Source organism: Oryza glaberrima, chromosome 1, assembly GCF_000147395.1.
Source record: "Oryza glaberrima chromosome 1, OglaRS2, whole genome shotgun sequence".
Lineage (NCBI taxonomy): Eukaryota > Viridiplantae > Streptophyta > Magnoliopsida > Poales > Poaceae > Oryza > Oryza glaberrima.
The window spans coordinates 6571917-6629116 of NC_068326.1; the positions used below are offsets into that span (position 1 = coordinate 6571917).

The 57200-nt window shown below is 43.2% G+C and overlaps 8 protein-coding genes and 1 pseudogene across 17 annotated transcripts; 7 read left to right on the top strand and 2 right to left on the bottom strand.

Moving 5' to 3' along the window:
* Positions 1 to 2234: 2234 nt before the first annotated feature.
* LOC127768037 (uncharacterized) lies at positions 2235 to 2732 on the bottom strand (annotated as a pseudogene).
* A 4343-nt stretch (positions 2733 to 7075) lies between these two features.
* On the top strand, positions 7076 to 11072 carry LOC127778874 (auxin-responsive protein IAA3). The gene is made up of 5 exons (XM_052305519.1): positions 7076 to 7574; positions 8353 to 8585; positions 9439 to 9535; positions 9656 to 9717; positions 10597 to 11072. Exons 1-5 carry the CDS (start codon positions 7213 to 7215, stop codon positions 10632 to 10634), a joined length of 792 nt encoding a protein of 263 aa, XP_052161479.1. The 5' UTR covers positions 7076 to 7212; the 3' UTR covers positions 10635 to 11072.
* Positions 11073 to 16589: 5517 nt separating this feature from the next.
* On the top strand, positions 16590 to 17534 carry LOC127778883 (uncharacterized). The gene has a single exon (XM_052305531.1). The coding sequence runs from the start codon at positions 16868 to 16870 to the stop codon at positions 17444 to 17446; it is 579 nt and encodes a 192-aa protein (XP_052161491.1). The 5' UTR covers positions 16590 to 16867; the 3' UTR covers positions 17447 to 17534.
* Positions 17535 to 22322: 4788 nt separating this feature from the next.
* LOC127770685 (casein kinase 1-like protein 3) lies at positions 22323 to 28232 on the top strand. 2 transcript variants are annotated; one of them, XM_052296498.1, is made up of 16 exons: positions 22323 to 22665; positions 22797 to 22837; positions 22974 to 23045; positions 23450 to 23519; positions 23611 to 23759; positions 24253 to 24348; positions 24436 to 24506; positions 24620 to 24681; positions 24759 to 24822; positions 25714 to 25798; positions 25882 to 26008; positions 26121 to 26185; positions 26845 to 26902; positions 27033 to 27172; positions 27643 to 27834; positions 27929 to 28232. In XM_052296498.1, exons 1-15 carry the CDS (start codon positions 22590 to 22592, stop codon positions 27829 to 27831), a joined length of 1365 nt encoding a protein of 454 aa, XP_052152458.1. In that variant the 5' UTR covers positions 22323 to 22589; the 3' UTR covers positions 27832 to 27834; positions 27929 to 28232. The 2 variants fall into 2 exon arrangements, with proteins under 2 accessions (XP_052152458.1, XP_052152464.1); XM_052296504.1 differs by lacking the exon at positions 22974 to 23045.
* Positions 28233 to 28373: 141 nt separating this feature from the next.
* On the top strand, positions 28374 to 35606 carry LOC127770651 (VAN3-binding protein). Of its 6 annotated transcripts, none has more exons than XM_052296450.1 (7): positions 28374 to 28637; positions 29318 to 29355; positions 29584 to 29685; positions 33128 to 33436; positions 33525 to 34221; positions 34324 to 34431; positions 35197 to 35606. In XM_052296450.1, the coding sequence occupies exons 1-7, from the start codon at positions 28580 to 28582 to the stop codon at positions 35394 to 35396; spliced, it is 1512 nt and encodes a 503-aa protein (XP_052152410.1). In that variant the 5' UTR covers positions 28374 to 28579; the 3' UTR covers positions 35397 to 35606. The 6 variants fall into 6 exon arrangements, with proteins under 6 accessions (XP_052152410.1, XP_052152417.1, XP_052152431.1 ...); XM_052296457.1 differs by having other exon boundaries at positions 28374 to 28669; positions 29298 to 29429; positions 35197 to 35605; XM_052296471.1 differs by having other exon boundaries at positions 29298 to 29355; positions 35197 to 35605.
* A 629-nt stretch (positions 35607 to 36235) lies between these two features.
* LOC127770700 (60S acidic ribosomal protein P3-like) lies at positions 36236 to 37549 on the bottom strand. The gene is made up of 2 exons (XM_052296516.1): positions 37304 to 37549; positions 36236 to 36531 (listed from the first exon to the last, which is right to left on the bottom strand). The coding sequence occupies exons 1-2, from the start codon at positions 37499 to 37501 to the stop codon at positions 36370 to 36372; spliced, it is 360 nt and encodes a 119-aa protein (XP_052152476.1). The 5' UTR covers positions 37502 to 37549; the 3' UTR covers positions 36236 to 36369.
* A 1291-nt stretch (positions 37550 to 38840) lies between these two features.
* Positions 38841 to 44566, top strand: LOC127758251 (uncharacterized). Of its 3 annotated transcripts, XM_052283883.1 has the most exons (14): positions 38841 to 38950; positions 39124 to 39181; positions 39796 to 39937; positions 40149 to 40360; positions 40478 to 40515; positions 40623 to 40702; positions 40798 to 40865; positions 41505 to 41778; positions 42314 to 42426; positions 42507 to 42572; positions 42790 to 42880; positions 43329 to 43396; positions 43744 to 43781; positions 43858 to 44566. In XM_052283883.1, exons 1-14 carry the CDS (start codon positions 38925 to 38927, stop codon positions 44045 to 44047), a joined length of 1464 nt encoding a protein of 487 aa, XP_052139843.1. In that variant the 5' UTR covers positions 38841 to 38924; the 3' UTR covers positions 44048 to 44566. The 3 variants fall into 3 exon arrangements, with proteins under 3 accessions (XP_052139843.1, XP_052139847.1, XP_052139846.1); XM_052283887.1 differs by lacking the exon at positions 39124 to 39181 and having other exon boundaries at positions 38890 to 38950; XM_052283886.1 differs by lacking the exon at positions 38841 to 38950 and having other exon boundaries at positions 38957 to 39181; positions 39779 to 39937.
* Positions 44567 to 49663: 5097 nt separating this feature from the next.
* Positions 49664 to 50802, top strand: LOC127765937 (probable aquaporin TIP4-3). Its single transcript, XM_052290920.1, has 2 exons — positions 49664 to 49918; positions 50002 to 50802. The coding sequence occupies exons 1-2, from the start codon at positions 49792 to 49794 to the stop codon at positions 50628 to 50630; spliced, it is 756 nt and encodes a 251-aa protein (XP_052146880.1). The 5' UTR covers positions 49664 to 49791; the 3' UTR covers positions 50631 to 50802.
* Positions 50803 to 54016: 3214 nt separating this feature from the next.
* On the top strand, positions 54017 to 55654 carry LOC127766800 (probable aquaporin TIP4-2). Of its 2 annotated transcripts, XM_052291958.1 has the most exons (3): positions 54017 to 54181; positions 54462 to 54626; positions 54752 to 55654. In XM_052291958.1, exons 2-3 carry the CDS (start codon positions 54485 to 54487, stop codon positions 55378 to 55380), a joined length of 771 nt encoding a protein of 256 aa, XP_052147918.1. In that variant the 5' UTR covers positions 54017 to 54181; positions 54462 to 54484; the 3' UTR covers positions 55381 to 55654. The 2 variants fall into 2 exon arrangements, with proteins under 2 accessions (XP_052147918.1, XP_052147910.1); XM_052291950.1 differs by lacking the exon at positions 54017 to 54181 and having other exon boundaries at positions 54225 to 54626.
* Positions 55655 to 57200: the final 1546 nt, after the last annotated feature.

Genomic DNA, 57200 nt, shown 5'->3' on the forward strand with positions numbered 1-57200 from the left:
AAAACTTGGTAAGGTTTATTTTGGCTATAATCTGAACAGGTCCAAAGTCACCGTTTTGTTATATAGGTAACTTTTATAAGTGGGGGTAAAGTATAGAACAAAACAACTCGTTACATCACGGATCTCAACGTGGATCCAACGGCAACTAGGCTAGGACCACATACACCTAGATGCAAAAAAGTCCTCCATGTTACAACACCATCCACACAAATATACTCCAGCAGCAGTAACATTTTGATTAGCAGTGCCACTAACCTTGATGATTACACAAAGACTTTCCATGCATGCATTGGCAGTAATTAAGTGAGTTTTTGCTAGCTAATCTTTCCCCACACGGAGCAACAAACACACGCACGCACCGAGATGAAAAGGTGTTTTGCAACAGCCAACATCTTATATAGTCTTTCTACATACTATGAGTATTATAATGGCAAACAACAACACACGCATGCATCTGCATGGGAGAGGTTAAAAAAAAAGAAAAAAGGAGCATGTACTCACTCTAGGTTCTAGAACGGAATTGCAAGGAGAAAAGGTGCTTTCCTAGCTTGTGTTTTAACCCAATCGATGTGGTTTTGCTTTATCATAACTTTAATCCTTAAGATAAAAAAAAAAGGCTAATCGTCTTATAGCAGGTACAGTAGTAGACTATAAGCCACCTATAAATATATTTTGAGATAATAAAAGAGCAGCGGGCTACAGATTTATAGCCAGCTGTAGCACGAACTTCAAGATACATATGTGTATGGCAGGTGTAACCAGATATTGATTGTGTAGTATATATTGATAGGTAACTATTATATGAATTAGCCATTAAATTGACTAAAGATAATTTGGAGCCAATAGTTGGCTATACTATTAAACTTTCTCCTAGGTATGTAGAGGGGCAAAAGAGGAAGCACTTTTCACTCTTCAAAGGCGTGCTGTTTTTACTGGCAATAGCTAGCAAGGCAGCATCAAACAACGACAGTATATTGTCGTTGTAAAGTTGTCAAGGGACTACTCGAGCAAGCTAATGCGCTCTCTCTCTCTCTCTCTCTCTCTCTCTCTCTCTCTTAAAGTGAGTGAGCAACACCGCATTTTGATGTTGTCTACTATACCCCTGCAGGGAGCATGAAGGAGAAATATAGTGTAAATTAAGTATTGTATCTTGGATGCATGCATTGATGCATATGCGCACTAACCAACAATATGTGTGATTTATGTGCAACATGTGAGAATGCTATATGAAGCTCAATAATTAGTCAATTAGTTTTTCTTTTATGTCATGATAACCATGTTCGTTACATAATGGAATAAGAAGTTAATTACTTCTTTCGGCTCTTGGAGGTCGATTAGATTGGACAGGTGTTGCTGGTCAGATTGGTGGTGATTCGGTCTGACTGGGGAGTCTGATGGTCAGACCAACGGACTTCGGGTTGAAGTCAATTTCGGGTTGTTTTTATGGAATTTCTAGATTGCTTCATGCTTATGACTTTTAGATGGTTTCTATACATATGCGATACTATTGTGTGCTGATGTGAGTCAAATTGGTACAAACTTGTATTTGAATTTGGATTGGAGTCCAAGTTTAAAAAGATTGGAGTATAGAGTTTTATGGGGATTTATCCGCCGCTCGCTGTCGTCACAAAGACGTCGATGTCCTGCGCTCGCACTGCTAGCACTGCCATCATCAAGCAAGAAGATGGGAAGAGGGAAAGAATAAGATGGAAAAGGAAGGAGATGGAGGAAAACGTGATGGCAGTGGCACAACCCTAATTTTACAAAATTTCAATAGCACAAATACGAATATAATAACATTTATCTGAATAGCCACACATTTACAATGGTATGGATCCAATTAACCTATGAGAAAAAAAAAATACTTAAATTGACGAACATCTTTGTTCCATGGGGAAAAAAAGAAAAAAGTACGAATTACCCCTCTGAACTATCGCGGTCGGCCGAATTACCCCCCTAAACCCAAAAACCAGACATTATTCACCCTAAACTTTCAATACCAGACGAATTACCCCCCTCGATCCAATCCAGAGCGGTTTTGGCCTACGTGGCGTACGTGTGGCAATCCAGTCAGCATTTTCTTTTTTTTAATGGTAGGACCCACCTGTCATGTATACTCTCTCATCTCCACTTTCCCCTTTTCCCCGCTTCCTCTCTCTCGGCGCACACGGCGGCGTGCTGGGGCGGGTGGTGGGCGGCGACGCGCGGCCCACTGCAGCGGCACGCGACGCAGGTCAAGCGGCAGCGGGTGGTCGTGAGGGGACGCGGGAAGACGGTGCGGGCGCCGTCCTAGTGCGGAAGGGCGTCGCTCGGCCGTGCGGCGGTGGAAGGCAAGCGTCGCGTGGCGCGGCCGGGCGTCGGTGCAGTCGGCGGTGGCGATGCGTGGCGGATGGTGCGGTGGCTGGCGACGGACGACCTTGTGTCGGTCAACGCGGCAGACAGCTGGGCTCCTGTGGCGCTAGGCGCGGACGCACGGCGACGGGCACTGACTGCCTCCCCGCTTTTCCCCTTTTTATTTCATATTCTTTTTCTGGTTCTTGTTCCTTTCCTCCCCCGGCTTGACGGTGGTGGTGCCGCCGGATGGCGCTTGTCACGGCCGTGCATTGGCGAGGCGTGGTTGAGCGACGGCGAGACGCAGCCAGGACGGCATGGGGTGCGGCAGCCGGACGGCATGCACAACGGTCATGTCGATGCAGCGGACCAAAATGACGGCTTGTGCTGCTGCTCATTGGTTCTTTCGTTTTTTTCCTCCTTTTCTTCTTTCTTCTACTTCTGCTCGTTTTCTTCGTTCTCTCTGGCTAGCGCTCCACGGTATGGTGGCGTGGCTGCCAGTGCCGTGGTCGTGCAGGCGGGCGGGCACATGGCGGGGGGCCGCCGTGGACGCAGGCTATGACCATCTCGCGGGGGGCACATGGAGGGGCAGCCGTCGACGCAGCCTCCGTGTCCAGCACCGCCGCGGCCTCCGCGTCCCTCGCCGCCGCCGGCTCTTCCCACGCCACCGCCGCCGCCGCGGCCTCTATGTCCAGCGCGCGACGACGACGTTGTAGCCCCCGCGCTGTGTCCTCGCCGAGAGAGGGAGAGAGAGAGAGAGCGAGAAGGGGAAGAGAAGAGAGAGTATATGACAGGTGGGCCCCAGCATCTTTTAAGAAAAGAAAATGTTGACTGGGTTGCCACGCGTACACCACGTAGGATAAAACCGCTCTTGATTGGGTTGAGGGGGGTAATTAGTCCGGTATTGAAAGTTCATGGTGAGTTATGTCTGGTTTCTGGGTTCGGAGAGAAATTTGGCTGACCACGGTACTTAGGGGATAATTCGTACTTTTTCCGAAAAAAAAAAAAGAGAGAGCGGATGGACTGTCGCGCGACCGGCCGGCCATAACGTCGCCGTCAGTCGTTGCGTCGTTGTGATCTTCTCCGGCCGGTGAGGGACGACATTGCCTGCCCATCCCTACCAGCGCGTGTCCTTCGTCTTCTATACGGATCGATTAATTATATACGTTATTACACGTACGTGACTCTGAATTTCTGATGCCACATATACTGTACCGTGACAAAAAAAAAAAGAAGGGAATGAACATTTAAAAGAAGGGAATGAACATTGTCGAGTTAGATCATCTCATTCCAGCCATGAATATACAGGATTTGGATCGGGTGCAGTCGCAACTATTGCGACTGCAACCTAAGCAGTAGCAGTTTCATCGTCAGATACATATCGGACGGCCTGGATCGAGCAGAGCACTGTTCATGGTTACTGTAGCAGTAACACTGTAGCGCGGGTACTATTCACATAGCTACTGTAGCTTAGATCTGGACCGTTGATCATGAAAATGGACGCTCCACATTGTGTGCAGTTGCTAACGTGCAGTCACTGCTGGTACAGTGACTGTACCTCATCCCAATTCGAATAGACACTGGTCGATCGATCACCACTAAATTTCAGTTGATATATTCTAGGTGTGCCATCTCTGTTGGAACTTGGAAAGCCAGCCCACACACACAGTTGTGTTAGCTACGAAAAGCCTCTGCAGTGTCTTTTGTTTGCTAGTTAGCTTATCAATGACTACCAAAAATTTAAATTTAAAACTTTTTTTTTAATTTGAGTTTGAGAATTTTTTTCGTTCATTGCTTTATTCTTCAACCCGAGCTTTCAAACAATTATTTAATATATCTATTTAAAAAAATATTGTACGTATAAATTATCTTTGGTTGCTTCATTCGTATCCTGATACCGTTACGCTTATTCAGTAGTGGGGCTATTTTGTCAGTATGGCCTTCAATCATGTGTTTATATATATATATATATATATATATATATATATATATATATATATATATATATATATATATATATATATATATATATATATATATATATATATATATATATATATATATATATATAATTTGTTTGGTGCTCCATGGTACCCGGGCACCATGATTAAAATTTAATATATATATATATATATATATATATATATATCCCTTTGTTGTCTACTAGCTAGTTGTACTGCATCGAAATCAAGTTCATCAAGGCCTGATCAAGAAGCTGCACATATGTCCTACTGTTGGCGAGAGGGGGTCGATCCAATGTCCCCCTCCTTGTGAATTCTTATCAAATGGACAATGCCCAGTCGCATTCATCTACCAAATCTTCAGTACTTTCAGTACCAAACAATGTAGGCTGGGGGCTTTACAAGTTGTCAAGCCGAATGGGGCCAAAGCTGAATTTTGCATTGGTCTTGTTGCTTGTTTCGACCAAACCAGCCTGCAACATGCATTCATATGGTCATATAAAGGGAAATTGGAAGCCTACCTGTCTTGGTTACATCTACATGCATTTAATTGGGCTGGAAAACCAGTTCCAGTAGTAGCTAGAGAGCATCATGTGAACATGCTCCATCTGTTTTTCTATGTTTAACACCGTTGACCTTTCGACATATATTTAATCATTCATTTTGTTTAAAACTTTTATATATTTGTAAGTCATGCTCAAAGTACTCATGATGAGAAAACAAATCACAACACAATAAATAATAATTAGATAAATTTTTAATAAGACTAATAATCAAGATGTTAAACATTTAAAAGGAGAAAGTATGTAGCAAAAGATGGGGAAAAGATAAATAATATCTTTTGTCATGAAATTAATTCCTGTCGATCATATCTTAAAACCCAATAAATGAAACTATATTAACATATTTTGTATGTTGTCCAGACAGTTGCGGATCTATTGATACCAAAGAGAAATGGGTCTCCATACCGTGAGTTCTGATCTCTGGTATATAGGAATGTAATTCATATTTTCAAACAACCTTTGATATAAACTTGTTAAACAAGAGATGCAGGGAAAAAAACTATAAAATTAAACGAACATTTTATTTTGTTAACTTAATTAGGGGTGTTCGGCTGTTGATTATATTGCAGCGCTGTTTCACAGCTAGTGCTGCTTAGAAGCTACTCCATCCGTCCTATAAAAAACCAACATATAAATCTGGATATACATTTGTCAAGTCATTGTAATGTGTCACATCCAATCCTAAATTCACTTTTATGGAGGCGGATGGAGTATATTTTAGCAACTGGCCGCCGAACAAGCCCTTAATTAAACAACTTCTAAGTAATAAATCTAAAATCCTCAAAATATATCTAGTTTCCCGACCACCGTGGATCATTTAATAATTAATATCACACTTAGGTTTATTTATTTGATCATGTTTCGATGATTTAGAATTAAGCATCCAACAAGTGCTCTATTTTTCTTTAAAAAAAAAGATTGTCAAGAAATGTGGGTAGCATAATTGAACTAGCATTGCCACGCTTGGCATGATTAGTTAATGTCACGACATATATTTTCCCCGCAAAAAAAAAATGTCACGACATATATTTAGCCACGCCTATATTAAAAGAGTACTACCAGTTTGCCTTGCGGTCGGGTCACTGCCTCACTGGCCACATAAATTAGTTTTAGAAAATAGTAAGCTGTCAAAGAGTATCTTATAATAATGTTCCAGAAACAATTATAAACATGCCACACCTATCTTGTCCACCATCATTTCGGAAAGATATCTTATACTTCCTCCATTTCATATTATAAGACTTTTTAACATTGTTCATATTCATATATATGTTAATTAATCTACACATATATGTGTGTCTAGATTCATTAGCATCTATATGAATGTGAGTAATGTTAAAAAGTCTTACAATCTGAAATAGAAGGAGTAATTGTTTTGACGATGAATCTTTCACCTAAAGAACTGTATTATAAATACATTTTCATTTACTAATTCTTTATTTATTTTAATATTATAAAACAGTCCTTTCTTTATTATTTCATCACTAAAATACAGCTTATTATGTAAAGACATATCTACATAGACGGATTGATTAAAAACCTCACAATTATTTATTTTCAAACATTATTCTCCCTCTATTGTAAAATATAACAAATTTTAGCTATGTATATGTATATAATTTTTTAAGGAAGCGTAAAAGCATTTATCTAATCATATTTATTTGGACAACGATGTGTCCAGATACATAATTAGAAATTGCTATATTAGAGAGTAATTCATATTTATCTGTATCAAAGCAAAGGTATTAAGATAAGTAAATTGGACACATAAAAATAGTAAGGGACCCTTTTAAATCAACAAAGGATTAATGAAGGAATTTCATAGGATTAAATTAAATCATATATGATCTTTTTCTATTTGGACCTTTGATTCAAAAGATTGGAGTTTTCTAAATCCTATAGAATTCCAACGAAATGGTTCATTGCACGTAGGAGAAAATTTAGGAAGATGTCCAACCTCTTGAAAAATTTAGTTGAGTCTAACTCTCATTCAATTCTTGTGTTTTTCCTATGACCTAATCTAACGATCATTCATATATTTCTCCTCTATTTTTTAATATTTTGTTTTACACTTACATTCCTATCAGAATCTTGTGTTTTTTAATTCTTTTATTTTTTTATTTATTTCTACGATTCAAAAGACACTAGAAGGATGTACACTGGTAAAAGATTAAACAACAGTGAACAACGGGCAACAGAAGCATCAAGTAGGCAGCACAGCAGCAGCAACCTCTCCACTGTCCACTCTACTCTAGCCTCTCCCACCACCACTACACACTTTGCTCATCTCATCTCCCTCCTCCCCTCCTATAGGAATCCAAACCCGCCGCATCCCGGTTCATGTCCTGCCGCTCCCCATGTCGCCGCCCCTCGAGCTCGACTACATAGGCCTCTCGCCTCCGCCGCCGCCGCCCTCCTCCTCCTCCGCCGCCGCCGCCCGCGCGGACGACGTCGACCTGAAGGGCACCGAGCTCCGCCTCGGCCTCCCTGGCTCCGAGTCGCCGGACCGCCGCCCTGCGGCTATCGCCGCTGCCGCTGCCACTGCCACCACCCTTGAGCTGCTGCCCGCCAAGGGTGCCAAGCGCGTGTTCCCCGACGAGGCCGCGCTGACGCCGCCCACTGCCGCCGCCGGGAAGGGCAAGGCGGCGAGGGAGGGGGAGGAGGTGGGGGCTGAGGAGGAGGACAAGAAGGTCGCCGCGCCGCCGCAGCCGGCTGCGAAGTAGGTGCCCTTTGCTCCTGCGGATTCCGTCGATTCTTCATGTGTTTTTTCTTGGTGCCATGTCGTGTTCTTGGTGATGGTGGTGGTGGTGGTGGTGGATGCTGCCTTGCTACTGGTCGGTGTGGTTGGAGCGCGAATGGGTGATCAGTTTGAAGGATTTTTTTTTTCCTTACATAAAGAGATTTTTTCTTGTGGGGGATTTAGTTAGGCCTGCCTGCGAGAAGGTGAAATTTGCAATCTGTGCCATGTTTATTTGAGGCAGCTCTTTTGTGGATTCGCAAAAGAGACTTTTTCCGTGGAAATTGGGTGGCAAAATTCGCATTTTTTTTTTGCTTTTTTCATTTGTTTCTTTTTTAACTTTGTGGCGCGTTTTGGATTTAGCTTGATCTCTTGTGTTTAGAACCGTTCAAAAGTTTTTTTTTTTCAGCTTTGCGTAGTTCCTTTTCTAGTTCCCTCTAAAATTTATACTCCTTTGCCCCCAAAGATTAATTGTGAGTGCGTGCTCTTCCTCTCTTTTTTTTTCTCATTTGAAGGATTAAAATACTTGCGATAACCTGATATTTGAAAGTTTGAGCTGGCTACCTTTGAAATGGTCAAATTTCTTCCTCCCCTATTAGATCAAAGTTCACAGAAAAAACAGTTGTGTGGTCGTTTTCAGTTTTTTTTGTCGACCCACCGTTGAACAATTATTGCTGATTCTTCTTTCTGGTATTGATTTTTTCTCTTGTTCTTATACATTTATACTGAATTATTACTTTGCAATGATGTGCTTGTGCAGGGCTCAGGTGGTGGGATGGCCACCAATCCGCAGCTACCGCAAGAACACGATGGCAACCAACCAGATAAAGAGCAACAAGGAGGATGTTGATGCTAAGCAGGGTCAGGGTTTCCTGTACGTCAAGGTTAGCATGGATGGTGCACCATATCTGAGGAAGGTGGACCTCAAAACTTACAAGAACTACAAGGACATGTCTTTGGGTCTCGAGAAAATGTTCATTGGCTTCAGCACCGGTGAGGTTTCTCGGGTGCTATTTTGTTTAAGCTGCAACATAATTTAATCTTGATGGGCTGAAACTCACCTCCACACATCATGTTAGATGGAAGAAACAGTGGGGCTTTCGTTAGTATATTTCGAGTAAATTTCAGGTTTATTAGAGCACATGAGGATTGTTTTCAGTGGCATGCCAAACATTTGACTGAACCTGATTTTGTTTATTAAAGCAACCAGCCAACCATTATGTAGGGAATCCCTCCAAAGTTTGACCTTGCTAGTTATCTACGAATATAATTTGCATGAGATTTGTAGCATATTACGTATAATGTGGCCCTTTTAGGATCTTTTCTAGTGATCAGGTGGTGCAAACTAACCACCGGAGTACTAATTCTGCATATTTTGTAGACGAAATACTTACGCAGATATGCTTCTATTCTAGTTTTCATGAGTTATTTTGTTTTTCTGTGATATTGTAGACTAGAGTTTGTATCTGGATTCATGTACCATAAGCTGATCAGATCTTGATGCAGACAACCTGTTTTATTAATATGATACTTGCTGTTAGATTTCTCGTTTAACTGATCTATCTTAGAGTTATACAAAGTGCATTTCCTCATAGAATAAAAAGAACTGAGGTGCATAGGATGCATTACCTGTATTTTCAGCATAATCATCAATGAAGGGTAAAACATTATCTCAGTTTATTAATGGTAAATTCTGCATGAGCAGTTGTATCATACCATCACAAATTATGAATATGCAGGTAAATAACAACGCTATGTAGGTTTTGGTGGATTTTAGCATGAAGGAACCTTTGTGCTATTTGTTTATTTGGACTGACAGGTAGTAGTTGGTCTAATGTGATACCAGGTAAGGAAGGTGCTGAGAACCAGAAAGATGGTGAATATGTGTTAACCTACGAAGACAAGGATGGTGACTGGATGCTGGTTGGTGATGTCCCATGGGAGTAAGTACACCTGTACCATATAACTAAAATAGCAATTCTGGCTGTGAATATGATTGTTAGTGTTGCTCTTCTCACTGAATTTATCATTTATCTGTTGTCTTACTTTTGGTGCAATCACAGGATGTTCACCGACTCTTGCCGGAGGCTCAGAATCATGAAAGGCTCAGATGCAATTGGACTTGGTAAGTTCAAATTGCTATGTAGATTTCCTCCCTTGCTCTTAGGGAGTTAATTATTTTTTATCATTTCATTTTTTTACTTTCTTTCTGTCTTTAGGCTGTTCTCAACTAAGGCTTGTTCCATTATTTGTGCCAAAGCTTTAGACCAGAAAATTTTACTCTCGAAAATAACCCTTGGTTGGACTTAAGATGTTCTAGTAAGGCTTAAATATTTTAAGCAGAAAAACATTAATCGGTGAGCACTAGTTTCCTTGTGTTTCTTTTTTGTAAAGTTATAAATGTTTCCAAGGTTTTATAAAAACAGTAAAACTCTCTTAATATTTTTTCCATTTTCATTAGGGTTTTCCCCTCGTTCTAAAAATAAAGTGAGGCAAATATGCTCTGGAACATTGCTGGGCTAAAATCCTAGATAGCCATGGATTTGCTGTTATTATACTGGATGCGAGTAATACCATGGCTGCCAGCTCTAGTTGAGAAAGCATGTCTTGTGAAAATGTTTGATACAATCTAAGATTTTACCAGCAACTGAACAATGCCATGAAAAGAGCAGAGTGGCATGCAAACAGTGGTTATCAATATTTCAGTTGTAAATCAAGACGTTGGAGCCAAATAGTGCCTTTGCTTGTTCCACTCTGATCATTTAATGGAGTCTCATTGACTGCAACCTAAATAGACACAGTTTATCATTATTAGGATAAAACAAAGTAGTACATATAATCTGGTTTTTATTAGGAGGGGGGGGGGGGCAAAAACCATGATTAACAACCTGGAATGGGAAAAGCTTTCTGAACATCATCCTTTTTTTACCAGATAATAGCAATAATGATAATTTACCTTGAGATACATAATTTATTTTGTGCCTTTTGTCTTTCCTTTTTTCAGCCCCAAGAGCAGGGGAAAAGTCCAAGAACAGGAACTAGAATGGTTATTGCCCACAGTTGAAAGCAAAACGGAGACATTAACTAACTGCAGGGCAGTTCCTCAAAACCATAATTTTATAGTTTTACAGGATCACCATATGATCTGTATTACATGGTTTGCTATTCTGCAAGTAAAAAAAAAAAAAAACTCTTTTAAGACTCTGTTATGTTAGGTTTGCAACATCTCCTAGAGATGTACGCTCTATTCGGTTGCATGTGTCTTTGTATGTGTAGTATTTCCATCCATGTAAATGGTTGGTATGCAGTGCGCTACCGCTATTATTGAGCACTCCTACCTATCCTGCAAGTGTTGTCCTGAAACGTATGTTCCTGTCACGTAAGTGTTTAAATGTTTTTAAGAGGTTCCTGAAGATGTATTATTTATATGACTTCATTTGGAGCACACTTATGCTAGTTTGTTTTTGCACCACACCTCAATCATACATCCCTATGTCGTTGATCATGATGTTATGTGAAACTGATGAACTAGTCCAAGTTTAGCAAACCTTATGGTTACTTTACATTTCAAAACTAGGCATTAGATGGTAAAGCAATGATTATTTGCCAGCTTTGATGTGTTGTTGCTGAGTAGGGACATACATGCACGGGCTCATATCATTATCTTTTGAAGGTTATGATGGTTGCTCTATACTATGGTTTAAAAGGGCTTCCTCAACCATCATTCAGGTTGTATAAAAATACCATAGCTCAATGGTTAATGATGGCTTATGATCCCTTAGAATCAGGCTTTCTTTCCCCCCTCTCCTTGCCTGTAGTATCTGCTGTTTCTGCTTCCCTCCTATAGAATTGATGCTCCACTCTGTCCTTCCTTTGTGTTCCTTTTCCCCTTTCCCATTGCTAGTGTCTGCTAGTTGGTGTGCATGTAAAGCTGGGCAGAATGTATTCCATGAAACACATTTTGAGATTTAATTATAGTGATCATGCCTTAGTTTTAACTCCAAGTGCCCATATCTGAATTTTTCCTATCCTCCTTGTAGTAGATTGCAAGATGTTGCAATTTCTAGTGCTGAATTTATTCCATGCAGAGATGGTGGTGACTACCCCTCCTAGGGTTTACCATCTGTTCATTCCAAGTGGCTGGTGTGAGAGAAGATGGATGTGGAGCATTGCATATCATTCATTCAGTTAATCTGCTAGTGTGTGTGGCAATGTCAATTCTTTCCTTATCCTGCCTGCCCCTGGTATTGCTGTGTAGTACTTGTTGACATAATACCAAGCAGAGCAGCATCCACTACTAGTAGTACCTAGTGATGCCTACCAAGGCACTGGAATAATAATCCTTTTGATGAAAGGTCAGTTTGCTTGCTTGCTTCCTCTATGTGGTCCTGCCCTGGCACTATCAATGCTATGCTTTAGCCTGCTGGATTTACAATTCCAAGCCAGCTTGTGATCATGTTAGCATGTTGTGAGTGTATAGTACTCTCTGTTTTAGTGTTTTTGACTAAATATACGACATTGACTTCTGGATATGTGTTTAACCCATTCTTATTTTTAAAAAAACCATTGTAATTATCGTGACTTGTTTTATCATCAAAGATACTTTAACCATGATTTATTTCTCCATATGTTCATGCATGCATATGAGTCAACCACCTCTTCTGCACCTGCAAAGTTTTTCTCTCCTGCAAAGCACAGAGTTTCCTTCAGTGTTCAGAGTATTCTCTAACCATGTGTTTCTGTACTTTTATTTATTCTATTTTTTATACTGCCAAAGATTTGGCCGTGTTATTTGAATGAAGTTTCTGCTAGTGCTAGCTACAACTACATACTCCTGGAACTGGAATCTACATAGCCTCTCCTCAACAGTTCAAATTCCTATTCTTGGTACATATAATTTTTTTTGAGAGAATGGTACATATAAAATTTAGAAATAAACTAGAACGAACTCCAATTTTTTCATGTTCTCACCAGCTAGATACTCATCTCTCCGCTTATATCTTACCTGATCCTCCCTACCACACACGAACATATAAACTTTCACATATGGCTTAAATTTCAGAGCTACTCGACTACTCCCTATGTCTCATATTAAATCAAACCCTAGCATCCCAATGCAAAAATAGTGGGGAGTGAAAATGACTAAAATGTTTCTCATTATTGAAAAAAGTAGTAATGGTGATAGGTAGGTAGAGGGTATTGAAGGAATAAACTTCTCGTTTTACGTGCTGAGGGTATGTAACAAAATTTAAACTCTAGAAGTTGAGTTTTTTTTTTGACGGAGGGAGTAGAGGCTAATAATAACTTTACCACAACTCAATTTACTGTGAGTTGACGAGTAACATAAAGTTGGTCGATAACTTATAAGCCATAAATGTAGCAAGCTTTGGCTAAATTTTTGGAGCATGACATGTGGGACCAATGTACTACTATCTTCATCTCAAAATAAGTTTATTTTTCACCCATCTTATACATACCAATACAAAACAAAAGGATCAGAATACTCATATTTTATCAAATCTCAATGCAACTATTTATCACTTTATTTACTCCAATACAGTTATTTCATACTGTTGCAAACTCTGATGCAATGATTACCTTAAAAATAAACTTATTTTAGGATAAATTGAAGAAGTTAAAAATGAACTTATTACATGATAGAGGAAGTAATAAAATATGGTATGGCCCGCCAATGATATTTAGGTTGAGTTCAATACGGATGATTTGTTAGGATTTCTACTGGTGCACGAAAACAGAAGCCATTTAGCGTATGATTAATCAAGTATTACTTATTACAATGATACAAAATGGATTTATTTGAATTTTTTTAAAGAAAACTTTCATATGAATTTTTTTTACAGAAAATGAGCCGTGTATCGGTTCAAATAACTCGAAATTGCCATTTGGAATCGTCCTTTAGAACTCAGCAGCAGCGTGATAAACTGTTGGCTGCCAACCAAAACAGTTCCTAGCAGCAATTCTCAAACTGGAACACAAAATGCAGCTCGCACTGAATTCTCCAAGTCAAACGAAAACATAACAACAGAAAAAAGAAAAAGAGAAAAAAAAACAAAGAAGCAAAGATCGATCAGGGAAGGAGGCAAGAAATTATGAGCCGGGCCCACCACCCAGGGCCCTCGACACCATCATAGAGCATGGCTTGCCCAGTGCCCCACTGTTTGCCTCCGACAGCCACCCTGGTGGGCCCCCACGCGAAAGGGACCCTGCCTCCCCTACCCCTACCCCCACGCACACGCCATGGCCCCACCCACGCGTCACTGACAGTGGGCCCGACAGAACTCCGGTCCCGTACGTCAGCCCCCCAGCTGCACGTACCCATGCCTAGGCTAACCACGCGCACCACTGTTCGTGGGCCCGACGTGAGGGCGAAAATGGGCGGGGTACACCTGCAGGTGGGCCCTACTCATCAGTAGCTCAGGAAGTACGGAGTAGTAGTACACCTGGTTCGGCGGGAACAGCGGGGTGGATTGAACTGAACGTGGGCCCCAGCGATGCCGACGTGGGAGCTTGTACCGCTGACTTGGCGAGCGAATCTGACCTGTGTGGGGCCCACACATTCTACTGTGCCACTAGGCCCCAGCTGGCGCCTGGCTGGAGCTTCCTCTCTCTCTCTGTTTTTTTTTTCCTTTTCCTGACAGAGAGAGAGATCTGAAGCCCAATTCGAGGCGAGGAGGCCCATCGTGATGAAATGTATCCGGAATCGGGCTGTTTTGCATGATGCAGAAGGAATAAGTCCACTTACCGTCCCTCATCTTCACATCGAACTTAATTGGCATCCCTAAATCGCAATACGGACGGATTTGAAAAGATGAGAGGTTTAAGGATGCTGATTAAACTCGATGTAAAGTTGAGGGAAGGTAACTGGACTTGTTCCGATGCAGAATCCACTACGTGGGCCAAATGTGTAGCTATCTTCCTGTGGTTTCGTTGCTAGTTCGGCCAAGAAGCCCATCAATTTCCACGCGAAAGAAAGCAGGAAAAGCCCGTCATTTGCCCACTCTAGTTATTCCAAAGTAACTATATTTATCACAATCTTATTTGTCCCAAAATAAGTTAACGTAACCATTTTATTAGAGTTTGTGAAAGTGAGAACAAATTAAATACATTGGAACTAAATAAGGTAAAAAATTAATTTTATTAAAGTTCGATAAAGCAAAAGATATTATTTTTGCTTTTGCATTGGTATATATGAGATGGGTGAAAAATAAAGTTATTTTGTCCAGTTTTATATGGAATGTGATTTAGCAATACCCTTATATATATGTCGTTGGGTTCATCTAGTTGGAGTATATTCTTGGGGGATAATGTACGTGTTCCGCCCCAGTTGGCTATAAGCCTATATAAGGCACTGTACTGATCGCATGGGCTAATCAAACAACTTGAATGAAAAGAAAAAGGCGAAACGAACTGAATTATCAGGTCAGAGAGCAAATACTACATACAGACACCAGCAAAAACCACACTATACATAAATATATCGTTGTCATCTCTGAGTTGGATCGATCTACCAGAGATCTTCCAAAAATCGGCGCCCCAACCTGTAAACATCCTGAACTATCCCAGCACGCAATTAACAAAGGGTTCTTGATATCTGAACAGTGCTGCGAGATGCATGTTAAGTGGTTAGTTAATTAACAAATTCAGACAGCGGTAAACGTGCGAGGTAGCTAGCAGATCACATCGATCTCCCTCCCGTGTCCTAGGAAGATCACGTCTCGATCAAAACCATTCGATCATCCACCCAGTCGTCGTCGTTGCTTAATTAGAAAAATCGTCGCATATCAGTTTGAGATCAGCGAAGATCTCTGCCATAATACCAGCGAGATTACCAGTTGAATTAGTTTCCCGGACACACTTGCTTAATTTGTAGTAATCCGATGCTGATTTGCATTTGGCAGCACAAGCAAATTAAAGTTCAGTAGTTAACCTACAACGAGGCTGCAGCTAGTAGCTAGCTAAGCCAAGCTGCCACCGGGAAGCTTCGATTTGCTCTAATCACACACACTAATCATCATCGATCGAACGATCAGATGCTTCCGACTAACTGCAAAATTAAAATATATCCCGGTCAATCCCACGCGTATCTCTCCGGTCCTTGCATGAAATATTAGAAAATTAGCATTATATATCATGCATACCCTGTAAGGATCTAGATACGATTTCATTTGCTTCATATATTCCCATTAATTATTTCTTGTTCAGAGCAGTGTACTATATATATTACGCAGTTGTTGCGTCAACTACACGAGTTGCCAATTGTTTAATGCCTGTGTGATTAGCAGTCTGAAAAAGGCCAGACATGAGAGAGGCACGCACACACACACGCATGATTGATTGGATCGATCGATATCACCAAATTGATGATCCAGTTTAATTTGATCGATCGTTAGATCGAGAGATCCAATCCGTGCTGGATTTATACGCAGTTGGGGCTGCAATTTGCATTCCCGCGACATGCGTGGCCTCCTTGAAAATGTGCCTCACCGGTCGCATGGCGACTATCATATTGATATCCAAACTATAAATTATATGCAAAACCCCCCATCTCGCCTGCTACGGAGATCTCGCGAACTGGTAGTCACTAGGTCAGGCTAACGACGGCGACAAACTGATCTACTCCCTCCGTCCCGAAACATAAACATTTTTATTATAGTGTCAAGTCAACTATTTTTAACTGTGACTATTAATAGAAAAAAAATCAAAAAGATCAATCATGTAAAATTGATGTAACTAGATTTATTATTAAACAAACTATCATAATATGCAACTCTTTTTATTTAAAATATCTTATTTTTATACTTATTGTTAGTTAAAGTAGTATCTCGAAGACTGTGTGATCCAAAAATGCTTATATTTTGGGAAGCAAAAATGATATAGAAATATGCATGATTTGATGAGCTCCCGGTGTTGTAGTATTATATTTGCACATCATGTCGCAAAAGTCACCAACTTGCATTGCAATGGCAGAATGGTTTAGCTAGCTAGCTAGGTAGGGATCGTTCTTGGAAGTAGAACTTTGGGAGATTAGCGAGCCATAGAAAATCGCTGGAGCAGATCGGCCTGAATCTTTCTTAGGATCCATTAATCTCAGCTTAATTTGCTCTGACGACGTCCAGCTCTTCCTCCCATGTGGCTTCAGCTAAGCTAAGCTAAGCTTTGTATAAATAGGTAGCTGGTCGCCATCGCTGCAGCTACTACACCTTACATTGCTCGAAGAGAGAAGACGAGCACGTAGAGGTTGTTGCAGCTGGTTGATGGGCAGCAGCCACGCCGGCGGCGAGATGTGCATGGAAGGCGGCGGCGGCGGCAGGGCGAGGCGCGCGGGGGGGAAGAAGGCGGCGACGGCGGAGCAGCAGCAGCAGCACAAGGTCGCCAAGCAGCCGCAGCGCGGGCTCGGCGTCGCGCAGCTGGAGAAGATCCGCCTCCACAACCAGATGGTGGCCGCCCTCCGCTCCGCCGCCGGCGGCGACGCGCCGTACTCTCCGCCGCCGCCGCAGCCACAGCCGTTCGCCTCGCCGCCCTTCCACTTGCCGCCGTTGCAGCAGGATTGCTACGAGGCGGCGGATCACCGGAGGATCGCCGGCGGCGGCGGCGTGCTGCCGTACTACGAGGGCATGCTGCCGTACGGCTCCGGCCGGCTGGCGGCGGCGTCGCCGGCGTTCGTGGCGTATGAAGTGAAGGGTGATCATCACCACGGCCAGTATGGCTCGTCGGAGCAGCAGAGGCAGCCGCAGTACTACTCCTGGATGAGCTCCAGCTACGACGGCTACTCCGGCGGCCGGAGCAGCGCCGGGAGCTCGTCGGAGGAGCTGGATTTGGAGCTGAGATTGTAGTAGCTGATGGATTAACCTATAGTTTATTACAGCAATTTTTTGTTAGTTTCTGATTAATTAAAGAATGTTGTGCATGGGCGAAGCATCATGCATGGATGGATGGGGAGCTTAATCATGCACAGTAGTAAACAACAATTACTAGCTGCTCTTATTAGCTTAGAGCATCTCCAACAGCCTCTCCAAATCGAACTCTCCAAACACCTATATAGCCAACTCTTCATCTAATTTGGCTAGTCCAACAAATTGTTCACTTCAACAGCCTCTCTATCTACCCTCTCTATTACAAATCTATTACAAATGGAACCCATATATCAGTCTCTACTACCCTTCTTCCTCCAATTCCAACCCATTTTTCTTCCTCCTACTAGACTACTGCATCCACCCCACACCATCTCCTCCAATGCGGCGACGGTGGACGGCGGGCACGCGAGGCGACGACGGGCAGGCGGAGAACAGCGAGCGGCGGCGGCGGCACCGAGCCTCGCCACGCGGAGGCCGGCGGCCGCGGCGAGCCGAGGCGGCAGGCTGCGCCGCGCGGAGGCCAGCGGCCGCGGCGAGCTGAGGCGGCGGCCTGCGCTGGCGCCGCGCGGAGGCCGGCAGGCGGCGCCCCACGGAGGCCGGCGGGCGGCGTCGAGCGGAGGCGGCGCCGCGTGGAGGCGGGGGCGGCGGTCAGCGCCGCACGGAGGTCGGCAGCCGTGACGGGCCGAGGCGGCGGGTGGCGCCGAGCGGAGGCCGGCGGCCGCGACGAGCCGAGGCGGCGGGAGGCGCTGGGCGGAGGCCGGCACCTGGCTTGCTGCGGCGGCGAGCGGAGGCCGGCGGTCGCCGTGACGCCGTCCTCATGCTCGTGCTCCTCCCGTGCCTTTGCATGTTGTTGTGTGGGGATGGGAGGAGGTTGGCTATGTGAGCCCCACCATTAGCCAGCCAAATAGAGTGGCCAAATTTAGGTTGAAGAGGCTGTTGGAGTACGTTTTTTAAGTTAGAATGGTTAAAATTTAGCTTGAAGAGTAGGATGAAGAGGTTGTTGGAGATGGTCTTATTAGTTGCTTCTGATTTGATTAGAGGCGCTATTACATTGGTACTCTGTTAATGATGCTAGCGTGTTCATCTGGATTATTACTGGACGTGGTAATGTACTGCGCTGTAAATTAATCTTGATTAAGGCTGTGTTCTTTTCTAGGGGTGATCTGGGTGAGTTTGTTTCGTTTTCCACGCGTACATTTCCCAAACTACTAAACAGTGTGTTTTTTTTAAAAATTTCTATAGAAAAGTTGTTTTAAAAAATCATATTAATTCATTTTTGAAGTTTAAAATAATTAATAGTCAATTAATCATATGCTAATGGCTCACCTCGTTTTGCATATCTTTCCAATCTCCTCTATCTCCTCTCCTCAAACACAGCCAGAAGAACTATACTGTCGTCATGTAATTCGAACACAACTCTTTGTGTTTTCTCCCTCAGAAAAGCGTATTTTCAATGCCAATGTTTTCGCTTAATTTCAGGTCTCCAACGAAACAACGAAACAGTCAGGGTAGCTAATCAACTAGTAGTTGAAACTATTGTAAATTTACTTTCACACAAGTGCATGTATATCTCTGGTTAATTGGTATTTCCGGCCCCCTCGCCGGCCGCCGTCTTTTTCCCTCTCGGTGTGCAGCTCGGCTGTGAGAAAGGATGGCCAGGAGGGAGAGAGAAGGAGACGCTGATTGCTCCTCTCCCATCGTCCGTGGATAGAGAGGATGGTGGAACCTACTGATAGGTGGGTCCCACTACTTTTTTCTTTTGTCTCACTGACATATGGGCCCTATGTTTTATTTTTATTTTAATTTTTTATATTTTGCTTCTAGTGTCACATCACCGTCACGTAGGACAAGGATAAGTAAAACCGGCCACGTAGATGCCACATCAGCCAAAATCATTCTTAAAACTGCTGAGGAACCTGCTTTGTACCGGTTTTGATAGTTGAGGGATCTGTTGTATTTGACTTTTCGGTTGAAGAACGAAAATCGGATTCGTCGACAAGTTAAGGAACCTTCAAGTGAACTTATTCCCTACAACTAAACATTCCTACCTTGAAACTCAAACCAATTTGGTCCATGCCGCTAGAATGGGCCATCCAATTGCTCGCACCAGCTGCAAGCAGAAAAAGTACACCGAAGGTCCCTCAACTTGTCAGCGGGATACAAAATCGTCCTCAAACCACAATACCAGATATCTGGTGTCTCTTAACTAATAAAAGCCGGTCACAATAGGTCTCTCGGCGGTTTTGATCCCGGTTTTATTCTACGTGGCTGTTGAGTCAGCGTGGGACCCACGCGGACCCCACATGTCAGTATGTCCACCTCAGCCTCCTCTCTCTTCCCCCTCTTCTCTCCCTTCCTCCTCTCTCTCTCTCAATTTTCTCTCTGGGGCTCTGGGCAGGGTAACCGGCGGGTGGGGAGGAGACTGACGGGGCGAGGCGGGAGAGGAGGTCCGGTGGCCGGCGACGCCGCGGCGGCGGCGGCGACGCGGGAGCAGGGGAGCATTTCGCGACCGTCTTCTTCCGCTAAATCTATTATTTGCGGCAATGGCGTTGGTGGCGGCAGCAACGGCGAATCAGAAGCAGCAGAAGGCGTCGAGCGGGAGGCGAGCGTGGCGACTGCTGTGCCTGGCAGTGCTCTGGGCGAGGAAGGGCAGTGCGGTGCACAGCCTCTGCCTGTTCAGCAACCTGCGGCGCGCCGGCGTGGGCCTCGGCGTCGTCGGCGGCGGCGGCCGCAGCGAGCGCCTGCGGTACGGCGAGCCGGAGTACTCGATCGAGGAGACGTCGTCGGCGCGGGTGCTCCGCCTCATCCCCTGCATCGCCCCTGCCGTACCGGACACCCCCGGGTTCTACGGTGACGAGGACCACTACTTCTTCTGCCGCTGGGACACGGAGCCCGAGTGCAGCGGCGTCGGGTGCTACGACTACATCGAGAACGACGTGCTCAAGACGGAGCAGATTGTTCAGGTTGTTAGACCAATTGACCAGCTTGATGCTGAAAAATGCAGGATTTTCGGTGTGTGACTGGCGAACACCTTCGCCAGTGCTGTTCTTGATGCAGGTTGGACATGGCGCTAGAGGGGATGTGACCATCTTGCCGACGCTGGTGATCAACAATGTGCAGTACCGGGGTAAGAACAATCAAGATTCAGATCAAGATCACACTGAATTGTGGCTAAGATCATTGTTCGATCAAAGATTTGGAGTTTGCTTTTGTCTGAAACAGATTTGTTTTGCTACGACTACAATGGCGAGCCGAGTGAGTGCGGCGGCGTGGAGGACGAGAGCTTCCGCGACGGCGCAATGGACGAGTAGCTCCTCGAGCTGTCCATGCCGACGCCCGCATCCGCCCGGCGCTCCGCACGCTGAAGCAGAACCTTTCACTGCTCCTCTCTGTGCTCGTCGACCGCGCACAGCCGGCGGCGGAAAGCATCGTGGCATTCATGGGGCAAACGGCGGAGTAGCTCGTGGAGGAGCTGAGCATCGCGTGCGAGTTGAACGGAGCGGCGAGCTCCGCCGGCCAGAGGATGCCGGTGCCGGTGACGCGGCGGATGCGGCGGCGGCGGAGGAGGAGCCGAGGAGGACGCCGACGACCACTGGGAGAAGCAGGGCACACACCGTCGATGCGGCGGTGGAGGAGGAGGACACCGGCCACCGTGCTCACCCGCCTGCCGCCACCGGCGCTCCGCGCCTCTGCTCCACTCTGCTTCGCCGGCCGCTGCTCAGCACCGCTCGCCGCCACCTGTTCCGTTCTACCCCCCGCGGAGAAGAGAAAAAAGAAAGGGGAAATACAGGGTGATGACGTGGCACGCTGACATGTGGGGTCCACGTGGGTCCCACGCTGACTCAGCCGCCACGTAGACTAAAACCGGTGTCAAAACCACCAAAGGACCTCGGGTGACCGGTTTTGTATAGTTAAGGGACCCTGCATATCTGGTTTTGCGGTCTGAGGACGTTTTTTATCCCGCTAACAAGTTGAGGGTCCTTCGGTACACTTTTTCCGCTGCAAGCCCACTACCAAAGTCCCAACTACGCGCAGGCCTGACACAAAGGAGGCCCACTGGGCTTCACTTCCAGTCACAATGACGTGGCCAGCCGCGCCACCACCGACACCGCCTAAAAATCTGCCCGCGTCCAGGTGGCACCTGCCACGTTTCAACCCCCACCCACAGAGGCGAAGCGCCACGTCAGGATACGAGAAGCGCCACGCCGCCACGCACCCAAAAATATAATGCTACGAGAAGTACAATATAATAATTTAGCCCTGTTTAGATCTTATCTTAAAGCTTTACATCCTATCACATCAAACGTTTAAACCCCTATATACTCCCTCCGTCTCAAAATAAATCAACTTCTAGATTTTAAATTTGTCCCAAAATAAATCAACTCTTACCTTCCTACCTACATCGGTCTGTAGAACGAGAAATTTTATTCCTTCAATACCCATTACTTAACCATAGACCAATATAACTTATCTACTAATTAGGGATATTTTGGTCCATTATCTTTATCCCTAATTCTACCTTGGGAAGCTAGGGTTTGATTTACTGGGGACAGAGGGAGTACGGAGTATTAAATATAAACTAAAAAAAATAACTAATTGCACATATTGCGACTAATTTGTGAGACGAATATTTTAAACCTAATTGCTCCATAATTTGATAATGTGACAGTAAATATTTACTAATGATAGGTTAATTAGGCTTAATAAATTTGTCACTATGTCTACTAACATATTATAACATATTATGTAATTAGTTTTTTTATTAGTGTCCGAACAAGCTAAAAGACGCCCCTGTATAATATCCAACCGCCGAGGAAATAAAATCGGCACCATTTCCTTCTCGTCCTCTTCCGAGTTTCCGACCCGGCGCCTGCCGCGTCGCTCACCCTCCACCAGAAATAAAGGCAGGAGGCGGAAGCAAAAGCACGCATGCGCGCGCGCCGCCTCCACCTGCTCTCTGCTCGATCGCCCCCCTCCGCTGCGACGTCCGCGCCAAGCAACAACCGCGCGACGCCTCCGCTTCCCCCTCCCCCTCCTCGTCGTCTTCCTACTTAGCCCAATCCCCAAGCCGGAATTCCTCGGGGGTTCGGTTCACGCGGCGCGGGCGGGGAGTGGGAGGGGCATGGACCGCATCGTCGGCGGCAAGTTCAAGCTCGGCCGGAAGATCGGGTGCGGCTCCTTCGGGGAGATCTACCTCGGTAAGAAGCGGCGGCCGCCGCTCGATTGATTCGTTTCCGTGGCGCGGCTAGGGTTGCGGCGGCGGTTGGGGTTTTTTACTGCGTGTCATCTGAATCATCTGATGATGTTATTGTTGTTGTTGTTACTGCAGCCACGCACGTGGACACCTACGAGATCGCGGCGGTGAAGATTGTGAGTCCTCTCAACTTCTGTTCGATTTTTTTTTCCGATTCGGTTGCTGTTTATTCTGCCGTGCGATACGAATTAGTGTTCCGATTGATTTTGATGAAAATTTCCAGTTATTAGTTGGTTGTTTTAGCCTTTGTAGGTTGCTGATGATAAGATTGAAAATGCTGTGCTGGTAATCATGCGGTTAACAACTTTGAAGGATCGAGGATGTGTATGTAGCCGCTGCACTTACTTTTCTTAGTTTAGTTGTACGTTTAGCTACTTGGCTATTCTCTTACGTGATGATGATTGATGAGCGTGGATGGAGGTTGACTACTTGACTGGGTAGGCCATGATTACGCTTGGCGTAGTGGAGTTGCATTGGTAGTGCTTTAAGCAAGAGCTGCGACGAGGAACACAGGGGTGTGTGTGTGTGTGAGAGAGAGAGAGAGAGAGAGAGAGAGAGAGCCAAAAGTTAGTGTTGCTTGAATCAGATTCCTTCTTTGATGAGTACAAGTTGTTTGTGCTTTTGTCCTGTTCAATCCTCATATGCTTCTTTGATGGCTTATACCACACAGTTGCATGCTCTGTTTGTATGTAGTAGAACTTTAATTTGATTGCTCGTTGTATTATCAGGAGAGTAGCAAGACGAAGCATCCCCAGCTGTTTTATGAGGCGAAGCTCTACAACGCCCTCCAAGGAGGAAGTAGGCCCTGAATACAGTTCTGCATAGTGCAATTGTGCACTCTGTTTTGATGAGATCACGAGTTGATTGGAAAAAAAATTATGGCATCCAGGTGGCATTGCGAATGTTAAGTGGTGTGGTGTAGATGGAGAGGAAAATGTCCTCGTCATCGATTTGCTTGGGCCGAGCTTAGAGGATCTGTTTGTCTATTGCGGCAGGAAATTCACTCTGAAGACAGTTCTAATGTTAGCGGACCAGATGGTAACTAATATCTTGCATTGCTTAATTCATTTTATTCCAACTCATTATTGATAGCGTGGAAAAACTTGGAGAATGGCAACATTCTTTTCAGAAGTTTGAATACTAGTGAAACTGTGAATTTTACTTATGCAACAATTTTCATTTTGGATGATCAGCCTCACAGAAACAAAAGGTTTATTGGTGAGAGTTTTTAAATTTCTGGATAGTACCATGTTGTCTTGTTCTCTCACAATAGTCATTGAACACCAAAGTTCATTTCTAACAGTTATCTGAAATATTTCATTATAAAGTTTCCCAATCGCCATGCTGATTCAACAAAAAAGAACAAAAGGAAGTGTATCTCTCTTTTGACATGCAAAACTTAGTTTTACAACTTATCACCTGCAGTTGTCCTTGTTCCAACTCAATCCTTTTCTTTTTCTCTTCTCTGCATGCATGAGTTGAGCACTGTGAATGATTAATTTAAGACTTTTTCTGTAAATAATTATAACAGATTACTAGAATTGAGTTTATGCATTCCAAAGGATACTTGCACAGAGATATAAAGCCTGACAACTTTCTGATGGGCCTCGGTCGGAAAGCAAATCAGGTACTGACTACTGAGAGTGACAACATTCAAGCTCCTTGTAGGGATTAATATGCTATCTAATTTTGTTTCCCTACTCTTGATTATCAGGTATACATAATTGATTTTGGACTTGCAAAAAGATACCGGGATTCCACTACAAATCGTCATATCCCTTATAGGTACTTTTGCATTTGTAAGATTTACTGCTTTATAACGTTGGTTCCGCTTCCTTGTATCACTAGTATATACAATTAACTGTGATTCAAAAGCTTATCATGATGGCCTTTTGCAGAGAAAATAAGAACCTAACTGGCACTGCACGCTATGCAAGTTGCAATACTCATCTTGGGGTTGGTAAGTTGTGACTGGCAGTTGTCAAATCATTTTGAAAATTGAATTTTTTTTACATAATTGTTGGATTTTATTGACAGAACAAAGTCGGCGGGATGATTTAGAATCTCTTGGTTATGTTCTTCTATATTTTCTCCGAGGAAGGTAAGCATATCTTTTCTGCTTTCTAGCAAAGTATGTCAATGATCTTCACATGTGGTGAAGTGTTCTAGGCTAGTATTTGAGTGTGTAGTGCTTAAAGATACTTATTTACAGTGAAATAATAGCACAGGGCAGATGTTTTTGTTATATTTGGTTGCTAGATAAATATGATATCTTTAGAAGTTTCAAGCGCTTACCTTCTGAAAATTCTTTCAGTTACAAATGCAAATTTTGTCTAGCCACTTTAAAGTTCCAACTACAGTATCTTTAAAGTATGCAAGGACGCTGCTTTTTTCTAGGAACTAGCTGAATGCCCGTGCATTGCAACGGAATTTTGGAAAGGAAGAAATTTATTATACACATTTTAAATACCTCAAACAAAATAGTCACATTCTTTTTCTCTAAATCATCTAGCTGCTTTTGCCATCACCTTCACACGGGAATTTAAAAGACACATGTTACGCCGTAACAACAAGTAGCCCACCTATTAGGGAGTGGTAGGTGGTGGGTGGCAGATTCACCACTCACCATCACCATTGGAGTCTTTTAAAATGGTATAGAAAACTGTAGACCTCCTCAGTCACCAGAACCTCAACACCAGCATACCTCATCAATCATGTAGCAACTATTTGACACTAGAAGGTGGGAACCTGCTCTTATTTTAGGACCAGATATATTTTGTTAACACCTGCAGAGTATTTACACAAATGATTAATGCAGTATGAAGTAGTTTGCTAAAGTTCCCCTGCCATATTTTTGCCAATTTCTGTGTAATCAATGCCATGCTTCCAATCCAGATTAGTTTAGGTGCAATTTCAAAGATATCATAATTTTCTTTTTCAGATTTAAGACAATATTCTTATGCTAACCATTTTAACGCACTTCTCTGTGAAGCCTCCCGTGGCAGGGACTTAAAGCTGCAACAAAGAAGCAGAAGTATGACAAGATATGTGAGAAGAAGATTTCAACACCTATCGAGGTTCGTATCTCATAAACATATCAATAAGGTTATGGCAATGAATACTGTTTAGTTTGTTTCTGACTGACAAACACTTCTATTAGGTGTTATGCAAATCCTGTCCAGTGGAATTTGCTTCTTACTTCCACTACTGTCATTCCTTGACATTTGATCAACGACCCGATTATGCCTTTGTGAAGCGCCTTTTCCGTGACTTGTTTACGCGGCAAGGTATTAAGTGGTACCAATCAGTATGTTCAGAATTCTGTTGTTCCAAGCTCCAACATATTATGATTGACTCTGTATGTTTATTAATATCCAATATTTTCTTCATCTTTTACAGGCTATGAGTTTGATTATGTCTTCGACTGGACTGTGTTGAGATATAAACAAGGCCAAAAGGTTCAGGTATATTGTCTTGGGTCAAAATAGCCTACTTAGTGTCGATTTATTACCATTTGTGGTATGTTTTAGTTTACCTCCAGTCCATCATTCATCAGTTTTCTCAGCTGTGACGCTGTCAACATATGGTGTATTTGGGGCCTTGGGTGATTATCCGGCACTTGTTTGTCACTTAACTTTATGAACGTTTATTTGCTTGTTGTATTGTATCCTAATTTTGTGTATTTGATGATGGTTCTTATTTTCCAAAAAGTGCTATATTGTTGCCACATGAATGCTACTTATCATTTTAGTAATAAAATCATCAAAATTGAAATGGAAAGATAACGGATTTGGCTTTATGGATCAAATTTGTACCATAACTAACTGGAGGGTGTGGGTAGTGAGACATCGTGCAACTATCAAGGGTTTTTCATAATGTTCTCGCGAGAATCTTCATGTGTTTTGGTATGGCGCTTTCGGTTTAGTTATATTCATATTTTTATTATTGTACTTTACTTGCTTTGGTTTGTGGGACTCATCTTGGGCTTTATGAGCCTACTGCAACTCACATGGGTGTGACGGTTGCGGTTGTTGTTTTTGTAGAACTGTTAGTGGTTCTGGAGAACATCAAAATCCATGGTCTATTTAAGTGATGAACTGACTTTTTCATGGCCTGTTTGTAGCATGGTTCCAGAGCGACTATTACAAGAGCAACCCCTGGGGACCTTGACAAAACAGCAGGTAAAAGAATTTTTCTGCCCTTTCATAATCAGATGCCTATCGAGTTCATTGCCTGTTTGAATGTGTAGTCCATACTAGAAAATATATGAAAACGATTTGATAAAATTTCTTAAAAATATGTAACCTCTAGGTGTAAATGGTGCTTTCCCTCATAATGAAGCTCGGGAGAAAACAGGGCCAAGCCATCTGGCAGGGTCAGCTGCACAATTGCAGGTGAAACGGTCAACTGAGAGAGGTCCCCACCCTAACATTCAGCATACTGAGAATATTGTAAGTCCACTAGACTACTAGAGTGCTTGCGTGCAACTTGCTTTTATAGTTTGGAAAATAGTTGTATTGATACTTAATTCACTCACATGAGATGTAATTGATTATCACTAGTTTTGTTTTAATTGCTTCTTTGGATAAACATTCCAGATAATTTCTGGAATTGTGGAATTTGAAGTGCAAGCAAGAAACTAATCATTAACATTTTCTGTAATTAGTGCAGTGGTATTAATTGTGCAAGTACGATGCCATTAAATCTTGTTTGCAGTATTTGGTCATAATCTTCTGTTCTGTATAATGGGTTTATCATATCTTGCCAGCCTAGGAAGTAAATTAGTAGAGGTGCAAGTGCAACAAACCTTCATATGTTGTTAATTAGCATTGGTAGATCACACTTATGGGTTATTTTCTGAATCTGTTGATTTCTTGAGTCATCATTTTGTTCATAAGTTGGTTGATATCTTCAATTTCAGACACAAGACATGACTGCCAGAAAGCATCTCGCCGCATCTGTTTTACCTGGTGCCGAATGGAGAAAAGATGGTAACTCAAGGCAACTAGGGCAGCTTGATGCTTTACATCAGAAGCAGAGTTTTGTCAGCAATACTGGCTCATCTAGTGGCCGGTTTCCAACATTCTTGCATGACTCGCCTGCAAATTGACTGGTAAACTTTTAACAATATCTTTTTTGATCAATTCTAACAGTAGAGTTTCACTTATTCTCTTGTTGGTCCTTTACAAATTTCTGTTTCTGAATAGGTCATCTATTATATGAGGCAGCGGGGAAATGCTTAGAAGATGCTCCATCTATTTCAAGTGGTTCAGAGTCATGTATCTAAAAGTCAATTAAGCATCACAATGCAACATGTATGTTAGAAAGGTGGCTGCAGATTTGTTTGATGATGATGCTACCTGCTAATTATGCAAGGTTTGCTCGCTGTTGTGATGAATGATCCAGCAGTTTGTTTAGACTGCTGCTTAAACATTTTATTTGTTACAGGATTCGATAACATGTAAATTGTTTATATGTTAATAGATATATGGTATGGGCATATTGCAATAATGATGATCCAGACTTCTTCAGTATGCACCATATATACAATTTCTTTCTTGAAGTTGGCATCGTATTCTGAAATAATTTCAGCAATAGGTACTGAAGATGCTCAAGATCTGAATAGAGGCATATACTTAAGTTCATGGAAATTCCCTGGAAATTTTTTAGTAGGTGATTTATATTTTTCGTAGTTTTTACTTCATATATTTACATTTGGAAATGGGCATGTTGAGTTTCTCAGATATAATGCATCATCGTCAGGGTATGATGCTACAAATGCTCTACCTTGGCCTATCCCCTGTCAACCTCCTGAACAGCCAGAAAGGAAAAAAGGTGTTGGCACCAGGAGATGAGGAATGAGTCAGGTATTAGCAAAGCCAAAGAAGATGTTCGTAAGTGAAGTCATTGGAGCTGGTACGGCCTCTTATCAATTTAGTTCTTGAAGTGTAAGTTACAGATATTTTCCATCTGGTGAAGCATCTACATTATGTCTATCTCATGAAATTATATTATACCAAAAAAGATCTATTCATATGGTTGAAAGATTAGGGTTCTCAGGAAGGTTATGTGTTTTGTTTTCATCATGCTACTTTTGGTTAATGATATTTTGTTATATAGCAGTATGTAACTGTTCTCAATGTTGCCGAGATTTCCAGTTAAGTTTGTTATGATATCTTTCATAGTTTTGGAACAGTATGTAACTTAACTTTTTATATTCAAGGTTGCCTTTCGGGTAGCAAACTTGTTCTGAAAGTATATTAACCCACTTGCTGATAATAGCTATGTAAAACCTAGTATCATGTACACAAGATTTTCCTCAATACTACTCTAATACAAGTCAGTATAAAAGAGGCAGAGTCAAACACAGAATTATGCTGGATTGATATTACTGAACAAAAGTTCAATAATAATTAGCATCAGATCTCATGTTGTCTGTTATCAAAGGATTGTACGGGTGCATCATGAACAACTATGTTGGTTTTATGTTGCTATGAGCATAGAAGAATTTTGTTTCTTTGATTTCATTGTATTGATATTTTGTTTGTTGGAGCATTGATGCCACTTATTTGACAGGTTTGCTTTTTGGTCCACAGCTCTGCTGTTCAATTTTCCTTGGACAAACTTGGATCAGGTTAGGTGGTTCATTCTTTGGCCACTCCAGGTTTTTTGTACCATAAACAAGGTCATTTACAGTCTTGTCCTGTGGTGAGTGGAATACATTAATCACATCCCCATATGTCGAATAAAACCATCGCCATGTAGTAACGTAATTGTGACTTCTTTCTTGAATTATCAATTGTCGATGAATTTTCGCATTATTAATCTTCTGGTCACGGCTTGTACATATTCAATCAAATAGGGGAGGAGGAGAATTATGCTATCTATCGACAATCGACATCAGGTTCCGTGCATTCATGACTTTGATTCTGCGCTACTGATTGGCACAGGAACCTCTCTTTTGGTATGTATGCTACACCTTTCTATTGCAGTGCAACCTCCAAGTTTTGAGTTTTGACAGCGTTAATTCGTCAATGCTGCTCTTGTTGTGCTACTCGCCGTTTTGGATCATTTCCAAGTTCCATGATAGTGATTTGCTAGTGGTACATTGGTACTTGCACCACCAATGTATCATGTACGTATATTCCGTTCTTTTGTCCCCATATCCTTCTGTCTAATCCTTGGAAAAGGGAAAGAGGAGAAGAAGCTTTGTCCTCCTTTTTTTTCCTTCTGTTAATGGGCATATATTTAGGGTTTTGTCGGGCAAACAGCACCTTCCACTACTGCGAGACTGCCAAAAGCATCTTTTCACTAACTATGTAGTGTCACTTTAATCTTTTGTTACACGAATGGCTATAAATGTTGTGCTTACTTTATGAAGTGTTTATTCTTTTGCCGTGTAAAATAAAGGGAATATTTGTAACAGTTCAGTACAACCGGCATTATTTCGATGGGAAATACAAATTGCAAATTCAAGTGCAAACAAGTTTGTCTCCTGCAACTTGATGTCAGAAAGCACATTTAGGATAGACACCATTTGCTCTTCAGCTTATCAGATGTATCCAAAATTTAAATTTTATAACTTAGTACAATTTTACAGTTGATTTTGATTTATTTTCCATCATAGTTTTTTTTAGCATAGGCTTTTAAGTTGTTAATACCATATCTGTAAGGTTTTACTCGTATTATTTTTTTTCGTTAATAAGATGTGACTGATGAATCATAATTTGCTGTTCACTGAACTTGGAAAAGGTTGCTGTTCACTGAACTTGGAAAAGGGCCATGTTTAGTTATTTGGTCAAAAAAAAATTTTAAGTATACGGACACATATTTAAAGTATTAAACGTTGGCTAATAACAAAACAAATTACATATTCCGCCTGTAAACTGTGAGACGAATCTATTAAGCCTAATTAATCCGTCATTAGCAAATATTTACTGTAGCACCACATTATCAAAACATGGTGTAATTAGACTCAAAAGATTTGTCTCGTCTCGCAATTTACATGTAAACTGTGTAATTGGTTTTTTCATCCACATTTAATGCTCCATGCATGTATCCAAACATTTGATGTGACAGAATTTTTAGAAGTTTAAAGGGAACTAAAACGGCCAAGAACATGCTAGAGCTTTTCATCAAACTTGATGTGACTGCCAACAGCATGATGAGTTGATGACATTGCTAAACAAGAAAACAGGCTGTAGATTTAATCTCTACGTTGCTGTTCGAGTGGAGCTTTAGCGGCCAAAACCATTAGTCTGCCCTGGACACACCAAAATTGAGCAATGATTAAAAGGAAACACACCTCGGCTTAGTGCATCGCATCATACCTAAGCAACTCTCTGATCTCCATAATTTGTCTGTTTTTTTTTTATTTTGTTGTCTTAAAACACTCTTCAGCTCTCTTTTCTGAGAGTCATGGAGGGCCCTAAGGGTCAGTTTGTATTAAGGGATTTGGATCCGGATATATTTACAAAGTCCAAATTAGATCATTCATTTCAGAACAAATGTCCATAATTAAGGTGAATATATTATTCACATTTGCGTATGTTTTATAGAGTCATCCCAACCATGTTCATGCCCTATTGCACAAGCCCATTGGGTAAAGAAATCATTTGGTTGGGGCAAAGTCCTGAAAGTGCAAAGTGTGCAACTCTAACCACCATTGTACATCTTTGTATTAATGTATTTGCAAAGCCCTAACAACATTACTACAATAATGAAGAACATATATAAACATTCAACAAAATTGATAGTCTCATTCGGACTCCTTCCTCTTTTTTTCCCAACTGAATGGATAATTAGTTATCTTCTCTTGCAAAGATTGCAACAGTCTTTACAGGAATTAATCAACTGCTATAAAATAACAAAATGCTTGTTTTCAAGCAGCATTGGCAATAGAAGAACGTCCACAATAAGCTCAATCCGTATCTCTTCTTTTCTTTTTTCTATCATTAAAGAAGATCCACAGTAGGTTCTCTTCATTCGATGAGCAAAATGCTTTCGTGTGATCGAACTGCGGAAAACCCGGATTGCAAGTGAATAATTTGCCTTACAAATTGGAATAAATTTCTCTGATTAAGAAGAGAGATAAGAAAAAGAAGACCTGAATCATTATCTTTCTTTTTGAACTAAGGAATCATTATCTTTCCGTAAGCATACCAATCATGAACCATCTTTGTATCACAACTCCTGGGGTTGAAGCAGACAAGACCGTGTGATCTGATTAAACGCGAAATTATCTCTAGTTTATAAGCTAGTTGGAGTAAATCATCACAAGGCTGGCTAATTAAACTGTAATGCGCTTATTGCATGTCTTGGGGCTTGTCCATTTCTCTTTTCTTTCTTTCTGATGTTCTAGATGATATTGGCTCATATCATGGGCACTGCACTTTATTCTAGTATCTTGTTGCTACCAATGATTCAGATTATGCTTGCGCACGTAAGAGCATCATCACCCAATTATATACGGTAGCCATATATACTTAGTATCTCTAATTAAAGTATTACACCATGCATTTGATACTGAGTGAAAAAGGCCGAGTATATGGAATGCTTTTTTTCGTTTATTCTGTTTTCTCATCAAGACTGATCATTCAGTAACTTGGGTTCAGTCTTCCGGAATTCAGAGAATTTTTTAACTGAATTCTCTGAATTCTGAAAGAGTTCTAACTGAAATCTTGAAGACAGACAGAAATCCACATTGGACTTGCTATGCTAATTGAGTTGCTAACCAAAATGGTCACAACTACATGTCTTGCTCAGTTATTCCTGTGATAATGATAATAAAACAAGACTGCATTTCTCAAACCAAAAGGCACAGGACACCAAGGGCTCCACAGAAGAGCACACTAGAAACAATCCATTCTTCCAAAGGCAAACTTAGAGCTCTTTTGTAGAGATGCCATGGAAATGCAAAAAAAAAAAAAAAAAAAAAAAAAAAAAAAAAAAGTGACACTTGATTAGAACCCACTAACTATTGCATGATCCCATAAGCACAATTAATAGCGCTGCCTACCCGGCTACCCCTCTTGTCTTTCTCCTAGCTCCCATAAATTGGACAACCTGACAGTGTCCTCCCCCTGTACTTGTCTGAACTTTTGATTTGAGTTACTTCTGGCAGTGAGCTTATAACTTGATGCTAATCTCCATCCTACATTCCCACCTCCAAACTCAGTCCTAATCCTATCAAATCTACTCATCCACCATCAATTTCTAAGTGTGTGTAAGTTTGCTAAAAATCGATATTCTGATTCTCCTCCTTAATTTGTTCTTGATATGATACACTTTTAGCTGCAGTTCATCATGCACAAAGGCTACTAATTAACTTGTTGACTATGTAGATTTAAGCTATAATCACCAAACACAATCAAATGGTTCTTGCTAATTTCCTCTTCACTCTTCAGGCAATGGAGCAATGCCATCATCATCAGCAGCAGAGCAATGGCCAGCAGCTGCAGAGGCTGGAGGGCATTGAGGAAGAAGGCGGCGCCGCCGAGAAGTGGCCGCCGACGACGACTGTCCGGCCGCCGGAGACGCCAACGGAGACGATGGAGTTCTTGGCGAGGTCGTGGAGCCTGTCGGCCGCCGAGATCTCCAAGGCCCTCAAGGTCCTCAGCGGCAAGGCCGTCTCCGACGACGTCTACGACGCCGCCGCCGGAGACAGGAAGGAGCGGAGGTCACCGGTGACCATGGACGGCCGCCGCCATGAACAGGCAAGCAAGGAGAACGAGACAGCATCTATGGTGAAAGAATTATGATTCATCACTTGATGTGACGTGCTGTGTGGTGCATGGCATGCAGAGAGCGAACGCGTCGTCAATGGCGGCGGCGGCGCAGGGCGGCGCGATGAGCCCGCCCATCTCTCCCCGTGCCAACCTGGACGTGAAGCTTCTCCGGGCGACGGCGACGGCGGTGGCGGCGGCGGGAGGGAGAGGCGGAGGCGGCAAGACGACGATGGGCACGTGGATCAAGGAGCAGAAGGAGCGGAAGCGCGCCGAGGCGAGGTCGCGCAACGCGCAGGCCTACGCGGCGACGTCCGTGGCCGGCGTCGCCGCCGCGGTGGCCGCGCTGGTCGCCGGCGCGGTGTTCTCCCCTCCTCCGGACCACCCCAAGAACGGCGCCGCCGCCGCACCCGCGCCCGCCGCCGGAGCGGCGGGCGCGAAGACGGCGGCGGCCATCGCGTCCGCCGCCGCGCTGGTGGCGTCGCACTGCGTGGAGATGGCGCAGGCGATCGGCGCCAGCCACGACCAGATCCTCGGCGCCATCCAGTCCGCCGTGAACGCGCAGACCAGCGGCGACATCATGGCGCTCACCGCCGGCGCCGCCACGGCCCTGCGCGGCGCGGCGATGCTGAGGGCGAGGCTCCACAAGGAGATCCAGGCCGCCGCCCTCCCCGGCGCCGGCGCCGGCGACACCAGCGGCAGGGAGCCCGAGAGGGACACGTCGCCATTCGCCTTCGTCTCCAGAGGCGGCGAGCTTCTCAAGCGCACAAGACAAGGCACGATAACAGTACAAATTCTCCCAAAAAAGAGCTTAAATTTTAAGAGATTTTTCACCAAAATCCAATCCAAACAACACTCTCATACGCGTCAAATTGCAGGCATACTCCACTGGAAATTGGTCACCGTCTACATGAACTCCAACCTGCAGGTGATCATCAAGATGAGGAGCGCGCATATGGCTGGCACCTTCATCAAGACCAAGAAATGTAAGATAAAACTGAACACCATGATCGAAAATGGATTTTAATCGTGTTGCATATCATTCAAATAGTCATAAAAACCTTTTAAAAATTTAACAAGATATATTAATATGTACTTCCTCTGTTTCATATTATAAGACTTTCTAGCATTGTCCACATTTATTTAGATGTCAATGAATCTATGCATATACTCCCTCCGTCCAAAAAAAAAATGACAAACCTTGGTTTTCGTGTTCAACGTTTGACCGTCCGTCTTATTTGAAAAAATTATAAAAAAATTAAAAAGATAACTCACGCATAAAGTATTAATCATGTTTTATCATCTAACACCAATGAAAATATTAATTATAAAAAAAATTTCATATAAGACGGACAGTCAAACGTTGGCACGGAAATCTAGGGTTTGCCTTTTTTTTGGGACGGAGGGAGTATATATTATGTCTAGATTCATTAACATCTAAATAAATGTGGGCAATGCTAGAAAGTCTTATAATATGAAACGGAGGGAGTAATATATAACTCTACAAACATATAAAAAACAACAAATTTAACTGTAATTAGTATACATGTGTACATAGTCCTATTTGTTTGTTTTTTTAGTTTCTATAAGTTAAACTTAAACTTGAATGTTTGTTGAGTGGTATATCATATACTAATTTATCCGGGGATCTCTCCTCGAGGGATTAAAAGAGTTTGCAATCATGATCCTCATTTGCTCTCACCATGATTGATAGTATGATGATTCATGTGTGTGCTTGCAATAATTTGCAGTTGTTGTTCTTGACATCTGCTCGGAGATCCCTGCGTGGGCGGGGAGGGAGGTGGAGGAGGGGAGCCACAGAAGGGGATACTTCGGGATCAAGACGGTGGAGAGGGTGATCGAGTTCGAGTGCAGGAGCAAGTACGAGCAGCACAAGTGGGTTCAGGGGATCACCGAGATGCTCAACCGCCGTCACACCATGAAAAATTAGTTAAAAAGTTTCCAATGTAAATGTCAAAAGGAAACAATCGGTGGTAGTAGTAGCATTTTGTGTGGTTTTGTGTGAGGATTGGGAGTGAAGATTTCCATGTTCTCTGTTATAACTGACATTGTTGTTATTACTGCAAATCCATCATCAAGAAAAAAAAAAAGTTCCCCAGGATCTTCGATAAGCATAAGAATTCTTTCACTAATGTCAAACCAGGGATTCCATCTCAATCGAGCGATCAAACAGCAAATCACTGAACTGGCAATCCACCGGAATCATGAAGAACTACCGTGATCTCTCATGGCTCTGAAAGATCATCAGTGCACGAAGTTATCACAGCTATGTACAGCAGTATTATCAGCGCAAGTTATCTCGTGTTAATGGCCACATAAATTTTCAATTTTCATCAACTTATGTGTCTGTCAGCGGCGTAGTTGCATGTTAATAGAGGACGCATGTTATTAGTTGCATGTACAACACCCATTAACATTACTTGATTACGTCAAGTCATCAAGTCTCTAATTTAACACCCTACCTCAGTATGCACAACACGGCTAAAACTCCCTCATCATATCAGCTTACAAAGAACACCGTTTTTCAGACTAATCACTGCTTGAATTTGAATATCTAGAAGTTGGTAATACAATTTTTTTTAAGAAAAAGGATTTTCCATGTTCTGATTTTCGTATCACTTCTGAACATCTGCAGTTGTTGCTAAATATAACTCAAACAAAAAAAGAGTTTTCATGTTCTGATTTTTGTGTTTGATTCTGATTACTTACGTTGATGCTAAATGTCAAATATAACCAAAATCTCAACATAAACTGAAAATCACACAGATATAGCCAACATTCATGACCACAAGTTATCTTATCATACTTAGCAGGTTCACAAGACCTTCTGGTTCATGAGCATCAAACACCAAAACTACTGCAATAGGACCATGACAAATTTGCGGCATATGGGAAAGCAAAATCTAATCAAAGAGGGAGAATCCAAGGTCATCTTCACTTTCTTCCTTCTCCTCTTCCTTCTTCTCCTCAGATTTGGGGGCCTCGGAGGCAGCTCCACCAGCAGCGGCACCGCCAGCAGCAGCACCTCCAATGGCAGCACCACCACCAACAGCACCGATGATCACCTGCGAAAAGTTGAGGTCAGCACTACATAAAAATCGGTTACATATAAGTGGTATGACCGAATGAGTCTCACATGCGACCATAGCTTTGGTTGAATTTCAGTGCACTCCACAAAAAAAATTGGCACACAAACCTACCAATGGTTACTTCGCATATTTATATGTTACTTCCTGGCATAAATTGTCAACTAACAGCAAGAGAATTGACAATCATAAAAATATAAGATCACAGAGCCACAGGCTTGTAATGCTAAGAAACATAATTAATATCTGTAGATACCTATTTCTATGTCATAGAAAGTATTTAGGCCAGATAGATAATTGGCGGAACCGATGGCAACAACCCGTTTATCTATTTCAAAGGTGAACTAGCAGTAATCTGGAAACGAGCACGATGTCTATAAATGAAATTTGGGCTAGCAGGCAATACCCCAAATATTTCTTTTGCGCACACTAACTGAAAAGCTAGAATCATTATTATCTGCTGAATTCCAGTTGCAATGAGAACAGCACCAAACAACAATCAAACATGGTACAACAACTTACCCATCCACACCACATGACATATCTGACACTAGAACAGCTTAATTATTGCCTATTTAGATCTAACCAGAACAATAAACGGTTCACACACATGGATTTATAGCATATCGAGAACTAAAGTAATCAACGCATCTGACGAAATAGCGCCGTGACGACGTAGATCAGCAGGACAATGGCGAATCGAGCAGCAGCAGCAGCAGCGATGGGGATGTGGTGAGGGGGGAGAGCAGACCTGGAAGACGGCGGAGCTGGGGGAGACCATGGCGAAAGAGGACTGGACCCCGGCGGCCGAGTCGGCGGCGGACGCGGCGGCGACGAGGCGGCGCTGCAGCTCGTACGGGGTGGCGGCGAAGGCCTCGAGCTCGCCCTTGAGCTGCTTGGCCGTCCACTCCTCGCCGGAGCTCCGGCACACGAAGGTGTACACGCCCATGACGACGCGGCGGCGGCGGCGGCTTCGGGAAGGTTTGCGAGGCGAGTGGAGATCGAAGCCCTAATCGCGGGGTCTCGAGGTTATGTAGTGTTCTGCTGCTGGGCCTAGTTGGGCCGGCCTAGGGAAAAGCCCATGACGAGAAACCGTTACAACTCGGCCCGGCCCGCATATATATCTATGGGCCACAAATTTCCGCTTTTCCTTTCTTTTTTTTTTTGGGATTTGTCCTCTTGATGATCAGCTCCTCCAAAAAGTAAACGAAAATGCTATGCCATTTTAAAATCATCGAACAGGGCCCTGAATATCGAATAAACATACCGCGCTGCTGAAATATTTCACTGGCATCATCCCTAGGGATGAAAAACGCGGTTTTACTGATACCGAACCAATAATGTGGGGACGCGCCTATAAATTGGGCGTCCGACTTTTTTTTTTCAAAAATCGGGTGTTGTTTCAACAAGTTGATCGAAAATGTTTTAATTTTTAAAAAAATGAAAAAAAATCCACTGCAACATTTTAAACATTGGTGGTGGAAAAAAAATAAAACGGATCTCGTTTCGGTTATATCCGGACGACTGTTGCAACGGGCACGTGTGATAGAGACATGCAAGACGTGAGCGGTGCGGTTCAAGTTGGATCAAGGTAAATTGGCACGCACTATAGAATTATAAAAAGGCCCGTAGCTGATGACAAGGAAGAATTTCAAAAAGGAAAAATTTAGATTGTATGACTATTAGAGATAAAGGCTAGGTCATTATAGAGAATTACTCTACAAAGTACAAAGGTCTATAAATGTATACGGTCACTAGTTTTTCTTGTCTACAAATTGCCATCAGTAACCGTTATCGGTACCTAAGAGAACCTTAGCTCATTCTGATTTCTAAGTCAAAATGCGCCTTACAAAATTATTGGTAAAATAGTACTTCCACTATCCAAAATACAAGAAATTTTGATTGGATGAGACACATACAATCAAAATCCCTTATATTTTTGAACGGATGAAGTAATGTTTAGTTCATATCAAAATTTATCGATAATTCAAAAGTGATAAAAAAAATTGAAACTATCAAAGTTTGCGTAGGTTTTTGGCATTCCTAAAACTACCTAAACCTGCTACCATAAATTTTGGCATGATGATAAGCAAAATTATAATTTTACCATTTTTTAAAAAATACCAAGATATAGCACACTTTTAAAGTGTAAATTTTAGTATCTCGAGAAAATAGTGTAAAATTTAGATATCTGTATATTCTCAAAACTTTCGAGGATCATAAAATTTATCAAAGCAATAACCAAAACAAACCCCAAATTTCTTGGGCACGTATGCAGCGCCAGCCAGTCACCTCACCACTAGCGGGCACGGGCAGTCGGGCAGCCCAGCAGGCAGGCTAAACCGGAAGCCGCCGCCGCCGCCGTCTCACCCATGTTCGCCTGCGCTTCCCTCGCAAGGTTCGTTCGTTGTCCCTCCCTCCCCCCGCAACAACCTCGATCGAAGGAAGCCAGTAGAAATTCCAAAATCTTTTCCTCGATCGAAGCGCGGGGAGGAGGAGGAGCGCCCGGATCGTCGGGGGTTGCAGCTCCTCTGTCTCTCTCTCTTACCAATTTCGGTCTCATCTTGCTAGGTTTAGTCGGCTCGCTCGCCCTCTATGCGCCGCCGGTTCCACGCCGCGCTTCCTCCAGGTCCGATTCCTCTGCCTCCCCGCGGTGTTCTTCCCCCCCCCCCCCCCCCCCAAGAAGCTTCCAGTTGTTTTGTTTTGTTTTATTTTGTTTTTGTACATTATTGATACTGGATGGATAAATATTTGTGCTAGGGTTTTAGGAGCCGATAAGAATTTGTTGAATCTAATTGAACCGCAGTGTGTCAATTGGGAGCTAGTAATGGGGATTTTTTTTAGGGATTTTGTTGAGAAAGGTTTATGCCTTGAGGGGCTTATGCTATCAATTGATTGAATCAAGTACGGTTTTGAACAGCTATGCAATTGCCATGTCTCTCTTGAGAAATTCTGTAGCTAATACTTTGTGTTCTACCCTCTGTATCGTGTTCATCTGCTGCGGTATGCTGTGGCGGTCCATGTTTAACTTAATGAGTTGTGTGTAGCACTTGGCCTGGCCTTGAGATCGAATGCCGAACTTGCAGGCCTGAAAATTGTCTAGCTCTGCACAGTACCAAAATTTCGGCACCTTGTTATCTGCTTCTACTAGTTCTTTTAATGCGTGTGCCTTCATCGGCGCTTCTGTGTTACATCACCTGAGTCAATACGATGTTTTACATTACAGTACTTTGACCGTGACAGGAATCTGTTAATCAAGATAGTATTCACTCACTTGTAATGGAAGGTGCACAAGGAGCCTCAAATAATTCAGCAAAACACAAGAAAAGAAAGTCTGCTGTGCAGAGATGGAGGCCAATCTCCACAGAAGCCGCTGCTCCAAAAGGTAAGCCCCATTTGCTACTTGCAACTGCTAATACCTTGACTCAAGATCATAGTGCATTCAAACCTGGATATGCCCTAGTCATGATTAGAGGCTGCTGATCTAAGATGCTGTAAAGATAATATCCATCTATCTCTAAATTTCCTTTCCTTAACTTGTTTGTGTATAGCATTGGGTGGCACTTCTGAATCATCTTATATTCCACATGATGCAGCCGGCCTTAATGAGATGTCAGGTCCTGTAAGCAAACAAGTGGAAGAGAATTCAGCCTCAGATGGAACAACTAATGTTGTTATTGAAGTTTCCACCTACGACGCATCCTTGCCAGAAAATAAAGTAGCCACTGAAGATACTATGGAGGATGCTAGCTTCAATAAGGACATAGACAGGACCAATCTATCTGAAAAGTGTTCCTCTTCTGTTCAGGTATGCTCGGTTGATATGTATGACAATTAATGTATCTTTTCCCTGTAAAAAGCTCAATGTATGAGTGATATTTACTAGTATTCTTTTCAAATATTCATGAATTCTGTTCTTTTCTAGGTAGATGCTCCTCTGATGCGCTTTGTGAAAGGAAAAGGGTATTGGCCTCTTGCACCTGTTTCAGATATGCACCATCCTCAGTTGAGGATAGTGCTGGTCTGTCTCTCTCTGTGACTGAGAATCAATCGTATTCTTTGGCATGCAGTGGAACTATGCAGAAGCAGATTGAAGATGAAACTGGGGTCAAAATTATATTTCCATCTTCTAAGGAGGAAACATGTGTTGGTAAAAATATACTGTTTATTTTTCAAGTATGCTTGATGAAATAAGCTGTTGGTAACTTTGGAAGCTAATGTTTGTGCTATATTGATTATTTTCAGTTCTTGAAGCTAAAACTACTGAAGATATTAGAAAGGCTTCAGAGAAAATTGCAAAGGTTATTGAAGAGGTACACTCGTGATGCACTTTTTTTTAAGATAAAGGAGCTTTATTGATCTTAAACAATTACATCAAGACGATACAATTACTCTAAGACCAGTCCCAGCCTCTGCATGATTAAGATGCACACAACTTACGATTATTACAAAAGAAAAGCGGCACAACAACAAATATCATGCTGCAGCGAACTACAAACACAAGCGATCTTCATACTTGCACGTATGTGGTGCACTGCTGCAATGGTTTATTATTTCCTGATACACTGTGCATGAATCTATATTATTGTAGCATAATAGTTTGTGGTGCTTATTACACTAACATTCTTATTCATTTCCTCCTGATCGTTTAATGAAAAATACAAGCTATGATAGTTACGAGCGTCAAAGTTTAAAAGCCTTACTATGTTAACAATAATATATCAAAGCACAAAAATTGATGCTGGATACCTCTTATATTTCTTGCAGTAGCACTAGACTAGTCCCGGTTAAAGTTGTCAAAAGGTGTAAAGTTGTGCCTCCCATCACCAGTGAGCTACTCACAAATATAATCTACTGCCACCTGATTTGATAAAGTCATGTTTCAAATCCTATTTATGTCAGCTAATCATGGTTATCACCCTGGACTACTGAGCTCCTCCTTTTTATTTCAGGCCGTGAAAAGTCCAATGCTAGATTACTCTCACTTCATTTCGCTTCCATTGGCTATCCACCCAAGCCTTGTTGAGAAGCTGAACCACTTCCAGTTCTCAATCCTTGGGACTTTTTCTAATGTAGATAGTGATAAGGGTGAGGACCTAAGTGAAGGTTCTATGGATGAAATTGACCATGAACAGAAGCAAGAAAGGAGCCCTAGTGTTTCAATAAAGATGCAAGCCCATGAGGAGTCTGTCAGAGTTAAAATGGATATTAAGGGCTCCCAACCAGGTCTAAAAGCTTTGCTACTTTTCCTGCTATTTCGTTTTATTGGAGTTTTTCCTATTGTCAACTCTATAAAGTCCGGTTTTTGGAACTTTCTATAGTACAAGTCAATTACACAACTAAGAGGGCTGGTGTGTTTGTGAAGAGTTAGATGTGCAGCTCTAAGTTTTAATCTGTCAAGTTGGGAAGTTTTGTATTTTAAGTTTTATTTCTTATTTTTAACATTCCACACTGTTGATTTTGGTGGTGAGATTCAAACGATTGTGAGTAATATTGCAGATGTAACATTTTCTAGTATCTCTATGTTTAACAATGTAATAAATAATAAGGCAAGCTAATGAATATTTGAAGTTTGGAATTTAAGAAAAAAAAAAGTTCTCTTGTTTGCCGAGCAAATCTCATACCTGTATTTTGTTTTGTAAATTTTGTTTGTACACCTGTGGCATATTGACGGTACTTAATGCATTGCTTGTTATGCAATTTCCAAATTACAAGTTCTACGCTCTTCAGGCATTGAACTAAGCTTTCTTATCATTTGTAGACTTCGGCATCGACAAGTCAATATTTATTAAACCCAAAACCTTTCACCTAACGGTTCTTATGTTGAAGCTATGGAATAAGGATCGCATTGCTAAGGCTTCCGATGTGCTCCAGGTAATTTCCGTTTCCAGATTATTGTGGTTTATTGTCTGAGATGACAGTGAGGAACTTAATGTGTTACCTTGTGGATACAGTCAGTATCGTCCCAAGTAATGGAAGCCTTGGAAAACCGACCAATCTCCATACAACTTAGAGGTCTGGTGAGTTGCCATTCTCGAATAGTTCTGGCTGGAAGCTCATTCGTGCATACATCTAGAATAGCAAATGTAGATAATTCGAGCCAGAGAACAAAATATTTGTTCCTAAACACATTGTTGCTGCAAACCACATTTTAATACCTGTTAATAAAAGGTATCTGTACTGTTTCTCCCACCTTTTCCAATAATTCAAAGTTCCAATGAGAATATTTCATTCCAGACATGCATGAAAGGCTCACCAGCTAGGGCCAGGGTAGTATATGCTCCTGTGCTGGAAGTTGGTGAAGAGGGACGCCTACAACGTGCTTGCAGTATCCTTTGAAATTCTGATGATTGATGAGAAATCAGTCTATTTAATATGGATCTTTAGAATTTCCTAAGAAGCAATCTGTGCTTATAGATGTAACTTGTTAGTATCTGTTAATAAACATTCTTGGTGACATACCAAGTGAAGACCTGTGTTTGTATACCTCTTGCAGTCACGTGTGCACTGTTTAAGATTCCTTTATTGATGGAGTGTTTTTCTTTTTTTTTGGTTTTTAGGTAGTAGGAAGCCCTCATAAATCATGTATTCAACATTTGAGGAGGGTACTGGAAAAAATAGTCGTGGTATTACTATATTAGGTTTTCATGACTGTAATGTATCCATCACTTAACATACAGCCCACATGACAAGTTTGCATAATTGCACTTACATTAGATAAGTTCCAATCTTCTTTATGCAAAATGGTTCTCCTTCACTTCCTTTCACTTTATCAGAAGTTATAACTGATGCCTTTGTCAAGTCGGGCCTAGTACTTGAAAGGGATGCGAGGCAAGAATTGAAGGTTAGTAAATATATATCAAAGCACTGTTCTTGTTAGCTTCATTGACATCAGCATGTAGTTCTTTGAAACTAATTGTTGCTATGAAATCATTGGCAGCAGCGTTATTCACTAAAAGCATATTGAAATGGCAGTAGCATCTGCTTGTTGATAACTGTAGTCCAGTTTGATTTCAATGATGAGTCTGAAATGCACATTTTATTTCTTATTTCTAGAAAAACTTCATGATTAACTTCAGCACTTCCATTACTATTCTGGACTATTTTTACAATTGTTTGAGGGAAATGTTATGCATTGCTCTGAAACAGCAATATTTGATGCTAAAATTGCTGTTTTCTTTTCAACTTCAGTTGCACGCGACCATAATGAATGTGAGGCACAGGAAGAGGTGATTCTCTCTTCATCTTGATAATTCATGGTCTATGTACTGCCGGCTTAACTTGACTACCTTGTTCTCGCTGCAGCAAGAGATGGAACCAAAGAAACGACTCATTCGATGCTCGGAATATATTCAGAAAATATGGGGAACATGACTGGGGCGAATACCTCATTCCCGAGATCCATCTTTCGCAGCGATTCAAGTTCGATGAAAGAGGGTACTACTACTGCTGCTCTTCAATCCCCTTGCCCACGACGGAGATGCAAACGGAGTGAGTTTCATAATAAACACATTTTCAATGTTTTCAAATCTTTCACCAGTATCATCATCCCATTAGGACGACTTCGCGGGTTACTGTTACTGAACCAATAATGTGTCATGTGTTCTGGAGTACGGCATGCTCAGTCTACTCGGTTGTTATAGGCCTTTCTTTTGATAGTGGGATAGCCGGATAGGCAATTATGCATGATGCTGTGGACCTATGGGTGTTGTCAATGGCAGTGGGCTCCCTGGAGTGGTTGATGTAGTTTTTGGTCTGGCCCGTGTACAATCACGCCTGCAATTTTCTCTGTCGTTGCCCTGAGTTTCAACTCTACCAATCATCTTATTTAGTCCAGTAGAGTGCGAGTAATGCTGTTGGTCTCCTCTACTGGGCTAAACTTTGTACAAGTGCTTTTGCGCTATTTGTATTTTGTCGTTCTTGGAATCCTCTTGATTCGGATTGAAAATGGTCACAGAAATTCCTGATTGATCCGGCGCCGTTTCTAAATAAATGGTAGCGTTTCCTATTCCTATATACTCCCTCCGTTTCAAAATGTTTGACACCGTTGACTTTTTAGTACGTGTTTGACCATTCGTCTTATTCAAAAAATTTAAGTAATTATTTATTCTTTTCATATCATTCGATTCATAGTTAAATATACTTTCATGTACACATATAGTTTTACATATTTCACAAATTTTTTTTGAATAAGACGAACGGTCAAACATGTGCCAAAAAGTCAACGGTGTCAAACATTTTGAAACGGAGGGAGTATATATTTTGATTTTTTTAAAAAAAATTCTTTCAGCGTATTGTTGTTGACAGTGAATAGTTAAATTGATAAATGTGGTCAATTCCTGACCTTCCGAGAATCGTTTCCAAAGAGATGTTATACCATCTTGTGTGTCTCACTGGTGTGTGGGCCTTGTTCCCGCGTGTTAGTGAGAGTGCATGCATATGGTAGCAAAAATGAAGAAGCGAAGAAATGTGATGTCATCCTTGATTCTCTTGACAAGAAATAGAGATCCAACCCATCCTACACTTATGTGCTGCTGTCTGTTGGTATGCAACTGTGTGACAGAGATAGAACATCACCGGCCTAGTTGCCCGTAGAGCTCCCTTTCCATTTTGTCTTAGATCCAGGCTTTATTTATGTTGTGTCAAATGTGTGACCCAGGCGACAAAAGTGTGCACGAAAAGCAGCTTTGTTTCCATCCAAAATTCTCTGTCCAAAACGCAAGGATACTACTAGAAAACGATTTTCACATACGAGACCCATTTCACGAATTGTAGACGGGACCTATTTCACTGAAAGCATCCCAGCAGCTCCTCTATCTAGTCATCCATCCGGTGTTTGGCGCATGGAGGAGAAAAACAGTGCTCCAGCAGAGTCTTCATTGCACACGCCATTTTTGGAGGTCCTCCAAACCGATCCCTTCCCAAGCCAAATATGGCGGTTCTCTCTCCTCACGCCATCCTCAACTGCTCACCTCCCAATCGAATTCGTGCCACCATCTGGACTGCATACCGCAGGAGAGTAGCGGTAAAGAGGAAGTGCATACTAGAGTAGAGACGGAGAGGTGGTGGATCTGGAGGTGGAGAGCACCGGAGTAGAGGTGGAGAGGCGATGGATCTAGAGGTGGAGAGCACCGGAATAGAGGCGGAGAGGCGGTGGATCTGGCAGCGGAGAGGCGTCGCCCCGCTGCTCCTCCGACTGCGCCTCCCCTCCGACCGGCCGCTTCTCGGACCGACGCCGCCCGGCCGTCCCCGCCGCTCCGAGTCAACGCCTACGCCGCCGCTCCTCCGACCGCGCCTCCCCTCCGATCGGCTGCTCCTCGGATCGACACCGCCCGGCCATCCCCACCGCTTCGAGTCAACGCCCGCGCCGCCGCCCCTCCGACCGCGTCGCCCCGCCGCTCCTCCGACTCACGCCACCCCGCCGCTTGGGTCTCCGCCCGCGCCGCTCCCCCCGATCGGCCCTCGTCCTCCCCGTCCTCTTGGCAGTAGAAGAGAGAGTGGTGAGGAAGATTTTTTTTAAGTGGTGAAAGGTGAGAGGAATGGAGTAAAAATATGTGGCGGTTGAAAAATATTAATAAAATATAGAATGTTGATATATGGAGGATGTAATATGGATGATCTATTGGAGTGAAAAGTAATATAAAGTGGGAATCTTTTTGGATGGCCATCTAAATGGGAGTATGGATGATGAAATTTAGATGAGATGCTGGGGATGCTCTAAAAAGTGGAGGGGCCGAAACGGAGTGTGTGTGCGCCACACAACGGTGAGGACTTGGATGGACGACGCCATCCATCGCGGCTTCACCCTCCTGCAGTGCATGTCCAGTCAATGTCAGCCTCACTAACTATGGCGCAATATAATGGCAGCTTCGTGATAGTTAAGGGTGTGTTTGGTTGCTTGCATTGTTTTAGCCTGGCCCATCTCTTCCATCAAGGCTGAGTTTGGCCTGGCTAGGTAGATACATATGCAGCCGTTTGGTTGGTTGTATTAGTTTAGCCAGGTTGGCGTGAGATTCTGCTTGGTTGCTTGCACCAAAGATACGGTTTGAAAGAGATTTTGTTTGGTGGGTTGTATGTATAGTAGGTATGAGTATTTTCTTTCTTTGAAGGAGAGATTACCTCACTTAGAATTAATAGTGAAAATTCTTACCATCTACGAAATAAAAGCGTATTTATTTATGGTATATATATCAGATTTAATAGTACATGCAAAATATACAAAGCATTGATTTCGGAGCTCCTGACAACAATAATTGAAAACAGTATCGGATGAGCATATACAGTTGCACAGCAGTACATAAACCATATTTATCAGTGGTTAATGACATTCGGTGGAAAAAAGAAAGAAAAAAAAAAGGAGAACAGAGCTCGCAGAGGAATTTGCCGCCGCCGGTACCTTAGCCGCTCGTGCCACCCAGCTAGGCATGTTCGCCGCTGTCGGTGCAGCGGGTCCAGCGGCCGGGAGGGTGTTGTGGATACTCGGATCTGGCAGGCCCGAGCTTCTAACCTCTGAATCTGGCGAAAAAAAAAGTGAGTAGGAGATGGATTTGAGGTAGCTGTCCGTGGCGGCGAGGGTGTCCGCGCAGCGACGAGCTCAAGCCGGCGAGGAAGGTGGTGCCGCTGGCGACGACGACGAGCTCAAGCCAAGCTCATGCTTCGACATCTTTGTGCAGGTAGATCTGGTAGTGGCGAGCTCATGCCCTCCGAATCCGCCGGCGGAGAGCTCTTGGCAACCCCTTGCTGAAGAAGAGAGGGAGGAGCAGGACTTGCAGCTAGCCTGATCTGGCCGGCGGAGATGGAGATGGTCGCCGCTGGTGGCCATGACCGGCGATAGCGAAGAGAAGAGAAGATAGAAGAAATGAGGAAGAAGGTAGGGTGGTGTCGGGGACCCCATCGTCTCTCCGGCTCTCCCTGCACGCGCGGGTGCAGCGCTTGCATGCGCGGGTGCGACGCCGCTGCATGCGTGGAGCTAGGATGAGCAGCGAAGCTCGATTCGGTCGTTCCTGCTCAGCCTGGCTGCGAGAGACTTTTTGCATCTATTCGGCCTGGCTGTGGGACACGTGCAGTCAACCAAACAGTCTACAAGTTGCATCCGAGATGCGAGCCAGGGACAAGCCAGGCAACCAAACACACCCTAACTGATCCATTTGCTGCCAATGTGATCTCTGACTTAAGAGAGACTGCCTAGCCATACGATTATTATGCCGAGTAGTTGTGTTGTAGTTTCAGGAAGAGTAGCTTGGCAACTTGGGAGGCTAAGCTATGTACCCAAAATATAGCTATTTCTTGAGTTTTTAGTACTCCCTCCATTTCATATTATAAGACTTTCTAGCATTTCCTACATTCATATATGTCTAGATTCATTAACATCTATATGAATATGGACAATGATATAAAGTCTTATAATATGAAACAAATGAAGTAGCTTTCATAAATATTAAGGAGAGGGGTTAACTAAATATATTGTTATTTATTAATTGTTCCGATTGATAGGAAGCAGGCCAGGTGAAGGGTTGTGGAGATGAGAAGCATTTTAAACATTTAATCACACAAACACCTCTTGCACTTTGTTAGAAGTATAGTTACTCCAATAATAGTGGGCGTACTGATGTGGTAGAAGATTATTGTTCATGCCGGTGCATGTGACAGGATAGGGTTAATTGGCGGCTCGGATTGAGGGGTCTTTTTTCTAAAAAAAAATTAAAACAAAAGGGTTTAAATAATAAAAAAAATCATATACCATCTCCTTAGTCCTGAACTCCTGATCCATTGAAAACTTATCTCCTCACGCAGAGCTGCTAGTGCGCGCAGGTACAGAGCAAATGCCTTCTCTGTCTTTATATGCCACTACAAATCCACAATATATATGCATGCTGCTGTCAGTGTGGTCTCTCGTTTTCTGCCTCGAAAATGACCGGAGACATTGGTGTTTTCTCCGGTGTTCTTTCGATCTCACCACACAATATATCGAGCAATCCGTTCGTGAACGATGAAACCCAATCGGATAATACATGGTTCGCACGAACTGCGGGTAGAGATCGCCGAGATTGAGCGGAGTGACGCATGGTTCTTGGACGACGTCGATCTGCTAGTGCTAGCCCGATCGGTCCTGTAAATTAATTGCCCGTTCGCACTATAAAAAAGCATTTTTACGTACGGTAAAAACTATTTTTTTTTCATGCAACTGTCTGCATGGAAAATAACGATTTTTTCATGAGGGTGACGCATCCGCATACAAAAATTCGTTTTTTTTTTCTTTTTTACATGTGAACACAGTGCGCATGTTGTTCTGTTTGATGTTGCCCACTAAGGTCTTTAGTTTGCAAGCACGCCTGTGTCGGCAATTGGACATGCTGCATGATTATTGTATTACATATTATTTCTTATTGCAATAATTTCAGTTTCTCTTGGCATTTGGCTGGACAACTCGAGGATGCTATAAAATATGTTCGTTGTAACCTGGACACAAATCTGTATGTAAGCTGTAGGTTGATAAATATTAGCTAGGCTTACTGAATATAATAATTTTATGTATCAATTTATTCCATCACCTGATTCTATGCTCACTAAAACATATACAATTGCTTGTTTGAGTTGTATTATCAAATGTTACCGTAGTGTTAGCACAAATAAACTACTTGTGTGTTTCAATTTAAGGGCTTCTTTAATTTGTAGGAATAACATTATGGAGGACTTTAATCCTATGAAAAAATTTTCTATGAACGTCTTTAATACAGAGGATTGAATCGTGCCTTATCCTTTAAAATTAATATGGAATAGATAATTCTGTAGAGATTTTAGAGAAAACTTATTAAGAGCGTCAATCTCTTGAAAAATTTTCATTGAGCGTCAATCTTTTCATACAGTCTAATCAAACGAACATTCATATGTATTTCATGCATTTTGCAATCCTCTATTTAACATTTGTATTTCTATCAGAATTCTCTATTCCTTCGTTTTTTTTCATTCGTGGGATTAAAACGTCCCTAAGATAATATGTTTTGAATCTAACGTTTGGCTACCGATCGACGAAAAGCACGTTCTATTTTTCTCATCGCCTCACCATGTTTAATTTCTCTAGTCACCAACCTTGCTAGCACTATATATCTAGGCGTCAATTGATACACTCCAGCATCCAACTCACCATCTCCTCCTGTCCTCCCTCGCGGGAATCATCTCACCTAGCTAGCTTGCGAGTGACACGTCACCCACACGCACGCACGCACGTACGGCGCGGACATGGCGAAGCTCGCGCTCGGCCACCACCGCGAGGCCACCGACCCCGGCTGCCTCCGCGCCGTCGTCGCCGAGCTCCTCCTCACCTTCCTCTTCGTCTTCTCCGGCGTCGGCTCCGCCATGGCCGCCGGTAACCTGCCTACTTCATTTCTTCTCCTAGTTTTTCTTCTCATCTCAATCAAGATCGACATTGTCGTCCTTGCGTCGGTGCAGCCAAGCTGGGCGGCGGCGGCGACACGATAATGGGGCTGACGGCGGTGGCGGCGGCGCACGCGCTGGTGGTCGCCGTCATGGTCTCCGCGGGGCTGCACGTCTCCGGCGGCCACATCAACCCGGCCGTCACGCTCGGCCTCGCCGCCGGCGGCCACATCACCCTCTTCCGCTCCGCGCTCTACGCCGCCGCCCAGCTGCTCGGCTCCTCCCTCGCCTGCCTCCTCCTCGCCGCCCTCACCGGCGGCGAGGAGGCCGTCCCGGTGCACGCGCCGGCGCCCGGCGTCGGCGCGGCGCGCGCCGTGGCCATGGAGGCCGTGCTCACCTTCTCCCTCCTCTTCGCCGTCTACGCCACCGTCGTCGACCGGCGCCGCGCCGTCGGCGCGCTCGGCCCGCTCCTCGTCGGCCTCGTCGTCGGCGCCAACATCCTCGCCGGCGGGCCCTACTCCGGCGCCTCCATGAACCCGGCCCGCTCCTTCGGCCCGGCCCTCGCCGCCGGCGAATGGGCCGACCACTGGATCTATTGGGTTGGGCCGCTTATAGGTGGGCCTTTGGCTGGGCTGGTTTATGAGGGCCTCTTCATGGGCCCGCCCGGCCATGAGCCGCTTCCTAGGAATGACGGCGACTTCTGAGTTAATTAGGCCTTAATAATAACTTTGATCTCGAGCTAGTAAAAATAATGAATGTATGAGAAGTGATTGGTCGAGCTAGTAAAAATAATGAATGTATGAGAAGTGATTGGTTTTTAGGTGCATGTAATTTCTACTCGTTTGGATTATTGAATAAGAATTTTAGGTTAAATAATTAGCATTTGGGCTAGATTTGGTTCTGGGTCAAGCCTTCCATTGGTTGGGCTAAGAATGCTTAAAAGGGCAGGTCCGGCTTGGACTGTGAAATTGGGCCGTCTTTATCACTCTCTATTTGAGTTTCCTGTACTACTAGTATGAACCAATGTTGTGCCATTTGATTTTTTTTTCAAAAAGATGCCATTTTTTAAAAAGAAAGAACTGCAGCTATAAGCCTATATGCTATTCTTCAATACTATAATTTCATTCCGCGTAAAACGGTGGAAACATTTAATGAAGGCCGTATATATAGTTGCGCAATCGGAATCGGTCTTGATAGTCCCTGAAGAACATTGACGAGCTATAGAGGTGTCACCGTGACACCGTGTCAGTGAAAAAGGAGAATTCCTCATATCGATTTGTCCGCACGCACCGACGCACGGGCTGATCCAACAGCTGAGCTAAACGGAGACGATCCACCACTCGATCTTCATAGATAGCATTCGTTTATACTGGAGATAAAGTTAAAACATGGAAAACAAAACGTTAATACATGATTAATTGATTTTTAGTTGTTATATTATTTTTAAAAAGAAATTATATGCTGATTTAAAGCAACTTCTATAAAAAATTTCGAAGAAAATGAATCGTTTAGCGGTTTAAAAAAATTCTAACGGAACCAAAATATACTACTCTGTCAAAAAAAAACTAATCTTAGCAATCAATCTGAACACGCATGAATCCAGACTCGTTGTTAGGATTAGGTTTTTTTGACAGAGGGGTACATCTTAATTAGATAAGAACAAAACATTGCTACTACACTTAACCTGGATTTTTCACATTTTGGTCCTTTTAAAAAACTTACTTCGCAAATAGACCCCTGAAAAAAGTTATCCCAGAAATGGTCCTTTTTGGGCGCCAGAGTGGCTGGCGCCGTCTCCCTGCCGACGTGTCGGGGCGATGCTGAGGTGGCTAGGGGGAGCGCGCCAGAGTGTCTGGCGCCCCTCCCCCCCTCCCCCGATATTTTTTATTTTTCTTTTATTTTTTTATATTTTTTCACTCTTAGGGACACATAAGAACCAACCATAGAAAAAATGAACTCAAATGGACGCAATATGTGACCTGTAGAATTTTTCCTATCCTCTCCTCTCTCCGAACTAGTGCAGAGGAGAGAGATGTGCAACTTTTTTATTTTTATTTTATTTTTTTGATATTCTTTTCACACTTACGAACTCACAAGAACCAACCATATAAAAAATAAACTCAAACGAACGAAATATGTGGCCTGTGGAATTTTCCAAAGCTCTACCGAAAAACTTCTCTCCTCGAAAACACAATCTTGCAAGCGGAATTCGGAGGTTTTAATATCCTCGAACCCGGATATATATGTCCGTGGATATATTATTTTCCTGATTCCGAGTCTGTATGAGAAAGTTACGCCTATTTTAATAAATGACATATTTTGTCCATTTCGGTAGAGTTTTGGAAAATTCTACAAGTCACATATTTTATCCGTTTGAGTTTATTTTTTATATGGTTGGTTTCTATGTTATCCTAAGTGTGAAAAAATATCAAAAAATGAAATAAAAATTAAAAAATTGCATCTCTATATACTGTTTAACTTATGGCTATCATTTCATGTGGTTATATTTTGAATTAAATTAAGTAATTTCATATAGTGATAGAGTGCATTATGTGTAACATGCTGATCAAAGGGTTTACTAGAGGAGTTATGGTCTAATTTTAGTGAAGGTGCAAAGTAGACTAAGTAGTATGCTAGCTATTTTCAGACTTAGCTAAGTGGTAGTTCGAGTTTAAATTTTTTTGTGGTTGGTTGTATCGTGATCATAAGTGTGAAAAAACATCCGAAAAAATAAAACAAAAATGACACTGTTGCAACTCCATACAGAGAAACAGGAATGGAGGCGAGGGGTGGGGGGGGGGGGCCAGCCATGCTGGTGCCCTCGTCCTGCCACGTCGGTTCGCGTGTGCCACGGTGGCAGGAAGACGGCGCCAGAGAGGCTGGCGCCGTCCCGTTGGATGACGGCGCCAGCCACTCTGGCGCCTCAAAAAGGACCATTTCTAGAATAAGTTTTTTCAGGAGTCTATTTGTGAAATAAGTTTTTCAAAAGGACCAAAATGTGAAAAATCCAGGCACTTAACAGCAGAAGGACAGGACATGAAGCACATGCAGCCAAATTGGCCTATCCGGTTGCTGTCAGCAGTAATCTAGCTCCAGTGGAGAGTGACACGACGATCACCAGTACTCGAAACATATTCTTTTTTTTTTTTGAACATTGAAGCTTATTCATTCGTGCAGCTATTACTACTACTCCATCTTGCATCGATTGGTCGATCTCGCCGAGCTCCGAAACAATCAAAGACTGATATCTCAACAAGATACACTGTAGTCTATAGTACTACTATGTTACTGTATATCAGCTTCCGACAAGTTGGAACAGGTTAATTAGTGCCTGACAACGAGATTACGATCGAGAACGTCACTAGACCGACGTCGAGATCGAAAGAATTCAACTGAGTGGAAGCAGAGACGTGCGAGCAAGCTTGAGTACGAGGAGCGCGACTCACTGGATTCAGATTCAGAGAACTCAACAGAGTGGAAGCAAAACGTCAGAATATTTCTTGTCCCTTTCCATTTTCATTTTCATTTTTGTATTCCCTTTTCTTCCTTTCAATCTTTGGAGAGAAAATTGAGATTATTTGCATGTCTGTCTGTCTGCTCTCCTGGCCTTGGATCAGTAGGAGGAAAGGAAAAGATCAATCGATTTGAGCAATCCTGGTTCGACAGATGGCAAGTTTACCTGGTCATCGTAATCAGTTTATTTGCTCGGAGACAAATCACAGTGAGGTCCACTAAGGTGTCATATGTCATGTAGTCACCTCTGCATTCTGTCCTGAAGATTGGCTCCAGAGTTGCATATTCACAAGAAATTCAGTTCTACTACTAGTAGAGGAGAGGGTGTAACCAACTCTATCAGCGACACGCAACCTGATCGATTCCCCTGCAATTTATACAGATCGAATGGCTTTGCTTGCTCAAATCTGGCAGATCACGATGTTCACCGCCCAAAAGACGTCCTTGCCGGCATACATGGATAACGGCGACAATGTTGCATGTAGAAGAAAGCAAGCAGAGAGAGAACAGAGATTGAGATGGTCGGAAATTTATACAAGACGCTTTCTTGTCTTTCGAGAAGTAACTAAGAGACATATCGCTAAGTACATAATACTACTACAATTTGGTGTGACAGTGTGCACATGTTCGTGCAGGCCGCAGCTGATCGATGCGTGTACGTGCATGTACAGCTCCTCCTTTGCAGTAATCCAGTGCGTCGATGCAGAAATTTCAAGCTCGCCATTATGAGCTTTCTTGACTTGTATGAAAAACATATCTGATCATCTCCTCTCAATGCTCTCACTATATATAAAGCTTGTTAGCCTTTTTCCTTTTTGTCCATGGAAAAAATGGTTCCCAACTTTCCACCGATCGCTTAGCTTAGCTAGCTAGCTTTAGTGGCTTGTCTCGATCGATCATCTATTCATCTTATTGTCGATCAGAGACCAACCATTTCGGCATATCGTTCGATCTATCGCCTAACTTTGCTGCTAGCTAGCCATATATATTTGGATTTATATTGTTGTCAAATACTATATCAGATTGATCGATCGGTGATCGGTCTATGCCGTTGCTGCCGATGACGAAGCTGGAGCTCGGCCACCGCGGCGAGGCGTGGGAGCCCGGCTGCCTCCGCGCCGTCGCCGGCGAGCTCCTCTTCACCTTCCTCTTCGTCTTCATCGGCGTCGCCTCCACCATCACCGCCGGTAAATCGTTACTACCCCTTCCGTCTTAAAATATAAGAGATTTGGGTCAAATTTCTATTCGTCATCATTAATTGATTGTGTATGAGTTTATTATCCGTATTTACCACGTGCGGTTTTTTTTTCAGGGAAGGCGGCGGGTGGGGCCGGCGAGGCGGCGGCGGTGACGGCGGCGGCGATGGCGCAGGCGCTGGTGGTGGCGGTGCTGGCGACGGCGGGGTTCCACGTCTCCGGCGGCCACCTCAACCCGGCCGTGACGCTCTCCCTCGCCGTCGGCGGCCACATCACGCTCTTCCGCTCGGCGCTCTACGTCGCCGCCCAGCTCGCCGGCTCCTCCCTCGCGTGCCTCCTCCTCCGGTGCCTCACCGGCGGCGCCGCCACGCCGGTGCACGCGCTGGCCGACGGGGTGGGCCCCGTCCAGGGGGTGGCGGCGGAGGCCGTGTTCACGTTCACGCTGCTGCTGGTGATCTGCGCCACCATCCTCGACCCGAGGAGGGCGGCGCCGCCGGGGACGGGTCCGCTGCTGACGGGGCTCCTCGTCGGCGCCAACACCGTCGCCGGCGGCGCGCTCACCGGCGCGTCCATGAACCCGGCGAGGTCGTTCGGGCCGGCGCTGGCCACCGGCGAGTGGGCCCACCACTGGGTCTACTGGGTCGGGCCGCTGGCAGGTGGGCCCCTCGCGGTGGTGGCCTACGAACTCCTGTTCATGGACGTGGAGGACGCCGGTGGGGCCCACCAGCCGCTGCCGCAGGAGTGAAGTGAAGCCGGGGAAGGCGCGCTCACGTGAGGTCCACGTGGCTTCGGGAGATTGCACGGCCGTGTGCGTGCGTTTTCGGCCGTTGATTGGTGTAATCTCCAGATGGAATTATTTTTGTACGTTTGATTTTTTTTTCCATTTTGTTTAAAAAAAAATGGGAGGCGTGCGTGTAAATTTGGGGTTTTTTTTTGTGTATGTGCCGGTACACGTGAGGTTTTGCTCGTTGAAAATATGGAAAGCATACATTATTATGATGAATAATACGTATTTCAAATATTGTTCGTGTCTGATACAATAACATATATGAGATGAGTCTCTTTTACAGTACTTTCCTTTGGCGTGAGTCAATGACATATAGGCTCGCTAAACGTGAAGCCAATATATCATTCACGAACAATATATTAACTTGCTGGAAGTGCAAAGCTCAATGTAAATGCAACTTACATAAGTGAAACTGGTGAAGCAAGTGCTAGGATTATCATTAGAGATTGCAGGGGGCTAGTGCTCTTGGCTGTGTATAAAACTCTGCACCAGTGTACCTCAGCAGCTGAAGCAGAATCTTTAACATGCTTAGAAGGGCTAAAAGAAGCAATGAAGTGGATTCATATGTCGATTATTCTGGAACTAGACAACGTTGAAGTTGTTCAGGCGTTAACAAAGCAGGTGGCCTCAAGATCCTCTTGGGCGATGACAATTACAGAAATCAACAGCGTGATACAATGTATCTAACGGGTGCAAGTGCACAAGATTAAGAGAGAAGCAAATAGGGTTGCTCATGTTTTAGCGCAAATGGCAATGAGTACTAGGTCGTGTGGGGAGCGGAGGTTGTGTGCCCCCTCACCAATCCTAGACTTGTTAAACCAGAAATGTAATTGTGGCCCGGAGACACGGTCGAAGCACGCTCGCACCGTGTGCGTCTTTCACCACATGCTCTGGTCCCGGGTTTCTTCCTGTGGTCTTCTAGCGTTAGAAGAAGTCATCTGCAACATCTCCTCACGCCTTTTTTTGGGGGGGACAAACAAAGATCAGGAAAAGACAGACCGAGCCCATTCGATGACTTTCGCGGTCATCCTCACTGAACTGACTTGGATCTGAACTACGATTCAGATCAAGTCTTACCGAAATTTGATTTCCTTTTCATGCCATATGTCATTTAGACTTTACTTTTCCCCCTTTCTGTCCTTTCCTCTATTTATTCGATAGGGTCTTCATTCTATTCTAATTCTAAACCCATTGTCGTCCACAGTTTTCTTGTCAACGCGAAGGGGCAAGCAACCCCAAACAAAGAACTCATACCGCGGCTGTGGCTTGAAGGCCTCGCTATTTAGCCATTAATAAAGTTTCTCTCTTACCCTAAAATAATATCAGTCACTTTTTTCAATTCTAAGTGGGTTATTGATGTTGATCGAGGATGATTTGGTGGATAGCATCGTGCCAATAATCAACTATCAACATTATGCATACATGACGACGGTGCAATGGGACTATCACTTGTGCGACGTATATATACTACGGTTTGGTATGCTATTATTGACTAAAAATTGGGCAACAAAACTTTCGATTTTTCGATTTGTCTTTGCGGAGGAGAAAAATTCTAATGGCCGCACGATGTGCTTGCGTACGTTTTTTTTTACACATATATTTTATACACTCTATAGCTATACAATATGGGAAGGGCCTACGTGTCGGACGTCCGATGCTTTGGAGAAAAAATCAGGCGCTGACGTCATCCGATTACGTGCAAAAATTATTTTAAACTGAATTTTCTCTTAAATTACTTATCCAAATCATGATCCGATTGCACCATTAAATTCGTTGCA

Coding starts and splice junctions, on each gene's coding strand:
- LOC127778874 (XM_052305519.1), top strand. CDS start 7,213: ATGTCGCCGCCCCTCGAGCTCGACTACATAGGCCTCTCGCCTCCGCCG. Junction 9,536..9,655: donor GTTGGTGATGTCCCATGGGA/GTAAGTACACCT, acceptor GTGCAATCACAG/GATGTTCACCGACTCTTGCC. Junction 9,718..10,596: donor CTCAGATGCAATTGGACTTG/GTAAGTTCAAAT, acceptor TCCTTTTTTCAG/CCCCAAGAGCAGGGGAAAAG.
- LOC127778883 (XM_052305531.1), top strand. CDS start 16,868: ATGGGCAGCAGCCACGCCGGCGGCGAGATGTGCATGGAAGGCGGCGGC.
- LOC127770685 (XM_052296498.1), top strand. CDS start 22,590: ATGGACCGCATCGTCGGCGGCAAGTTCAAGCTCGGCCGGAAGATCGGG. Junction 23,046..23,449: donor CTTTGAAGGATCGAGGATGT/GTATGTAGCCGC, acceptor TTGTATTATCAG/GAGAGTAGCAAGACGAAGCA. Junction 26,009..26,120: donor TGACTTGTTTACGCGGCAAG/GTATTAAGTGGT, acceptor CATCTTTTACAG/GCTATGAGTTTGATTATGTC.
- LOC127770651 (XM_052296450.1), top strand. CDS start 28,580: ATGAGTCAGGTATTAGCAAAGCCAAAGAAGATGTTCGTAAGTGAAGTC. Junction 29,686..33,127: donor GCACAGGAACCTCTCTTTTG/GTATGTATGCTA, acceptor TTCACTCTTCAG/GCAATGGAGCAATGCCATCA. Junction 34,432..35,196: donor CTTCATCAAGACCAAGAAAT/GTAAGATAAAAC, acceptor AATAATTTGCAG/TTGTTGTTCTTGACATCTGC.
- LOC127770700 (XM_052296516.1), bottom strand. CDS start 37,501: ATGGGCGTGTACACCTTCGTGTGCCGGAGCTCCGGCGAGGAGTGGACG. Junction 36,532..37,303: donor CCAGCTCCGCCGTCTTCCAG/GTCTGCTCTCCC, acceptor AACTTTTCGCAG/GTGATCATCGGTGCTGTTGG.
- LOC127758251 (XM_052283883.1), top strand. CDS start 38,925: ATGTTCGCCTGCGCTTCCCTCGCAAG. Junction 38,951..39,123: donor GCCTGCGCTTCCCTCGCAAG/GTTCGTTCGTTG, acceptor TCATCTTGCTAG/GTTTAGTCGGCTCGCTCGCC. Junction 40,361..40,477: donor AGTGTTCCTCTTCTGTTCAG/GTATGCTCGGTT, acceptor GTTCTTTTCTAG/GTAGATGCTCCTCTGATGCG.
- LOC127765937 (XM_052290920.1), top strand. CDS start 49,792: ATGGCGAAGCTCGCGCTCGGCCACCACCGCGAGGCCACCGACCCCGGC. Junction 49,919..50,001: donor CGGCTCCGCCATGGCCGCCG/GTAACCTGCCTA, acceptor GCGTCGGTGCAG/CCAAGCTGGGCGGCGGCGGC.
- LOC127766800 (XM_052291958.1), top strand. CDS start 54,485: ATGCCGTTGCTGCCGATGACGAAGCTGGAGCTCGGCCACCGCGGCGAG. Junction 54,627..54,751: donor CGCCTCCACCATCACCGCCG/GTAAATCGTTAC, acceptor TTTTTTTTTCAG/GGAAGGCGGCGGGTGGGGCC.